The sequence below is a fragment of the Akebia trifoliata genome, chromosome 9 (genome assembly GCF_017979445.1).
Source record: "Akebia trifoliata isolate Shusen 1 chromosome 9, ASM1797944v1, whole genome shotgun sequence".
NCBI classification, from domain to species: domain Eukaryota; kingdom Viridiplantae; phylum Streptophyta; class Magnoliopsida; order Ranunculales; family Lardizabalaceae; genus Akebia; species Akebia trifoliata.
The window spans coordinates 21,195,087-21,259,630 of NC_141383.1; the positions used below are offsets into that span (position 1 = coordinate 21,195,087).

General features: G+C 34.1%; 3 protein-coding genes across 4 annotated transcripts; 1 reads left to right on the forward strand and 2 right to left on the reverse strand.

The window, feature by feature from the left end:
- Positions 1 to 14,852: 14,852 nt before the first annotated feature.
- LOC147394608 (delta-aminolevulinic acid dehydratase, chloroplastic-like) lies at positions 14,853 to 28,170 on the forward strand. Of its 2 annotated transcripts, none has more exons than XM_086453138.1 (13): positions 14,853 to 15,000; positions 15,830 to 16,163; positions 16,733 to 16,844; positions 17,343 to 17,416; positions 17,867 to 17,935; positions 18,034 to 18,117; positions 18,211 to 18,280; positions 25,000 to 25,055; positions 25,163 to 25,284; positions 25,886 to 25,957; positions 26,061 to 26,142; positions 26,221 to 26,298; positions 27,894 to 28,170. In XM_086453138.1, exons 2-13 carry the CDS (start codon positions 15,855 to 15,857, stop codon positions 28,059 to 28,061), a joined length of 1,296 nt encoding a protein of 431 aa, XP_086309264.1. In that variant the 5' UTR covers positions 14,853 to 15,000; positions 15,830 to 15,854; the 3' UTR covers positions 28,062 to 28,170. The 2 variants fall into 2 exon arrangements, with proteins under 2 accessions (XP_086309264.1, XP_086309265.1); XM_086453139.1 differs by having other exon boundaries at positions 14,871 to 15,000; positions 15,843 to 16,163.
- A 1,801-nt stretch (positions 28,171 to 29,971) lies between these two features.
- On the reverse strand, positions 29,972 to 35,207 carry LOC147394609 (uncharacterized). The gene has a single exon (XM_086453137.1). The coding sequence runs from the start codon at positions 35,176 to 35,178 to the stop codon at positions 33,805 to 33,807; it is 1,374 nt and encodes a 457-aa protein (XP_086309263.1). The 5' UTR covers positions 35,179 to 35,207; the 3' UTR covers positions 29,972 to 33,804.
- Positions 35,208 to 54,810: 19,603 nt separating this feature from the next.
- On the reverse strand, positions 54,811 to 64,020 carry LOC147394610 (transducin family protein / WD-40 repeat family protein). Its single transcript, XM_086454149.1, has 12 exons — positions 63,646 to 64,020; positions 61,674 to 62,779; positions 60,950 to 61,126; positions 60,360 to 60,473; positions 58,192 to 58,296; positions 57,582 to 57,716; positions 57,429 to 57,484; positions 57,086 to 57,188; positions 56,886 to 57,002; positions 56,002 to 56,128; positions 55,785 to 55,915; positions 54,811 to 55,394 (listed from the first exon to the last, which is right to left on the reverse strand). The coding sequence occupies exons 1-12, from the start codon at positions 63,920 to 63,922 to the stop codon at positions 54,939 to 54,941; spliced, it is 2,904 nt and encodes a 967-aa protein (XP_086310275.1). The 5' UTR covers positions 63,923 to 64,020; the 3' UTR covers positions 54,811 to 54,938.
- Between the last annotated feature and the right edge of the window lie 524 nt (positions 64,021 to 64,544).

Sequence of the window (64,544 nt, forward strand, 5' to 3'; positions counted from 1 at the left end):
ATCTGTGACCATTGAGACTGGGAGTGGGAGAAGGTCCCCATACATCAGTGTAAAGCAAATCAAATGGAGCTGTGCTTGTTAGACCATGTTTATGAAATGGTAACTGATGAGCTTTATTGATAGCACACGAATGACATTTATTAAAACCAGAATTGCATGAACTAGTAGGAAGAGAAAATGAGTTAATTAGCCGAGTAACAACTTTGGATGATGGATGACCAAGGCGCTGATGCCAACCAGCTATGGATGTTCGTTCATGAACAAAAGCAACTGGAGTAGCAGCAGGCGGGGAAGGAAAATGATAAACTCCATGTTCACACGGTCCTTGAAGTAGACTCTCCCCTGTTCTCCGATCCTTCACAAGAAAGTAATTTGGGTGAAATTCTACGATGACATTGTTTTGCTTTGTGAAGTGGTGAACAGATATCAAGTTTTTGTTAATAGTTGGAACGCATAAAGTATCTTTAACATGAAATTTTCTTTTTGGAAATGAAAAGGTAAGAGAACCGGAATGAGTAATGGGCAAACCTGATCCATCTCCAATAATAACCTCATCAGTACCATCATATTCAGAGTGAAATTGTAAATTGGAAACCTGAGAGGTGATGTTATGAGAAGCCGTTGAATCAATAAGCCAACGTTTATCCGGACTAGGAGTGGCAGTTGTGCAATTCACAGTGGCTTCAGAGGGCTTCAATTTTGGGCAGTATTTAGCAATGTGGCCGTGTTCATCACAGTATTGACATTTGGGAGGATATTTGTATTGCTTAGACTGCCGAGGCTTTGATTTGGAGTCGGTCTTCGATGGTTTATAATTTGATGAAAACTGAGTCTTGTAGGAGCGTGAGTCCCTGCTTTGAGTGGAGTTGGTAGTAAGGACCAAGGATTGGGTGGTGGAGTCAAGACGTCGAAGATAGGCCTCATGACCAAGTAGCAGATCATGTAATTCTTCAAATGAGAGAGAAGACTCTCGGGCTCGAATCGGGGCAACTATATCGCGGAAATCAGATCCTAAGCCATGAAGAACATATAGGGTGATGTCATCTTGGGATAACGGTGCATCAATGAGGGCAAGCTCATCAGCAATAGTTTTAACAGAGTGGAGGTACTCTGTAATGCTGCGAGTGCCACGCTGCATGAGTGTGAGATCCTCTTTGAGCTGCATGACACGTGTCCTGGATCGACTAGCATAAAGTTTTGTTAGTTTAGTCCAGGCTTGATGGGACGTCTTGGAGGTTGCTATGAGTGGTATCACAGTTGGGGACACTGAAGTCAGGATGGCACTTAGAATAAGTTTGTCCTGACGGAACCAAAGATGATGAGCTGCAGTGGCTGCTGCATTAGCCGATGTCGATAGAGGTGGGCAGGTGTTAGTGCCATCGACATAACCAAAGAGGTTATAGCCGAGAAGGAGAGACTCGAATTGAGCATGCCATGAAGGGAAGTTGGTTGGTGTGAGACGTGCGGTAATTTGCTCGGTGGCGTTAATAGCTATTGGAACACTGTCAGAGGAAGAATTAGCCATAGCGAAAGCAAGGAAGACAGGAAATACTCGTTTGAGTTTTTGGGGCTTAATCTGATACCATATAGAAGTTTAGACAGGAATGGAGAAAATGTTCACACACTTTTCTATTAGAATAGGATGTATAAATACAGATTTGAGAAACTTAAATTACTCCTAAACTTATGCTGACATGTAACAGCATATATGAAAATATAGGAAAGTAAGAGCTGTACAGATTTCCTAAATGAACATATAACAGCATATATGAAGATATAGGAAAGTAAGAGCTGTACAGATTTCCTAAATTAGCTAATAATGTGAGCTGTGCATATTTCCTAAACTAGTTGATCACAGACAATTAAGGGGTCTGATTGTGATGCTGATTTTCTGCATGAATGATAGCTGTCCTTATAGTTACTAGATTATGTAACAAACCTCGTAAACAAAGATTGAGTGCCTTTTACTTTAATGGGAGCGGTTCAGTGGCCCTAACTTCTTCCAAGTTTCGTACCTAGTTTTTTCGACCGTTAGATCGATACACATCCAACGACCCATATCTAATATTACGATTTTAAAATAAAACGTATCATTATTACAATCGACCCCCTCTAATATTTTTTTATTCTGTTTTAGGTCCCTCTCTCTTGACAAATCCCTTTCTTTCTTCGAACTATTTTCTTCGTTCAGAAACAGAACGTCTGTAACTTAAACAGACACCCCATCTCTCTCTCTCTCTCCCAAGATCTGGTTCGAACGACTGCTAGTTTCGTGCCATCATCTGTTCAAGAAATTTGGAACTTGCGTAAACAAAAACGGTGTACATCCCATCAATCTCGATGATCATTTCCCCTCATTTCTTACAAATTTGCTAAGAAAAGAATATAACAATGTAAGAACGGCGGCACGCCAATCATGATTTGACGTAACAAATAGATCCCTAAATAAATGGAGTCGACTACTATCGACAATATTACTCGATACATCTGGAAATAGTGTGGCTCCACATAGTACCAATAGATATCCACGAGTATAATTATTTATCTAATATAAAGTAAAATATTAATAAATAATTAAAATATATTAATTTTAATTTAATATTTTTATAATAATAAAAAAATAAATTTTACCTCATTTATAGACATTTCTCTGTTTGGCAATCTCCCAAATGTATCATGTAGCCATGTATAATAAAACTGTAAGAAGAGCTTTTATCAGTAAGAAGTAGTCTTCCAAGACACTCATAGATAAGATTAAGATACTCATCTCTCCTTATATGTAACACAACAACAGGGTACACATTGATTTTCAATCCCAAACAATGAAAAGTGTCCTCTAATGTGATGGTCATCTTTCTAAATAGAAGATGAAACGTGCAAGTCTATAGTCAAAATCTCTCAGCTAATGCATAACAAAGGCATTCATCATGATGCAGTCACTGGATGCTTTGGTAATGTTCAAAACCAGCAGTTGCAGCAAGAGCCTCTCGTAGACCACTAATGTCCCAATCTCTAAAAAATTACCCATGATATCACAATCGTAAATGAAAGTCATAATCAATCTACATAATTATAAAATTAATTATTATATAATTATATAATTGTAACCAATCTGCATCATTAATTTTTAAATAAAAATTATAATCTGTCTCATCCATATATCACTCGATATATGACCCTATCGATCGATTAAAACAATATCTGTAGTCGAACCTCCAGGAATACATCCATCATTGGCTGTCATCTATTACAATAAATCAAGATCATAAGTGCAATCGCCTTGACTAATGAAAAATCCAAAAATCCCCAAAATTAACCCATAAATATGATTTTTTTTAAGAATTCATTTTTGCCACGTGTGAATTCTTCAAATTTTACATAATGAAATCTCATTTTTGATGAATTAATTCGTACACATTTTGGAAAAGATAAAATCAATTTTGATGCCATGTGCACACAAATCAGTGAGTCGACTCATTGATGACATTTTAAAAAGTAAAAATGCATTTTCACTCTCTTATACCCACAAAATCAGTGAGTTAACTCGACATCCATTTCATAAAAAAATTGATTTTGAAATTCCTATGCACACAAAAATCAGTGAATCAACCATTCGCACATCAGTGCAATTTTTATCCAAAGAATGTAGGACAAATTACAAACACTCGGTAGACCAATAAATCAACGAATCAACAACCCATAAAATCAAAATGTTAAGGACACGGGATCATGAGTCATTTGTTCACATACATAATCAACAATTAATTTTTGAATAAAAATAAGAACACGTTGTAAATTAATGAATCAACTATTCCTATTCACATGTGTATGCAAAGATCTTGAATGAAAAATCAAGAACATATTGCAAATTAATCGAATCAAAAGAAATCGTAGACACGTAACAAGTCACCAAACCAATGAGAAAGCCATAAATGCCCAAAATTAACCCATAAATATGATTTTTTTAAGAATATATTTTGTCATGTGTGAATTATTCAAATTTCGCATAGTAAAATCTTACGTTTGATAATGTTTTTGATAAATTAATTCGGACACATTTTGAAAAAGATAAAATCAATTTTGATGTTATGTGCACACAAATCAGTGAATCGACTCATTGATGACATTTTAAAAAGTAAAAAAATGCATTTTCACACCCCTATGCTCACAAAATCAATTAGTTAGTTCGACATTCATTTAATAAAAAAATCGATTTGAGATTCATATGCACACACAAATCAGTGAGTCAACCATTCACACATAAGTGCAATTTTTATCCAAAAAATATAGGAAAAATTACAAACACTCGGTAGACTAATAAATCAACAAATCAACAACCTATGTGTATAAGATTTTCGAAATCAAAACGTTAAGGATACGGGACCATGAGTCATTCCTTCAAATACATACGCAAAAATAATTTTTTAAAGAAAAATAGGAACACATTGCAAATTAATGAATCAACTATTCATATTCACATGTGTATGCAAAAATCTTGAATGAAAAATTATAAATATATTACAAATTAATCGAATAAAAAGAAATCGTAAATATATAGCAAGTCACTAAATCAATGAAAAACCTATAAATCTCAAAATTAACTCATAAATATGATTTTTTTTAAGAACCCATTTTTACTACATGTGAATTCTTCGAATTACACATCGTAAAATCTCACATTTGATAATGCTTTTGATAAATTAATTCGGACACATTTTGAAAAAGATAAAATCAATTTTGATGTCATGTGCACACAAATCAGTGAGTCGACTCATTTATGACATTTTGAAAAATAAAAATGAATTTTCACTCCCTATGCTCACAAAATCACTGAGTTAACTCGACATCCATTTCATAAAAAAATCAATTTTGATATTCCTATGCACACACAAATCAGTGAGTCAACCATTTGCACATAAGTGCAATTTTTATCCAAAGAATGTAGAACAAATTATAAATACTTAGTAGACCAAAAAAATCGGCGAATCAACAACCTATGTGTGTAAGATTTTTGAAATCAAAACGTTATGGACGTGGGACCATGAGTCATTTGTTTCACATACATACGTAAAAATGAATTTTTGAATAAAAATAAGAACACATTACAAATTAATGAATCAACTATTTCTATTCACATGTGTATGCAAAAATCTTGAATGAAAAATCAGGAATATATTACAAATTAATCGAATCAAAAGAAATTATAGACACGTAGCAAGTCATCAAACCAATGAAAAACCTATAAATCCCCAAAATTAACCCATAAATATGATTTTTTTTAAGAATCCATTTTTTCCACGTGTGAATTCTTCGAATTTCGCATAGTAAAATCTCATGTTTGATAATGCTTTCGATGAATTAATTCGAACACATTTTGAAAAAGATAAAATCAATTTTGATGTTACGTGCACACAAATCAATGAATCAACTCATTGATGACATTTTGAAAAGTAAAAATGCATTTTCACTACCCTATGCCCACAAAATCAATGAGTTACCTTAACATCAATTTCATAAAAAAAAATCGATTTTGAGATTTCTATGCAAACACAAATCAGTAAATCAATCATTCGCACATAAGTGTAATTTTTATTCAAAGGATGTAGGACAAATTACAAACACTCAGTAGACCAACAAATCGATGAATCAACAATCCATGTGTGTAAGATTTTTTAATCAAAACGTTAGGGACAAGAGATCATGAGTCATTCATTCACATACATACGCAAAAAATAAATTTTTAAATAAAAATAAGAACATATTCAAATTAATGAATTAACTGTTCATATTCACATGTGTATGCAAAGATTTTAAATGAAAAATTAGGAATATATTACAAATTAATTAAATAAAAAAATCATAGACACGTAGCATGACACCAAATCAATGAAAAACTTATAAATCCCCAAAATTAACTCATAAATATGATTTTTTTTAAGAATCAATTTTTACCATGTGTGAATTCTTCGCATTTTGCATAGTAAAATCTCACGTTTGATAATACTTTTAATGAATTAATTCGGACACATTTTGAAAAAGATAACATTAATTTTGATGCTACATGCACACAAATCAGTGAATCGGCTCATTTATGACATTTTGAAAAGTAAAAATGTATTTTTACTTCCCTATGCTCACAAAATCAGTGAGTTAACTCGACATCCATTTCATAAAAAAATAGATTTTGAGATTCCTATACACACACAAATCTATGAGTCAACCATTCGTACATAAATGTAATTTTTATCCAAAGAATGTAGGATAAATTACAAACAATTAGTTAACCAACAAATATCAACAACCTATGTGTGTAAGATTTTTTAAATCAAAACATTAAGGATATGGGACCATGTGTCATTCGTTCACATACATACGCAAAAATGAATTTTTGAACAAAAATAGGAATACACTACAAATTAATTAATCAACTATTCATATTCACATTTGTATGCAAAGATCTTGAATAAAAAATCAGAAATATATTACAAATTAATCGAATCAAAAGAAATCGTAGACACATAGCAAGTCAAAAATTAGAAATTCAAATTTGGATGCAAAATTTTTGACTTAAAAAATGAAGGAACACGTGGCACATCTACGTACAAAAACTCATGCATACGTTTAACATTTTTGAATTGAAGACAATTAAAACACATGATGAAGCATAAATGAGTCAATGAGAGGTATGAGTTTTTTATTTGAAATAAGGGATGTAGGTTTAGATTGTAAAAATGAGTTTGTAGGGAATGATGATGGTAAGTTAGAAGGAAGTATACGTTTGTAGGAATGATGATGGTAGGTTAGGAAAGCGTGATGGATTGATGTGAATAGATAGATTTTTTTAGAGAAAATGTGATGGGTTGATGTGTGGGTAGATGATGTTTAGAGAAAATGTGATGAGATATATAGTGGGATGAGGAAGGTGAGATGGGGTGATGACATGTGTTACATTTGATGATCAAGAGAGTGATTAGTTGATATGGATAATGATTTGTGAATTAGGGTTATGGATTATAGATATAGTTTGATATGGATAATGATTTATGAGTTTTTGTGGGTTAGGCTTGGATTTTAGGAAGGATTTTAGGTTATTTGGAATTGGTTAGGATAATTTTTGAATGGATTTTTTAGGGTGGGTAGGTTTTAGGATTTATGTGTTGTGGGATTAAATTTAGGTTAGGTGGGTAAGGTGATAAAATGTATTTTTGAGAGTTGAGGGTTCGTGGGCTTTGAACGGACTTAGGATTTTTTCAAATTCGGAGGTGGAGTGGTGAGGGTTATGGAAGGTGGTGGGTATCCCAAATCTCATTTTATATTTATTTATCTTTTTAGTGGTTTTTGAAATCATTGGATTGATCAAAATGCCACGTGTTGGCAAATGGGCCTTTTTAGGCCCGTTGGCGACTTTTATTGAAAATCCGTATTTTTGACTTTGGGAGCAGAGCGATGAAGGCGGGGGTACACCAAATCTTTTTGGGTGGGCCCACTAGACCCATAGGGGGTCTTAAGGGCCCTCAATTTTGATAAAATGTCATATTTTAGTGATTCGAGCTTTTAAGGCCCGTTGATCAATTTTTATTGAAAAACTGTTATTTTTAGATCCTTTCGAGTAGGCGACCCGTTCAAATTGGGGTGTCTATAAGTGGTTGATGTTTTTGTTTAGTAGTTAAAGACGTGTCTTAATGTTGATGGTTTATAAGAAGTAATGTTAGTGGTTGATGCTTTTGTTTAGTGATTAAATACGTGACTTATTGTTGCTGGTTTATAGGAAGTAATGTTAGTGGTGAACATTTTTGTTTACTGATTAAAGACGTGTCTTTATTATAGGAAGTAAGGTTAGTGGTTTGTTTGTTAGTTATTTCCTTTTTGATGTAATGCCTATTTATAAGTTGTCATTTATTTATTTCTTAGACTTTTATGTCATCTATTTTGTAAGAAGGTAGGGAAGAAAAGGGTTGAGATAGTGCAAATGGAGAGGGCCCTCATCAGACTTTTCTTTTCTTTTTGATGTTTGAAAGAATGTCAATTTTTTTTAAGAATGTCAGCCCCTTTTTTCCAAAAAACGTCAGCCCCATTTTTTTTTTCAAAAATTTGATTTTTTTTATTTAAAAAATCAAAAAGAGAAAGAGGAGAGAGAAAGAATCAGATATTGAATGGTCGTTTCTTTTTTAAAAAATTTGATTTTTTTATTTAAAAAATCAAAAAAGAGAGGGAGGGAAAGAGAGAGAGAGAAAAATAGGAGAAAGAAAGAACTGGACATTGAATGGTCGTTTCTTTGTTTAAAAATTCAATTTTTTTTATTTAAAAAATAAAAAAGAGAAAGAGAAAGAGAAAGAGAAAAGAAAAAAAATCGACTATTCAATGGTCGATTTATTATTATTTTCATAATTTTTAATAAATTTGATTCTTTTTGTTAAATAATTATTGTATTAGATTTTTTCTGATAATTTTTCCTTTGTTAAATTATTATCGCACCTCAATTAAAAATTAAATACACTATTCAAACATTACAAAACATTATAACACCCATTAAAACAATTTTTTTAGTAGTTTACAATTAGGATGATAGGATCCTAGATCTTATGAACAATTTTGATCTACTTCAAGAGGGGTATTCCTACAAATTAATTTATTTATTTTTAGCGATTGCTTGAAAAAAATCTTAAATTAATAATACTCCTAATTAATAATTAAAGTCTCCTAAATTAATAAAATTACTAATTATCCTACATATCCTAACATAAACATATTAAAATCAAATATCCAAACAACTTATCCTAACATCTACCCTCCTTCAATATATATAAAGAAAAGATTTTGACTCCAACATACAACGATTAGATTCTTAATTTAATAAAACTTCCTAAATTAGTAAAATAGAAAGAATCCTAAATTAATAATACTCTTAATTAATAATTAAAGTTTCTTAAATTGATAAAACTACTAATTATCTTATATATCCTAACATAAACATACTAAAATAAAATATTCAAACAACTTATCCTAACATCTACCTCTCCTCTAATATATATAAATGAAGGATTTTGACTCTAACATACAAAGATTAGATTCTTAATTTAATAAAAATTCTCAAATTAGCAAAATAGAAAGAATTCTAAATTAATAAAACTATTGATTATCCTACATATCCTAACATAAAGATACTAAAATAAAATATCCTAACATCTACCCCACCCTCCAATATATATAAAAGAAGGATTTTGACTCCAACATACAGAGGTTAGATTCTTAATTTAATAAAACTTCATAAATTAGTAAAAATAGAAAGAATCATAAATTAATAATACTCCTAATTAATAATTAAAGTCTATTAAATTAATAAAACTATTAATTATCCTACATATCCTAACATAAACATATTAAAATAAAATATCCAAATAACTTATCGTAACATCTACCCTCTCTCTCCCTTCAAGATGACTTGTCTTCAAGTCAGAAAAATTTCAATAACAACCTCATCCTCCTTAAGTATGTCTATATCAGTCTCCAAAAGGAGTAGTTGAGGTTTTTTTGCAATGATGTCTTGGTTTGAATAGTTCATTGTAATTGAAATAAAAATTGTTCAATCTCCGCTCCGCTTGCTTTGACGGAAAAAGTCGATTAATAAGAGGAAGTCCAAGAGGTATTGTTTGGCATAATGAAAATTATTAGGTTATCTTAATCGTTCTTGTTTACAAATAGCCAAGTTGAATGTTTCGATTAGTGAACCAAGCCTAAGTAAATGAACTCCAGCACGTAAGTCATCACGTAAATCCGAAACAAAATAACTAATTAAAAATGATTTTGATAAATTGGTAACTCGATTGGCAAGATTTTCAAATAGGCATTGAAATTCACAAACCGTGTCAATTTTTTGAGTTTAGATAACGTTGCATCGAGATCCACGAACTCCCGAAAGTTAAAGTGAAAGTATAAGACAAGTGAAAAATATTTGTTAAAAGGATAATGAATGCCTATAAGATTAATTTGTAACTATTTTCGGAAGTAACCAACTAATTTAGAATAATAGGAATTTGATATTCTCTCTAGTAGTGCAGAATACCATTTGAAAACATTATTATACCTACTATTCGAAAAATAAATATTTCATATTTATTGAAAAATAACAAATTGTATTATAAAGATGATTATTTACAATTTATAGTAATTAAATTATTGATTTTCGTTAGGGATTAATGGCCAATCTGAGCTAGAAAATACGATCAACCAATTATGATAAATTGCAGGACCGACCATAAAATTAGGAACTAACGGTGAATTCTATATTGGTTAAGTATTGGAGCATCAATATACAGATCGATACTTTTGTATCAATCGTATACTTCATCATTCTTATCAAATACACTATTAGGATTGATATTCTTATGTCATATTTATGTTTATTTTATTTTATTATGAGATAGAGATATTTATTTATTATTTTATTAAAGATTAGTTTGTTTTGAGTGTTATTTATTTTTGTTTACTTATTTAAAAATCTACATTATTTGTAATAAATTAGCTTATTTATTCATTCATGTTAAGACTATTAATTTGAAATGTGAATTTACTATTGAGTAATTTTTCCTATTACTCACCCTATCAATAAAATATTTTAGATGTCCCAGCTATCAAGATGCCTATTTTTTATAGAGAACATTATTTAGAGGGATCGTAAGGTTAAGATGATGCACACTATTTCTGTTATATGTGAGCTGAGATTGGAGTTTAGTAGAACTATTTTTGTATATTTTTAGACTTTCTTGTATATATTAGCATCATGTGTGTTGTGTATTATTGTATATATATGTCCAGAGAGTAGGAGTTAGTGTTAATGATGTGGATAATTGTTGATCGATGTGAGATGTGTAATTGATGTATATACACTTTTAGGTTGTAATTATAGTTATGTTTTTTTAATGATATATATTTGTTATGATATTATAGTTAGAATGTAATTAATATATGGATTTTGATTATACAAATATATTCTACAGGTGAAAATTTTTCATAAGTTCAATTTTTAGGGAAAATTCTGTCGAAATTATTTGGAAAAAATTCATATCATATTTATATTTTGAAGATCTTGATTTTAATTTTTTTTCGCTCCACCCTTAAAATTTGAGAAAATCTAGGTCCTAAATCAAGAGTGTGACACAGCTCCTTAATAGCCACCATCTTTGACACCAAGATCTTTTGCTTTGATATCAGATTATAAGATCTTAGATCCTATGAACAATTTTGATCCACTTCAAAGGGGGTCTTCCCCCAAATTAATTAATTAATTTTTATTGATTACTTAAAAAAAATATATTACATCTTCCAATATATATAAAGGAAGGATTTTGGCTCCAACATACAAAGATTAGACTTATAATTTAATACAATTTCCTAAATTAGTAAAGTAGAAAGAATCATAAATTAATCAAATTCCTGATTAACAACTAAAGTCTCCTAAATTAATAAAACTATTTATTATCCTATGCATTCTAACATAAATATACTGAAATAAAATATTCAAATAACGTATCTTAACATTGGATTAGGCTCATCTAAAATCCTAAACCTAAAAAAAGAAATCTTTCAAAAAAAAAAAGAGATACTTATTCACAACCATTTACTTATTTGTTTTTATTTTGAATTGGGGTGTAATAAATAAACGTTTAGGTGCCAATAACAGTTCTCTAATATTATTAAATTGGGGCCACTTTGCTTGTATCCCAAGAATAGAAAAATAATTGAGATTTTGGACTTAAAGATTAAGGTTTGTCGTAAACAAAAAATTTAAGGCTTGATCAGATTTTATGATAAATATTGTGTTAGGGTAACATAATCTAGGTGATTGCAAGGCCCAAACCATGGTAAAGGGTTGGAGTTATAGATTATAGGATTTAGGGACTAAGAATTGTTTTAAATATAATATTTTAAGATTTAGGTTAAATGTCATAAGGTTTTTGGTCAAAATTAGAATTTAAGGTTAGGTTAGGGCAACTCTGCCTATGCGGTATTACTTTGTTGGTCCAAAGCCAAGGTAAAGGAGGAGGGGTGTATTAGGTAAGAAATATATTTTAAACATTATAGGATCTCGGGAAGAAAGATTTAGGCTATAGGGTTGAAAAGGTTAAAGGGTTTGCTTTATACTAAGTTTGCCTATGTAGTATTACTTTACATTACATTATTGGTTCCCTTTTGGTTGAATTTTATGTGTGAATAATAATGATATGATGGTCCGTGTGGTATCCTGATTTGAACCATAGTTTTAAAATTTGTCAAGTATATTCAAAACTAAGATAGTTATGAAAGTTTCTTGACCGCATCTCTTTGTCGTATCCAAACTTGTGATCTGATAGTACAAGATTGTAAAGGACAAAACTCAAAGAACTTTGAATAAGAAATTAAAAAAAAAAAAAGATTAATTTTAATTGTTAAATTTAAATTTCAAAATTTGTTGTTCGATAACCATTTGAGTTTGAGTTTTTCCATGAAATCTAGAAGGTTATATTGTTGATTCCCAATGTGATAATCCATGTGGGTTCAAAGTCCTTAATTAAGATTTGAAATCTTACTAAGGTTAGTCAGAGTTTTTTAAAATTTAAAATTTAAATTTGGGCGCCTAGTAGGCTGTCCATTTTCAACATGTTTGATCAGGGACAAATGGATTGATAGTAGGGGCACTTGCCCCCACAAGAATTTTCAAAGCCTATGGATTAATGAGCTATTGTGACAAATATTAATGATGAATACAAAAAATCTTTTATTATTTCCCCCCACAAATATTTTTTCTACTCTTAGTTGCCTTGACATGGGAAAAATCATGCCTCCACCCCCTGCCTACGATCAAGATCAAAATGATTTTTTTATTAATTTGAGAAATTTTTTCCTTACTTAGTAATTTACTTGCATTCATGGATCAATTTTCCCATTTAGAAATTAACAATTTATTCGTTGGAAAGGAATTTTTCCAATTTCTTTTGGGGGATGGTGAATGTGAAAAAAAAATGCATTTGGTGAAACATGAAAATTGGAAGGTGGTCTTGGAGTAAACCTCTGATCAAGCCTAATTTTATTTTATTTTATTTGTAAATATGAGTTCATCCTAAAATCTAGAAGGTTTTAGTGAATTGAATTGCAAATGTGGGTAATTGCTAATTAATATTATTTTGAAATCTAATTACCCTACGTCTCTTATCCAATTAGATATGTGGGTAATTACAATTTAATTTTAAATTAAATAAAAGTTTGTTTGAAGAAAAAAGAAGCTATTTTTATTAAATCTTATATTAAGGACAATTTTTATTTTATTTTAAATATTACTAAGTTAGTCACGTTGGTATGTCTCTCACATTTACAACTATCTCTCGTGGGCGATTAACATTATTATAAAATATTATTTTAATTTTTAAAAATATATTAAATAAAATTGATTACATGGGTAATTAATATTATTTTAATTTTAGAAAATCTATTAAATAAAAATTTAATGTAAGAAAAATAAAAGTGACTTTTGCTTTTTAGGAAGGTAGAGGATATATTTGCTCAGGTTAAAAAATTGCTCACAATGACTTGAATTCATGAACTCTTTATAAGAGGTTCCTATATATATCTACATAAATTATGAGAGCTGCTATTGCCACACCAATTACTATATGAATCACCAAAGAATTGCACAGTTGGCGTGGTATTCTATAGGGGTGCGCATTGGATTGGGTAAATCCGAGAACCGAACCAATTTGAAGCTTTTTGGATTGGATTTGGTTTGGGTGCGGATTGTATATAAAAAAATCCGATTGATTTGGGTTGATTTCGGATTAGTGGTGTAGTAAAACGGAATCAATCCGAGAACCGAACTAATTCGAAATATTATATATATATATATATATATATATATATATATATATATAAAACCTTTTCTTAGTTTCGTTCTTCTATTATCTATTTCTCTTTTCTTCAAGTTTGAAGAAAATCTAGCTATCGTTTGTCTCTCTCACCTCGCCACTCACCACTCGTCACTCGCCACCTTGTTGAAAAACGAAAAGGTAACCCATCTCTCTCTCTCTCTATTTTTTTCTAACAAAAACTCATAAAAAATATACACAAATCTCTCTCTCAACTCTCAAATGGATTAACCCATTTATGGAAAAACTTTTTTAAAGAGTTTGATTCCTTATTTTTTTACGAGAGCCTTCATGCCGTGTTTGTTAGATGAAATATACTATACAAACCTAGACTTGGATTCGTTAATTCTACCATTTATAGATTAGTTTCCTCACTAATCAATCCAAAATATAAATTTTAAAATTGTAATTTTTTTTAGTCTCATTGAGCTTCATCTAATTTTCAATTTATACAGATTTCAGTCAAAATTTAATCATAAAATCATTTTTATTTTAAAAATAGACATTATTTATAATCTGATCCAAATGGTTCCTCTTTTGAAAGAAAAAAATACTAGTATTTTTATTTTGAAAGTATGAGAATTGAGAACCGATTTGAACCAAGGTTGGTTTGGATTGGTTTGATTCTATAGGGTAATTGGATTGGTTCAATTCCAAATTTGTAGAACTGGTCATGTTTGATTCAATTCCAATTTTGCGAAATCCGAACCAATCCAAACCATGTGCACCCCTAATTCTATATATAAGTAATCGGGCCGGATTGGACTACCTAACAGAGTAATATCACGAGCCCAAATACCGTTCTTTACAGGTCGGGCCAGACCGGATAGGTTTAAAGCCCGGCCCATTGACTCACATCCTGCAGCGCACAATAGGAGAAGGGCATGTTTATTTGCTAATAGTACGGCATCGTGCGCACTCCGCTATCGTGCGCCTCTTTCTTCCCACGTGACAGAAGACCAAATCTCCAAATACCTGTCAATATCAGGCAATCTCTGTGTTTGCTCGTTCAACTTAGAGAGATAAGGTCTCTCTCTCTCTTCACTCAAACCAATTAAGCTTGAATTTCATCTTGAAAACCTAATTGTTCTTGATTTGGTTCGAGGTAAGATTTTCTCAGCTTCATTTCTTCTCAATTTTATCCACTAATTTCCTTCATTTGTGTCAATTGCTGTGCGTTTGGTTGATTTATTTACAGAAGCATATTTCTAGGGTTTTAAAATGTTCAATTTTTATTCAAGAATCATAATTCTTAAGGTTTTAGTGTTCAAAATTATGGCTTTGGCAAAGATCACAGCTTCTCTTCACCTTAAACTTCAGCATTTCGTTAAAAGTTGAGAACTTTAGATACATTCCAAGGTTTTAAAACCAGGTATTCCGATTCGACTCGCCCGAACCTATACCGAGTCGACCCTTTCGAGTCATCTCGCCTGAGACTATATAACTCGTTTCAGAACTACTTATTAATACATTTTCATTAAAATAATTATACATTTTTAATAAAATAAGATAGATTGGAAGATGTTTGGTCTCAAGACTAGGTAATATAAATATTCAAAATTTTAAAATCTAATTATTTTATATGAAAAATATTAAACCCAGTTGACTCGGCCAAGTTTTTTGTTAAAATAATTATAATTTTTTAGTAAAATAAGATTGATTAGAAGATGCTCAGTCACAAGATAATTTTTCTATTTGGGTAATTTAAATCAATAAAAGTTAACTAATTTACATGAAATCTACAATACCCAGTTGACTCAGCCCAGATTTTCAAAATATCAGACAAGTTGTCGTGGATCTTGGCCAAATCAATGTGAAGGACGATTCACATTGAAAATTTGTCTCTGTCATGAACAATTTTTAAAACAATGGATACATCTATCTCCAAAATGTATGATCTTTGAGTTTGTAAGACTTAACTACATTCATCGCAGGATTGGTTTTTAGATCGTTAGAGTCATGGCTTGCACAACAATATCTATTTCACCAAGTAATGTTGGAGTCATTAGATGCTTAGATGATCAAAGATATCTAGGCTTGAAGCCATCAATAAACCATAAATTTGTCACTGGGCGTGCCATCAAGACACAGTCGAGGCGTCAATTGGTTACAAGAGCTAGTGGTGAAAGACAAGAGGCATCACCGAAGAAATTGGGATTGAGCGACGAGGAATGTGAAGCTGCTGTTGTGTCCAGAAATGCTCCTGAAGCACCACCTGTTCCTCCAAAAGCGAGGGCACCCGTTGGAACTCCTGTCGTCCCATCACTCGTATGTGCTATGTTTTACATTCTTAGCTGTAATTTCACCATTTACTTATATTATTAAAAAGCAAATGAAATTTATGTTATTAGTTCAGTAGTTTGCATTAGCTACAACAGTCTTTTTGATTGGTACCGCAGTAGCCCTTTGGTTAGTTATTGGAGCAACATTACCTATTGATAAATCTTTAACTTTAGGTTTTTTTTTTTTAGATTGATTTACCCATGAAATAAAATGATGTATGTATTTAGAGAATAGTTGATTCAAAGTGAATCCTCCCTAGATACATCTATTCAATTCAATTATTGCTTTATTCTGAATCTAAGGATCATGCTGAAGATTCAAAACCAATTGAATTTTCTTCTTTATCTTTATCTTTATCTTTATTTAATGTATGATATAAATTAAATCAATTTCAAATAAAGATGAAATCATCCCACTGGATTCAAAATTTAAAATTTATTCTTTGGTAAATCAATTGTGAAATGATGATGATGGTTTATTTGAAAAGGAGGGTGTGGCCTCAGAATTTGTTTCCATTATGGAATCTTTTCTTATCTTACATCTTTTATTTTCAGCCCCTTAATAGGCGTCCTCGTCGTAACCGACAATCACCAGTATTGAGAGCATCGTTCCAGGAGACATCTATGACTCCTGCTAATTTTGTTTATCCACTATTTATTCATGAAGGTTGGTACTAATGGATGGGTATGGTCTAAAGGTCATTTTAACGTTGATTTTCTAAAGATTCTTTATAGTCCATTTGTTTTGTTCATCTTCGGATCTGCATGTGTTCGTCTTTGTAGTCCATTTGTTGGAGAATGCGATGCATCATACAAAGATACACTAGATGCATTGTATCATTGTCATTGCATCTCATCATAACTTGAAGACTATATGAATTAATATGTTTTATATTAAGAAATATTGGTGAGTAGGATATTTAAATAATAGGAATGATTTAAGCTAATTAGGAATCTAGGATCTTAATATTTGCGTACTTTCTATATCTTGGCATGATGTAACCTCTATAAATTTTTTATGATGGGTATGTAACCTCTATAAATACTCTATCAAAGTGAATGTAAAACCACCAAAGAATTATGGATAAATTTCTTTTAGAGTCCATTTGTTTTGTTCGTCATAGGATCTGCATGTGTTCCGTTTTTGATCTCACAAGGGTTGCAGGTGAAGAGGATGCTCCAATAGGAGCTATGCCAGGATGTTATAGGTTGGGATGGAGACATGGTCTTGTCAAAGAGGTAATTAAACTTTATCTGATCTATTGCTTATGACCTAGTAAATATATATATATTTACTAGATTACATGGACATTTGAGTATGATCTTCATAGGATTCACATAAGACGAATTGTGATTTTAATGGTTTTGAGCAACTTGCAGAGAACTATGGGCTAAGGTCTTGATTTTGAGGAATGTTTTGGCCAGATAAAAAGATATGTCTTGAGTTATAAGGGGTTTTTCCTTGTAAAAAGAGAAAAAAAAGTAAGAGTTTTACTAAGTTGGGGTCTATGTCAATTTCACTTTGTTTCCTGAACCATACCAAGTGTCTTCTATTAAGCTAGTAGCCACACCTACTTCTCACCTGGGTGACTCATTTATACATTACTTACCATTCATGTATAACTCCTCTAACCTCTGAACACTCTTTTGCAGATTAGTTTTAATTACTGAAACATTTTTCGAATGTAGGTTTCTAAGGCTCGGGATGTTGGTGTTAATAGTATTGTGCTATTCCCTAAAGTGCCCGATGCATTGAAGGTTCCTCTCCTTCTCTATATATAGTCATGTATATCATTTTTAATTTAATCCTCAAATGACCTTGAATGATGTAAAATATTTGGCTCTTGTTCGGTCAGTCACCGGTAGGGGATGAAGCATACAATGAGAATGGTTTAGTGCCTCGAGCAATACGGCTGCTCAAAGACAAGTACCCTGACCTCGTATGTCCAAATATTTCAGGTCCCATTGCTGCTTTTTCTTCATATTTGGGTGAAGTGTGACAGTTTTATAAATGCTTTGTTGTCTTTTTGTAGGTTATCTACACTGACGTTGCTCTGGACCCATATTCCTCTGATGGACACGATGGCATTGTCAGAGAAGATGGTATGTGAGATATTTGAAGTTTATATGTTTGGACCCATGATCCTCGACTATTACACTCCATTGCAATTTATTACTCTATATGTTACAGGGGTTTTCTCTAGTTTTTAATTTTAACGTCACAAGATTAATAAACAAAATAGGTTCATGCTTGGAAGGATCTAAGATTTCTTTGGTTGATTTGCGTTTGGCAAGTAAGATGATAACCACAAAAGGAAGGAAAATTGCTCCAAATTAGGATAAATTTCCATTAGGAAAATTGTTGGAAATTTAATGTAGAAACTGGAGAAATTCGATGAAGGAAAACTTAAAAATCAAACAAAACTTCAAGGCTCGATCAAGATCGATCTCTTTTAGACAAATATTCTCCCCTATTGGTTTGAACCATTAGTACACAACGGATCTAAGAATTAATGCCTTCAAGATACAATGAAGTTATACTCAAAAATGTTGAATTGGATTATGTACGATCCAATTTCAACCTAGAATACTCAAGAAAAGGAATATCTAAAGATGTCAAGTTCTTAAGCTCGGAATAAAGAAAGTACAGAATTTTTCGGTGTAGAAATTTGATTTCTGGTTGGCTAATTATAGACATTTATGTATATGTTGACCAAGAGTCATGACTCAATGTCTTTTGATTTAGAAGTTGTTAGATCATTTTTGATATTAGATCTAACGATTCAGATTGCACCCCATCAAAGGTATGTGTCATGGGTCTTATCATCAACACCTATTGGTTGCATCTACGCGATTTAATGGTTCCAATTGCATCCGATTGGACACCACTTGATTTAATGGATCTTATCGTCCCCGATCAGATATCAATCACTAACCAAGACATCTGATCGTTCTTGAATTGGATACTACCTTGATCCAATGCATCCGATCATTCCCTATTGGGTATTGATTGGATCCAATGCATCCAATCGGGTACTAACTTGATCTGACGTATTGGATCATTCCCGATCGGATACTAATGTGATCGTGTGGTGCAAGATGCACCTGATCCATCAAACGTGACAGATCAACCACAATTGTTTGATGCTTTTAGATCTCGAAAAATTTAAGGCTCTCCAATTCCTCGCGATGATGCGTACTTGCAAAGTGAGCCCTAAACACCCAAATTGCCTTTTCACATGACGCACATACGTTAGCGTGTGCGCGGGTGGTGTTTCGTACCACCGGATCAAACCTCTAAAGGTATGCCATGTAAGATAAATAACTTGGATTGCTCCCTCTTATAAGGTATCCCACATTCTCACTTGTGAACAATGTGAGACTAAATCTTTTTACAAAAAATCACAAATTCCTTACTTAAGAATAAACTAAAACAAAAAAATCAAAATAAAAGATTTATATTTTTGAACAAAACAAAATTTCAACAAAGAATGGTGTGTATTTATATGTCATGAATATTCTTGCAAAGACATGATTCGCCTAAATTTAAATAATGAAAATTCTCCTGTTTATATTGTAGATTCATTATGTTTTTGGCATGATAGATTAGGACACGTTAATTATGGTTCAATTAGATGTATGACTAATCGAGGACTTATTCCTAAACAATTTAGAGAATATTTATAAATGTCTAGTATATATTCAATCTAAAATAACTAGAAATCTTCTAAGTCTATTGAAAGAACTTCTACCATTTTGAAACTCATCCATAGCGATGTATGTGACCTTAAGAATCAAACACGTGGAGGCAACATATATATTGTTACCTTCATTGATGATTATTCAAGGTACGCAAATGTTTACTTAATGAAAATCAAAGATGAAGTTTTTGAGAAATTTCGAATATTTAGGGCAAAAGTTGAAAATCAGCTTAACCATAAAATTAAGATTATTCGTTATAATAGGGGTGATGAATACTACCTAAGGGAATTCATTAATTTCTGTGAAATTCATGGCTTGCTCCATCAAGTTACAGCTCCTTACATGCTGCAACAAAATGTTATTGCAAAAAGAAATAACATAACCTTAATAGAAATGGTAAACGTTATGATTGTTAGTTTAGGTATGTCCTTTTCATTAATGGGTGAAGTTATTTTGGTTGCTTGTTATATTTTGAATAGAGTTCCAATTAAGAAACTAAATGTTACTCCTTATGAATTCTAGTTCAAAAGGAAGCCTAACTTAAGCCTTTTCCAAGTGTGGGGGTGTCTTGCATATGGAAGAAAACTCACCTGATGCAGGACGATGAGGGGAGATAAGAAAACGATGCGTTTTTTAGGGAATTTGATTTAAGCTTGGGTTAAGGATTTGGGCTAGGATAGGGTAAATCCAAAAGTAAAATATTTTTTTTCGCAATTATGATGAGATAGATGAAAAGGGTTAAAGGTTAAGGTTTATAGGGTAATGATTAAGGGTTGAGGTTTATAGATTTCAAGAATCAAAAAAGGGGTTTCAAGAATCAAGAAAATTAAGAACAATGAACTAAAAGAAAATCAAGAAAAAGAAAAATGAAAATTAGAAGAAGAAAGAGAAAGGGATAGATAGATAAAACCTTAGAATCACACCAAGAATGGTGGAGAACTCACTTCACTCCATGAAAGAAACTCATTTTTTATTCATCAAAATCTTCGTTCATTATTTAAAAAAAATTTAATACAATCTATATAAAGAAAATAAATCAAGAATCTTAGTCAAACTAAAATACCAAATAAATAAACATAATTTTCGTAATTGTCTCTCTCCTAATTTTTCAACTATAATAAATTTAAATAAAAAACAAAGAAAAGTTACTAAACTGCTCCTAAATATTATACTAAGACCATGGGCCAATAAAACATGAAAATAAGTCCAAAAAATATAAAATTAAAGTCTTAAAATAGAAAATTATATAAGTAACTAATCTAAAATAATTCTAAACAATAAATCTAAACTCAAATAAATGAAAACCTAAATAATTACAAATTTTCCATCGGAACCCTTGACCGTTGACTTGATTTCCGTTCCGCATTACCACCCCTAAGAGACCAAAGTTGGGAGTTATAACCTACAAGTGTGTGTGTTTATTGGTTATTCCCAGAATAATCCAACTTATAGATTTCTTGACTTGGACACTGGTGATATCATGGAATCTGTGGATGTAAATTTTTTTGAGAATTTGATTAAGTCAAGTTCTCATGAACCTACTTCTGAAAATTCTACTCCCAACCAAATTCCTCAACCTGTTCAAGATAACACTAGTGGCGACTTGGGTTCTAATCATCAACAAGATCTTGAACCTAGGAAGAGTAAGAGACCTAAAGTTGAATGCACATTTGGAGCTAACTTTCTGGTTTATCTTACTGAAGGAGATAAAAATGAAGTCAAGAATGTTACTAGGGTCGTATTAAATGTAGAGAGAGATAAACCCTCCACGTTTTCTGAGGTAATGAATTCTAGAGATTCATCATTTTGCAAAGAATCCATTAATGACGAGATGATCTCAATTATCTCAAATCAGACCTAGGTTCTCTCAGACTTACCCTAGGTGCAAAACCTATAGGGTGTGAGTGGATCTTCAAGAAGAAATTGAATGCAGATAGATCAATAAATAAATTTAAGGCTAGATTAGTTGCTAAGGACTTTAAATAGAGACACGAGATAGACTGTTTCGACACTTATTCTCTAATAGCTTTAATATCTTCTATTCGACTATTTATTTCTCTTGCTTCCATTCATAAAATGAATGTCCATCAAATGGATGTAAAAACTGTCTTTCTAAATGGTGATTTAGAAGAGGAGATTTACATGGAGCAACCGGAAGGTTTTGTCAAACCTGACCAAGAAAATAAAGTTTGCAAACTAATTAAATCACTTTATGGTTTAAAGCAAGTTCCTATTCAATGGCATGAGAAATTTGACAAAATAGTCTTGTCTCATGGTTTCAAAGTTAATGACGCTGACAAATGTATTTCTTGCAAATTTGAAAATAATATTGGTGTCACTATATGCCTCTATGTTGATGACATGTTAATCTTTGGAACTAATCTTGCTTGTGTGAAATAAACCAAAATGTTTTTTTCATCTAGCTTTAACATTGAGACTATTTTTAAGAAATATGGACATTTTGATCATAAACCAACCCCTACCTCATGGATCCTACTATCAAGTTAATGAAAAACATTGGTTGTGCTAAACCTAAACTAAAATATGCTAGTGTTATTAGGAGTCTTTTGTATGTTATGCATTGCACAAGACCTAACATAGCGCACGTTGTAGGTGCGTTGTGTTGTTTTACTAGTAATCCAAGTACCAAGCATTGGAATGATGTATTTAGAGTCTTAAGGTACTTGAAGGGAACTTTAGACTATGGACTATATTATCAAGGATATTCAAATGTACTAGAAGGATACAATGATGCAAGTTGGAATAATGTAGAGTCTAATTCGAAGTCTATAACTGGCTGGATTTTTGCATTAGGTGGAGTTATTTCTTGGGCATTCAAGAAGCAACTTGTATTTCAGACTCTACCATGATATCATAAATGATAGCATTGGCAGATTCATGTAAAGAGACAGAGTGACTTAAAAATCTACTAATAAAAATATCATTATGGAAAAAGCTCACTCCAGTTATAATGCTTGACTATGATAGTTAGGCTACATTGTACAAAGTCAACAGTAAAATGTACAATGAAAAATCAAGGCACATAGGCCTTAGGTACAATTTTTTGAGACAATTACTCAATAGTGGAGTAATTACAGTAGACTACGTGGAATCCAATAGGAATCTAGCAGATCCTTTGACAAAAAAACTTCCAAAAGATATGATATCTAAAACTTCAAAAGGAATGGGGTTAAGGTCTATAAAACAAATCAATCACCTTTAATGGGAACCCAACCTGTATCTTGAAAATGATAGACAAGGTTCAATGGGTATAAACAAGTCAAATGAGTGGTTTAGTAGAACACTAGAGCTAATTTTACCCCAATTCTAATATCTAGTGTTGGTTTCTACAAGATAGAAGATGGATGCAAATTCTTAGTAAGGTCCAAAATCTCAAGTAGTGACTCGTAGAATCACTTCAAGTGAACTTACCTATATGAGAGAGGGAATCAAGCCGTTTCCTATGAAAACTAGATCGTTTTTAAAAGCACTCATGAAAATGGCCATTAATGTGCAAAATAGATAGCACTCAACCTCATGGAGAAAAGTATGTGTAAAAAATCCAACTCGTCTCAAAGGGCCCTTAGATCAAGACAAGTTCACCACAACACCTTAACAAAGTTTTGATTGTTTATACTAAGTGAAGGTTCAAATCCAAAAGATACCTTTCATCTATGTACTGGTCTCTACGATAATGCCATTTTTGTAATCTTTGTAATTCTTTAATCATTCTTTAGTTGTAAGAACTACAAAAGCTTGATCCCTATTTGGGTACATAAGCAGCCACTTCGGTAGTGTAGTTGCTTTTAATAATATATACATTTCAAATATTATTTATATTTTGAAATAGTGGGGGTTAGTTAGAATTTTCAAAAACATAAATCTTTTATTTTGATTTATTATAAAGGAATTTAGGATTTTTTGTAAGAAGGTTTATTCTCACATTGCTCACAAGTGAGAAAGTGGGATACCTTATAAGAGGGAGCAATCTAAGTTAGTTATCTTATGTGGTATAATTTTAGAGGTTTGATCTGATGCTTCAAGGTGGTACGAAGCACACCTACGAATGTGCATCGTGCGAAAGGGCTATTTGGGCGCACTTCGCACGTACGCATCGTTGCGAAGAACTGGGGAACCTTAAAGTTTTCGAGATCCAACGGCATCCAATGGTTGTGTTTAATCCGTTACGTCTGATGGATCGGTTGCGATCTGCACCACACGATCACACTAGTATTCGATCAGGAATGATTGTGTGTGTTGGTTTCTGATTGGTATCCGATCAAATTTGTTAGATCAAGTGGTGTCCGATCAGACGCAAAACCGTTAGATCGCACAAATTCAACCAATAGGTGTTGATGATAAGGCTCAAGACACATACCTTTGATGGGGTGCGATCTGAATCGTTTAATCTAAGACCAGACACGATCTAACAGCTCTTGAACCAAGAGACATTAAGTCATGACTCTTGGTCAACAGACACAAAAATAGTTATAAATAGTCAACCAAAAATCAAATTTCTACACCGAAAAATTATGTGTTTTCCTTAATCCAAGCTTAAGAACTTGTCATCTTCAGATATTCCTTTTCTTGCATGTTCTAGGTTGAAATTGGATCGTACATAATCCAATTCAACATTTCCGAGTATAACTTCATTGTATTCTGAAGGCTAATAGTCTTAAATCCGTTGTGTACTAATGGTTTAAACTAGTAGGGGAGAATATTTGTCAAAAAGAGATCAAGCCTTGAAATTTTGTTTGATTTCTAACTTTTCTTTCATTGAATTTCTCCAGTTTCTACATTAAATTTCCAACAAAACAAGCCTTCTGTTTGGGGTTCATGACCTTCCAATTAATGCATAAACCATAAAATTTTCTTATGAAGAAGCTTGCATTAATATATGACACGACTTTAATTATAATTGAAAGGAAGAGCAAGATTCGTTCAGCCGACCTCAGTTGTATACAGGATAAAGAAATTTTGGTGACTTGATACTAAACACCTTCATATCTTCCAGAAGATGCAAATTAACAGCATCAAGTAAACTTTTAGTTCGATCTTGATTCTTGGGGGAGGAGATTATATGCTACTCATTGCGTTCTATTCATTTGGTATTCTGTCAGGAATCATAATGAATGATGAAACAGTTCACCAGTTATGCAAACAGGCTGTTGCCCAGGTAATTTAGGAAGTCTTCATATAATGTGACTCATACTTAAAAGACTTTTGTGAACACTACCTTTTTCCAATTAATTTCTTGTTTTATTGGCACTGTTACGAGCATAGGCCCGAGCAGGAGCAGATGTTGTTAGTCCCAGTGACATGATGGATGGGCGCGTAGGAGCAATACGAGAAGCTCTAGATACTGAAGGTTTTCAACATGTGTCCATAATGTCTTATACTGCAAAGTAATTTCCTCATGCTTTACCGACTCGTTTTCAGTCTTCTTCTATGTCACAATGGTGCTCCACTCATTGCAAAAGACTTCACATCAGACACACTCAACACAGTTGTTTGTAAAATTCCATTTTTCTATGTCATTTTCTCATCTATGTGTATTAAAGATATAGATTATGTAATTGAAAAGTGGACTATTCTATACCCTAAGGCACACTGATATATCACATAGAATGAGTTTTGGCCTATGTGTTTATCCAGGGTTACCCAATTCGTTAGTAAAGTTCCGAACCACTAACCAGTTGGCAGCACAGTTCGTGAAATGTAGTAAATCAAACAAACTCCATTTTACTTTAATTTTTTAAAATCTCCCTCCACATTTTGATAATATTTGAGATATCCCCCTAAAATTTCAAATTGATAGCATTCCCCTTTGACCTTGGTATTTATTAATAGACTGACGAAAAATGACCAAATACCCTCATCTTCAGCATATAAATAAAAAAAAACTTGATTTTTTTCTTTCCAAGATCTGTCATCTTCAATCTCTTTTTACCCTACTCATCATTTGATTATGTTGGTTTCTACTAATCTAATGTATATTTCAAATAGGTATGCAAGTGCATTTTATGGTCCATTCCGAGAGGCATTAGATTCAAATCCTCGTTTTGGAGACAAAAAAACGTACGACGCCCTTCAAAATTCAGGGTCATGTTTTATCTTTTATTTTATTTTATTTGTAACTGTTGCTCACTATAACATATTGATTTGGCTTGATGAACAAAAGGTACCAGATGAATCCAGCAAATTATAGAGAAGCTCTAGTCGAGCTCCGTGGTGACGAGGATGAGGGAGCTGACATCCTTCTAGTATGTATTCTTTTGTATGATCTTTGATTGCCCCGAGTCGTTAAAAGATTACTAAAAGTGATTTAATCTGTTTCACAGGTTAAACCTGGCCTGCCATACTTGGATGTTGTACGACTTCTCCGAGATAACTCCCCTCTACCAATTGCTGCATATCAGGTAACTTTTTTTAAAAATTATTTGTAAGTTTGGATGAGTTTGTGCCTCATGGATGTGGTGCAGAATGTCAACCAAATGAGCTGTAGGATCAAACCCTAAGAATCTTTGCTCAATATGAGTTCTTACGATTACCTTTTTTTGGGATAACTATAATGATTTTATTGATAAAAATGAGGTGAGAAGACCTTGTCCAAACACATGAGGTCACGTTCAAACCGAAAATCCTTAAAAATACCCCTCTGAACTCCGCAAAAAGCTTATACTAGAGAAACAAGAACACCTCCTATATTGATGATGACTTCTTGGATGGATTGCTCATCCCCTTTAAAGATTTTACTATTCATTTCCTTGTAAAGGTCCCAATGTATAACAAAATGAGTTAGGGCCCACAATATCCTTTCTTTATACGAAAAGGCCTTAATTTGCCAACTTTGAAACAGAGCCATAGCAGAATTAGGAAAGATCCAAGATACATGAAACAAGGAGAGAAAATGGCACCAGAACTCCCTTGCAAAGGAGCAATGAAACAAAAGACGATCAACTGACTCACCTTTGGTTTTGTAGAGGAAGCAAAAATTGGGCATGGAAAAGCCCTTTTTATCTAGTGATTTAGTGGTTAGAATAAGTGATCATTGGAAAAACCCCTTTTGGTCAATTTCCAATTAAGAAACATAAATCAATACTATTTAATTAAAATTGTATATAAGAAATCGAGGTTTGGCCTTGTGCTGTAGGATGAGGATGACCTGATCCTGGCAAAGCTTTGGTTCTCTCAAGTATACAGTACTTAGTTTTAGTAAGAGATATATGATGGTAGTTTAGAAGTTCAACTTGATTTCAGACATGTTTTGGGCTTGAGAGAAAAAAGTAAAAGTAATACCACCCGAGTGGTAGAGCAGTGGTTTGTGTGTGCTCTCCAGGGTCATGAGATCGAGTCTCCCCACCAGCAACTTTACCTGATATGCTGGGGCTGTGTACACATGGATTAGTCCCACTTTCAAAGGGGGTTGGGACACCTTGTCGCATAAAATAAAGTAGTAGAACAAATGTGGAGGAAGGAAAAGAAGAAAATGTGGAAAGATGCTTAAGGTTTTAGAGAGGATCTTCTAACTTTTTTTATTAAGGAAAATATAAAAAATACCAAGTTTGCCACTAGGGACTTTAAATATACCGTACTTTACTACTAAAAAGAATAAACCTAATACTAATGAAATCCAATAACAATTAATATAATCCAATACTCCCCCTTAAGCTGGACCATAGATGTTAATCATGTGTAGCTTGACAAGTATATCTTGAAGAGTGGAACGATCTATGACCTTAGTGCAAATATCTGCTAACTTCTTAGATGATGTGATGTGGATTGTGGAGATGTGACCTGCTTAGAGCATTTCACAAACAAAATTAATGTCCACCTCAATGTGCTTTTAGTCCGCTTATAGAGAACAAAGTCAAACAATGGCCATGGGACCTCTCTTCAAAGTTATTGGTGTGTGGTCCTACCCATTCAAGTTCCACCCACTCTAGTTTTAGTTACTCTTGATGCAGTTAATTATTTCTTCTTCCAGCTCGATTTATCCCCCCTCCCCCTCCAGGTTTCAGGTGAGTACTCTATGATCAAGGCTGGTGGGGTTCTCAAAATGATCAATGAAGAAAAGGTTATGATGGAATCACTAATGTGTCTTAGACGGGCCGGTGCAGACATCATTCTCACATATTTTGCTTTACAAGCCGGAAGATGTTTATGCGGTGAGAAGAGATGAGAACATATGGGGTAGTAAAGGAGATATGGACGAGGAGCACAATTGCATCCGAACACTTGTAACCTTAATTTATTTATATATTGACATCATATTCGTGCTTGAATTGAAATGAGTTGCTCCGATATCACTACATGGGTTTTTTTTTTTTTTTTCGATCTAATTAAATTGAAATGAGCGGTTACAGAAATATTCAGAGAGTGCCAAGGAAAGGGTAAGGAAGCATGGGGAGTGGAAGTATCTATAGAACTAAAAAGGTCAGCTAAGATTCTAGAAGAGCAGAAAATGTAACATCCATTGAAATGCCAGGCACTCTTTGATCCCAAAATCTAGTTCTTAAAACCATACCACTGCCACAAATCTCTAATGAAATAAGATCATAAAGAGAAAAATGAATCTGCATTTTTAAAATATAGGGTTTGATTTTGTTGAGCAAGTTCTAATTAGTTGATTTTTGAAAAATTGACCTATTTGGATCATGTTTTTCTTTTTGTCGTTCGTTGCAAAATATTTCTAGATCCCAATACATCAAATGCCAATTAGCCAAGAAACACATGTCAGAAAGCACAATATGTGCCCTGGTCGCACCTTTGTAATTCCAAATTCTTTTAATATCTTGCTTAAGTGACTACTTCACAATATGGGGCCCATCTACCGGTTTAAGAAAATAGACCGAATAGCTCTAATCAACATTGATAAGTGCCAACTTAGCCAAGTGATAAGATGCATTCATGCACTTACCCATAAGAGTGCTGATTTTCTAACTAGAAGGTCTTCTCTCGGTCAATACTCGACTGACATGGTACGAGCACAGAAGTATATATCTTTTTCCTCGACATACACAACTGCGCATCTCAACAAAAGATGTCCAGTTGTGTATCCCGAGAAAAAGGATGAATGGCTCGAGATATCCATGCCATGTCAGCAGAGTGAAGATTTTCTAGTTAGAAAATCATTATTCTACCCATAATTAGAAACAAAGAAAAAAGTTGAATTAAACGACAAAAATTGTCCAAAATATCTTTATGTTGTTGACTTTCACCTTCAATATCACACACACACAATAAGGGCATTTTAGGAATACAGTCCTCAGATTTTTTTAGCTTGGATGATTGCAGGCATCTTTGGCTTCCTCATTGGCATAGGGGACAGCTTTATTCGTTTGTATTCTCCCCCCGTCTTTACATTGTTGTCACTTTTGCTAATATAATTTGGTTCAATTTAATCAATAATAATAGTCATTTTTCTAGTAAATCATCTAATAAATTAAAATTGAATCATTTTTAGAAATTCAAATAAAAATAAAAAATATATATAATTTAAGAGTGTGCTACCATAAAATAAAAAAAAATATTGATTTATTGGAATGCTGTTGCTTGACAATTTTATTGAATAACTTGAACTTAATTATTCTCTTAAACAAATTAAGATTTATTTTAAAATTGGATAAAGTAACCGAAGTATCATCAAACTTAATCAATTGGCCCCTTCTGACCCCAAAAATCTTTAAAAATGACATTAAGTCCCCCTAGATATGTTCAATCTACTCAATGCCACTAAAATAAAAGTTGATGTTGTAACCGTTTCAGAATGAAGTACTTCAGTGCAAGTTGAAGACTCAAAACAGTGCTAAAAAACCTACAAATAAAATTGTATTAAACAGCTAAAGAACATCAAAATGGTACTCAAATTGTCTAACATCTTGGCTAAAATGTAGAGCTTATAGCCTCCATTCTCTGTCAAGGCCTAGCCCATGTTTGTCTGACATGGTTAGAGTTATTTGAGAGATGAATTCAGACTTCTGAACTGGTAAACGATGTGTTCTCAGGATTAGAGGACACATATTGGTGGGCATCGACATTGCTTTCTGCTGGATCGATCCAAACACAAACTTGTTACGATTAAAGAAGCAGCGGTCAACCTGCATTTGTTCTAGACATGGCATAATGCACTAAGCCCAAGCATCAGATTGAATCATGAGCTCAATGTATATATAAAAGTTTTTAGAAGTAGAGGCACCTCTCTAAGGCTCTAACACATTGTTTGGCCCCCCTTTCGACAAAGGCACATTTATTCTGTCTCAGTCCCTTCGTAGGATTTAAACATCCTTATTTATTTGCAAGTTCAGAGTGGTAGTCTATTTATACAAAATTTCATGTGTTCCTTTTGTGTGTTGTGTTATCGATTCATCAGCCGATATATTTCAGTTGATTCACCTGTGTATGACTGATGTCACCTGCAATGAGTAAAACACAACAAAACTTGCTTGTCTAGCTCTCATTCACGAGTGTGTGCACGTGCACGTGTGCATATGTGTGTCAATGAACCATAAACCAAAAACAACCATCCGGCAGGAGGTTTTTTTAATTCCTGGAGATTCATCAAAAAAAGACAATCCTCACCATTTTTTAGCATTCAAGTTTTAATAGACCATGTCATCTCCGTAACCTTTCGTATCTGTACTTTATATAATCTACTTCTACACCTGATTTTGTATTTTCCATAAGGAATGCTTCGCAATCATAACAAGAACTAGATAGGCAAAATAGTAGAGAAATATTTAGATGCAAAGGCAGCAAATATTTGAACATCACCCCAGGCTATACATGTAAAATCACAATGTTTAGAAACAAAAAATGAAAAATATATGTACAAAGTTACAAACCTTGTTGAAGGTACAAACTTGCTGTGCTAAGTTGGTTAAAGTCTGAGTGTTGATACGACGACTTAGGTGCCTGGATAATATCAATATCAAAAACTCACCGGGAAGTTTACATGTAGTGTAAGTCACCGTAGACATTGTTGGTGATCACCGTAGACACGGATCTTGTGATTTGAGTGGTATTTGTTAAGCCTTTTAATTTGAAAGTAGTTTTCAGGCCTAGCACTGTAAAATTCCATCAATATTTAACATAATTCGTCATCTGGCTTCTACATGGTACCTTCGAATCACTAAATTACTAAATAATTTTGAAATAACTATGTTTACTTCTTTAATTTTATTTAAAATAAGCAAAATAATGCTATTCTGTTCAATGTAAATAAAGAAATAAACTTTTGCATGGGCTTCACCTAGGCACAAGGGAACCACATGCACCAAGGTATTGTCCAACATTTTTTCTCTATGGTTTAAAATAATAATAACAGAGTGAAAATAACAGTCATTATATCAGAACCAACAAGGATCCATTCAACTCTTAGGAAGATAACACCAATCCATAGGAAAATAACACCAATCTATACAAAGAAACCACCACAACAAAGTCTTATCCCAAAGATTAGGTGTCAGCTTAAACAAATCATTTTTCTCCATTGCACTTCATCCAAAGCTAAGTCTTCTGTTATGGAAAGTGAGTTTCTATCAACTTCCATTGCATCCATCCAAGTTCTTGTGGATCTTCCTCACTCTTTTAGGACCTTCAACTTGAATATTTCTTTTAAGTTTTAACTGACCATTTTAATATATACAGCAGTAGTCATTTTAAACTTAAAAGGCTGTTATAACATTGAGTAGCGATGTAATTTCAGCCCTTCGGGGAAAAAAAATTTAACTAATGGCGTACGTTTAGTGCTTTATAAAAGTAACAGCCAGAGTTGCAGTTATTTTCATCATTTACGTTGTTTAATTTAATATCGATGTTATTTTTGTTATCCTGATACTTCTGTCCACAAAGAACCAATTAAGATGGTATTTTTTTTTTGGAGGGTAATTAAGATGGTATTGTTACACAAGCTTGATGGTTAAAGTAATGGTGTGCTTGGAAATGATATGTGAATAACATCCATAGTTACAATTATTTCCATCATTTATGTTATTTAATTTAATATAGACGTTATTTTTGTTATCCAAGTACTTTTTAGTGAATATTTGAGTAACCCCTATCTCTCAAACTTTTGACATACCTACCTCGACACCAGTCTTCTCTTAAAAGCAAATTTAAAATCACCTAAAATGCCTCATTTTAACTATTTTCTTCACAAAATCAATATCTTCAACTTCTTGGTAAAATTTTATACATTTTTTTCATCCTTAAAATGCTCTATCTTTCAACCCTCAATTTTTATTTATTTTTATCATAATTTTTAAGCTTAGATTCTATCTAGTAAAAACCTCAAGAATATGATGGGATTTTAGAAGTAAAGATTATATATTTTGAATAGAAAAATCAATGTGCTCTAAAAATTAAAGGTTAAGATGAGGTTAAACAATGGATTTGAGGCCGAGGTTTCATAAACTAAAAATAATTACAATAGTGGTCGAATAGGTTTGGGAAAAAATCAAGGGTTTTTCCCTATTGCAAGTAGAAAATAAGTCAAGGGGGGGCATGTCATCAGTTAGCATAAAATGGAAGCATCTCAAACATTTACCAAAGCCGTGGAAGGATTAATTTCTTTCATCCGATATTTCATGCTTATTAAAGGTTTGGCTTGGCTTGAGCCAAGCCGTACTAAAAATAACCACTTTAGCATGCCATGTCAGCATTAATTTAAGCCATATTTTTCTAAATCAAGGGTGAGTGGTGGGTGTAACAATAGAGAGTACAAATAGGGTGTAGCTATACCTCCTCATAATATATATATATATATATATATATATATATATATATAGAGAGAGAGAGAGAGAGAGAGAGAGAGAGAGATGAATGTTCAATGATCAAGGAACATGATCACAGCTTGAACGTAGCTAAGATGAGGATGTTGAAATGGATGAGTGGAAAGATTCCTAGATAAACTGCTCTAAACCTCCATTATTAACATTTGTTTCTTCTAAATTTCAAACTCTTGTGAATGGAAAGGAAAATCTTGATAGGTAAGAAAAATGAAGTTTCTATTATCTAGCATAGAAGGCAAGAAATGTGAGAACAATTGAGAATCAAGATTGCTAATTGGGTATAGAAACTTATCTCATTAGATTATGAATCATAAATGATTTGGATTTTCCTTCTCAAAAAAGTTTTTCTCATCTGAATAACTATGAATCGTCGGGATTGCTACATAAATGCTTGTCAAATGTCGTATTACATAGCTTACTCTATCATGCATTTTCTTCATTAACTACACAACTACCTTTTCTATCTTACATTCATAGTTAAGAATGTGAGCAAACACATTTCTTTTTATGGGTAAACTAGACTTGAACCCACAACCTCAAAGTTACTTTGCAATATATTAAACCAACTTGAGCTATGGGTAAGCCCAAAATGTGAAAAATAGGATGCAAGAAACCAGATAATGTGCCAAAGCCAGCAAAATTTGTACATGAATAGGAAGGTATTTTCCAACCTCCATTCAACAACACAAAAGAGACAAGAGTGAGACCCATCTTGTATCCACTACCAACATCATTTCGGACCATACTTTCTACTTCCATATAAATTAGAAAAAGAGAGATACCATGTGAGGATAACACATGTAAATAAAGGCGGCAAAATCCCTTAAAGAAATTAAATATAAGTAAAAAAATAAAGCCCACAGATATTTGCAATGATAATTTGATTTGAAGTACATCCCTGCACTGTCTACAAACAAACAATTTATAATTGAAGCAAAAAAAGTAGAAACCAACAAGAAAATTGTTTGGTAACAAAATCCTAGAAATACAAACTACTAAACCAATATATTTCATTTTACCCGCTAAAACAACAACCAACAGAACATCACCACCAACGGCATCATCATATAAAAAAGATTGCCAAAATTATACACAAATCTACTGCTGAGGAAATGTTTGAAAATTGTATCTGACCTAAGAGTCCTCAGAGAATCCATGATCAACCCGTTGGTTCCTCCTTCGCTCATAATCAGGATCATCTGTAGGTAATTCGAACCGACAAACTGGGCAAGTGCTCCGAATGTTTAGCCATGGCAAAATGCAGTCCCCGTGATAGTAATGTGAGCAAGGAAGCATCTTTGGTTGTTCTTCCATAGAGATCTCATCCTTACAAACTGCACAAAGAGCGATTATGCTCTGCACATCGTCTTGAGTTAAGACGATGGACGGAAGATTCTCAACAAATGATTTGGCAGTCGGAGGACTACCCCTCAAAGAACTTTCGTTCCCTATAAATTGCCCGACAATCATCTCATATTCGGCGGGATAAATATAATCCTCATGTTCTAATTCAGTGTTTCGATCGAGATTGTTAACTGCCAAAAGAACTTCCCATTCTAAACTTCTCATCGATTCTTCCCTACTTCCTTCTCCGACTTCTTCAGATTGAATTTCCGAAACTGAAACCGAAACCGATCTCTCCTCCTCGGCATCAATGACCATGCTAAGAACCTCTCTCTCATCAACCCTATCGTCGACTTCTTCCCACTCGAACTCAACCTCTTCGTAGTATTCTCTCTGATCTTCTAATCGAAGACAATCCCAACAAAGATGGAGACCAAGATCGTCCATTGCCCGATCCCGATCCAACCCATTGTCGTCTCTAGAATGCAAATCAGCCCCCACAACTACCTCCTCTTCGTCATCCGAATCGAATCCATTCTCAACGACTCGAAGACCGTCCCCAAATGGTTCCACCGAACGAATCACGGAAGATTCACCAGATTCCGATCGTCTGCCCACAAAGAATTCATCACCACACTTCGTGATCATAAACCCACCATTTTCTTCTCCAGCATCATCATCGTAATAATCACCACCATTTCCCCTATCAAACCCTAACCCTAATTCAAGATAATTTGAACCAATTTCGTTATTTTCATCAGAAACCCTAAAAAACGGATCATCCGCAAATGGATTCACTACAAATTCTTCATTATCAACAACATGATTTCGTTCGATACTTCGTTCGAACAGATCGATAACAAGATTCACGTCTGTAACTGAATCCGAATCAGAAACATTGGATCCAAGACCATCAAAGCAAGCTTCTCTCTCTTCAATGTCGTCTCCATCAATGATGTTCTGAGCGTGGATGGAGAGATCTGAAAGACCGAATTCGGAGAGATGAGGAGAGAAGGAATCTGGATCGGGATTGGGATCGGATGAGTAGAATTCTTCGCGATCGAAATTTCGAGACCAAAAAGGGAACGTATCTAGGGTTTCGATATATTCTTCTTCATCTGCGAATTGTTCTTCAGGAAGAAAAAGGTCTGCAACTTCCGCCATGGCTGAGAAAACCCGAAAACTTCTCCTTTTGGTTTGGTTCCTTGGGCTTTATTGGACTGTAACGTGTAAAATTACGATATTGTCCATGCTCTGACCGAGTTGACTCGCATGAGTCATCTCGTTTGGAATGAATTACTATTTCGTGTGAGTCTGATACAATGTTCGTATTAATTCCGAAAGACTAATGATGAATGCACGCTGTAAATCATACGCGATCAGTACGCGGATGACATGGTAAGGTGTCACAATTGTGTTCTTTTGAAACGAGGTTGTGCGGCACAAGGGGGTGCTAATCGACAAGCAAACCTGTAAAAATGATCGTACACTACAATTGTAGCAAGCAAACAAGATAACGGGGCAACATGAGTCAAAGCCTCCACGTGTCATAGATCATCTATTGCATTGTAACATACCTATTTGCTATTGTAACGTGTTATTCCATGTAATCAATATTATATCAACAAAGTTGCCTCCGAACTTGGCCTCGTGTTGTTCCGTTATCTTGTTTGCTTGCTACATTTGTGATGTGCAATCGTTTTCACAAGCTTGGTTGTGGATTAACACCCCCTTGCGCCGTATGATTTCGTTTCGAAAGAACACTGCCGTGACATAAGGGCAGAGAACGACAGATTTTTTTTCCTTGTGTATCCCCAAGAAAAAGATCTATGATTCTGTGTGCTTGCCATGTCAATCGCCACAGTCAACCGTGTGCATTCATCACGACTCATTCTAAAAACAAGCAAAATCATTTTTCAGTGAATTTGTTGGTAAGTATGTTTAAGTCAAAGTGACGAACTCGCTGATAAATTAATGAGTCGTGACAATCTGATTACCCCACGTGGCATACTCAATTGACTACCTGACGTGACAAGTTTGAAAATCGTAGATTTGTACCCCTCAGGATACATGGTTCCCCCGAGATTCACATTTTTATAGGGAAGTGCAGCACTGTATCTCGAGGAGCTTAGATCTACGATTTTCGAACTTGTCATGTCAGGGTAGTCAATTGAGTTTACTACATGGGTAGTCAAATTATTACAATTCCAAATAAATTACCAACATTTCGCCATCAAAAAATAAAAATATTTTGTCTTAAAAAAATTATGAGAATTAATCACTTTAAATTTACCAACAAATTCATCATCTTAATAATACAAACGAATTCATCACTTTAAATTAAAAATACCTAACAGCGAAAATGATTCATACATGTTTTCGAAATTAATATGAATAGTGTATCGAAATCAGAATTTGAAAATACGTTATGCACATTTTGGGAAAAATCCCTAAGAATTAGTCTAAAGAGTTGTTATTGGCGCGCCAACTCTTACTTATTACACTCCAATTTTATAAATTATTTATCACACTCCAATTAAAAATTAAAACACATACTTCAAGCATTACAAAGATTTGGCTCAATTATTATACCAATACTACAAAATCTTATAACACTCATTCACTTATATAAAATCCTAAACCCAAAAAATAGAAACCTAATAAAAATGGAAAGAGCTTCTATTGGCATCCTTACTTTTATTTATTCTCAATCATTCACTTATTTTCTTTATTTTTAATGTGTCACAAGTAAACGTTTTAGTGTCAATAGCAACTCTCTTAATTTTTTAGTATTTTTGTAACTTACATTATTATTATATGGTGTATTAATAGATACACAATTGCAAAATCTTTTTTATTTTTTTTATTTTAATATATGGATTGTAAACACTTAATTCATTAAGAAAGTTGACAAATATGAGTCAAATGGTTAAATCTAAATACTTAAAATCAATTAAACTTAGAGAGGTGCTATTTGCACCCCAAGTTTTTCTTATTACACTTTAATTAAAAATACATAATTGTAACTAACTATTGAAATTGTTTGAGCGAGTGTTACAATGTTCTGTAATGTTGAGATTATAATTTTAATGTTTGAAGAATGTGTTTTAAGCTTTAATTAGGGTGTGATTGATAATTTAAAAAATTGAGGTGTAATAAGTAAACGTTAGAGATGCCAATAATAGCTCTTTATATTTATATCAAATTATCATACCCAATTGGCTCAGGTTAGATGAGTTAAATCAATGTCAACTCAGAATGGATGTTTGAGAATGTTTGAGTTTTAAGTCTAATTGCAAAGAATTGTGATAATCTCACTACCCCACACATTGCATACTCAATCGACTCCCCTGGCATGATAAGTTCAAGAACCGTAGATCTGTACTCTTAGGGATACACAATTGCACTTCTCATAAAAGCGTATCCCGAGGAGTATAAATCTACATTTCAAATTTGTCATGTCAAGAAAGTCGATTGAGTATGCCACGTGAGGTGGTTAGATTATCACAACTCATTTGCAAAATGTCCCTAATGTCAATTTCCTTTTGATTGGAAAAATCTTTGCACATGTGAAGCCAATTGATTACTTGTTGTAATGGTGGAATGCTCATGAGATCATGGAGTTTTGATAACGTTGTTGGAGGACTTTATTTCTTCTTTATAGGAGGGTTTGAGAAAGCTTTCTTCTTGATCTTGGATCCACATAATGATCTTGATTTGAGTATTTATGGACTTAAATATAGTTGACTTTTCAATTATATATTGACTTGATGAATATCTATTCATGGATTAGAAGTCAAATTAGTCAACTCCAATTTTAGTAGTCTAGGGACATTTGTTAGGTCATCCATCTTCTTAGGAGTTTATGACTTAGTTATTTGGTTATCGAGTTGATTTATTTTTTATGAATCTTTCATAAGTCGATAACTCTATACCTGTCATGGATCACTTGGACATGTTCTGCTCTGAGTTCTAAATATATATTTTACGAATAATGATAAAATGACTCTCCTCTCTGACAAACTACCCCCAAGCCCTCCTGATGTGGTTGTGCATTGAACCATAGATTTTTTTTTCTCGGGATACAAAACTGCACACATTTATATGAAGATGTGTTGTTGTGTATCCCGAGGAAATATATGGTTTTATACACAGTCACGTCAGGAGAGTTAAGGGGGAGTTTGTCAGAGAGGGAGTTAGAAAATCATGATTCATATTTTATCTATAGAAACCATGTTTGGGTCGTGGGAGCTCCATTCCAAGTCAATGAACCTTTTGAATGTGTGGAGGCCCAGTCATAACTTTTAGGAATTTTTTTTTCTTTTTTACTATGTATGGTATGTAGAGACCTTATATATTTCCTCAATTTTGGAATACTTAAGTAGAACATTCGATGGGCTGTATTGCATTTGGGCCAATTATAAACTATCCAATGTTAATTGTACTATAAAATCTTAGCCAAAGACCGTCAACCCACAAGTATTGGACCTTTTTATTGGCTGGGCCTAGCCCAATTTCAATCCAATTTTTCTTATGTTCATAGTTAAAATATATAAGTAACATTATAATATAAGTGACCATGCAAACCTACGAAGCTTAAATCCAGCCCTAAACATGGATCAGGCCTATACACCAGCCCAAAAATTAAATAGGCCTAGTCCGGACCATGATGGGCGTGGCCGAACATGGCCCATGAAAGCCCTATAAATTGATCAATGTGACTCTTGTTAGAGTGACATCAGCGAGGGACACCTTGACGTGGTGGTGAGCACATGTAGATGTGTTTTACTTGTATCTTGGAAAATACACATCTATGGGCATGCGCTTGCCACTACGTCAAGATGCCCACCGTGTGTCCCCCACTGAGCTCACTCCAGCATTAATCAATGTGATAACTCATAATTTTTAGTCACCAATTAATTTGACTTATTGAACTCACCTCAGGGTGCAAGGTGGACCTCCAACCATGAGAGGTCGGGGGGGTTCAAGTTCAAGATAATAAAGGTCCATTCATGTAATGGTAACTCAAATGATATTAGGATAATTTAGCAATATGCCCTTCTGAAATTGGTGATATTAGGTTTACCCCTGCAAAAAATGTGAAATTACACTTCCTTTAACTTCTAATAATCCCTTGTTTGCTTACCCAAAAAAAAAAAAAAAAAAAAATTGAAAGTTAACATTTCTTTCCCTTAATGATTTGAGGGTGAAATATTGATTAAGTAATTTATTTTTTTTTGTAGAAATGTAGATAAACAAAATTTTATGATAAGAAAAGCAAATGTTGATTTTGGTCGAGAGGGACAAACCTAATCTTATATTTTCCATCCTGTTTTTAATGTGTTTAGTAATTCAATATTGATGGAATTTGAATCCAAGTCTCTAATATCATCACCCAAAGACTTTACCAATTAAGCTAGTTAATACGTGCTTGATATTATTAGTTTTGATAAAAGTAAAATTAGATTTTCTAGAGGTAAATCTAATATTACCAATTTTACAGGGGGATTACCAAATTTCACATAATATTATTGCTTTTGATGAGAGAGAGAGAGAGAGAGATTTTAAAAGAGAGCTAAGTTATTTAGAATAAGAAGAATCTTATCTTAATGTCCACAAATATTTGGCATATTAATTGTTAAGATATGAATAAAATTAGATCAATCATATTAAAGTCAATAAAAGGAGCCCCCCATAAATCCATTCATTATTAGAAAATAAATAAATAATTATAGGCACGCGCCACATGTTTTGGTGAATATTTTTGAGTTATCATTGTATTTTCAAATTGTGGCATGTTCCCTTGATCTTTATCTTCTCCAATGGGCAAATGAAAAATACATTAATGCCCTTATCTTCAATCTTTAATAAAAGAATCATTGATTTTTTTTTTCCTTTAAAAATCAATCATCTTTAACATCTTAGTTATGATGTTCTTCGTTACTCTTCAACTTTCAAATTTTAAGAACAAAATAGTATTTTTGAAATGGATAATGATGAAATTTTGTATAGACAAATCAAAAGTTTTCTACAATGGATTAAGATGAGGTTGAAAATGATGGGTTGATGAGGATGTTTTCTTCAATTTTTTCGCTAGGCAAGGTTAGTTGTTAGTATAAGAAGGGGTTTGAACCTAAGACCTTGGGAACAATCTCCATACAACCCCCTCTGACACACACCCCCTTGGTGTGGCATGTGCTAGAATCAAAGATTCTTTTTCTCGAGATACATAATTGCACATATTTATGAGGATGTGCAATTGTGTATCCCGAGGGAAAAATTCATTGTTCTAGCTCATGCCACGTCAGGGGCATGTGTCAGAAACCCACGACTCTAAAAGTATTATATGATATAGATTGAATAGTTTGAAGATGAGTGGTCTTAGGAAGAAAAAATCAAGGGAGTTTTGTTATAGGTTGACGATGTGAGCATTGAGATCGTTTTTATTAGTCAATCAAAGAAAGTCAAGGTCAAGAGAGGCATCTCATCAATTTGAAAACAAAGGAGTGTTTGGGTTTTGAATTATTTGGATTCCTCCAATTTCATGCTTGATTTCCTCCTCTCAGATTCCTTACATGTTTCCTCCTGCACATACTCCAACAATCAAGCAACTTCTCATAATGAAAAAATTTAGATTCTTTCCAACAAAAATTAGCGTACTTTTCATCATCATAGAGTCCTATTTATAAAATTTTGAGATCCTTAGAATGTGCCCGAAGGTTATTGAGGTTTTTCTTCCTAAACGCATATGAAGAGCCACACCACATGGAAGATTTGTTAGTTTAAGTGCAATTTCACCATTGGTTATTCATGGTTGTGTGTGTGTGTCTAGTTCATGTTGGCAATTGTACCGGTTACGACGATACTAAGCATGTCCTTACGACTCGGACTAGGGGAGAAATTGTTCCGACTATTTTTGACCTTCCACATAAGATACCTCAAATATTCACCCAAACATAGAGGAATGTTAACATGTTGGTCATTTAAAAAAATATAAGGGGCCATATGTCATGTAAAGGAGATGGTTTCATGAATATTCAAAGTGGACCCACTTTTTAACTCTAATAACTTGTCCTTTTAACTATAACGATTATTTCGAGGGAATTTAATTTGGCAGATTCTATTAAAAGTTGGGAAATCCACGAAGCACCATACTCAGCTCAGAAATCACCTCTTTTTTTGGACCTTTGCAATAGTCGATTATTCCAAGTCACATAGCACCTATGTGGCTCCCTCTTCTATTTATGGCTCCCTCTATTTAAAGCCATGTCGGGGGGTGATTCCTCTCTCCTCTCCCCCACTATTCTTCAATGGAACAGGTAAATCGTTCGTCATTTTGTTTTCGTGCGTCTGTATCAAAAGTAGGGCCCACTTACATACCCAAATGCTATGTCTTGGGTCTAGCAAGTGTGCATATTGAATCCCATTTACCCACCCCAAAACAGTTTTCGAGAAACCTCCATTCTTTATTTGGCACGTCTTCTTATTTTTATTTTTTATTTTTTATTTTTTTATTCTTGAATCGGGTTCCAACACACCTGAGGTGGAGGAATGAAACTCTCCCACACTTCAATACATGCCACATAAGCCTCATCAATCTTCGTGATTTTCTGATACAAGCTCTTGACGTGACATGGGCTAGATCCATAGATTTCTCCTTGGGATACATAATTGCACATCCTCATAAATTTATGGGGTTGTGTATTCCAAGAACAAAAATCTATGATTCTAGCACATACCACAGCAAGGGGCGTATGTTAGAGGGGGGCATCAGAAAATTATTATTCTAAAAAGTAAGTCTAAAATATCTCTTTTTTATAAGAGTCTTGTTTTTCCCCCTTTTTCTTTTGAGTCAGGTTCAAACACACCTAAGGTGGAAGAATGAAACCCTCCCACACTTCAATACATATGCCATATAAGCCTCATCAATCTTAGAAATTAGAGTCCTAATTTTCTAACACAAGCCCCTAACATGATATGGGCTAGATCCATAGATTTCCCCCTGGGATGCACAATTGCACATCCTCATAGATTTATGTAGTTATGTATCTCAAGAAAAAGAATATATGGTTCTAACACATACCACAGCAAGGGACGTGTGTCAGAGGGGAGCATCCGAAAATCATTATTCTAAAAAGTAAAGTCTAAAATATCTCTTTTTTATAAGAGTCGTGATTTTCTACTCCCCACCCCCACCCCCCAACTGACATACTCCCCCATACTCTTGTTGTGGCATGTGCTAGAACCATAGATTTTTCTTGGGATACACAACTACACATATTTATGGGGATGTGTAGTTGTGTATCTTAAGGGGTATCTTAAGGGAAAAATCTATGATTCTAGCAAATGCCACATTAGGAGAGTATGGGGGAGTTTGGGGAATAGAGTCTGAAAAATCATTATCTTTTTATAATTTTCCTGGATTGTAGCTTACTTGGCATGTATTGAGGTGTGGGAAGAGGACTCCAATCCCCCACCTTGGGTTTACACAGTGGACTCTTCTTTTTTTACTATTATTATTCAAAGAACTTTTCTCTCCTCAACCCACACCACTTTTCCATTGAACAAACGGTTGAGATAATAAGAAAAAAACATAGATTTCCTAGATATTAATATTGATCTTATAGGGGTTGGTATAGTTTTTTCTAATGATACATTTTTCGAGTCGGGTTCCAACACACCTAGGGTGGAGGAATGAAACTCTCTCACACTTCAATACATGCCACATAAGCCTCATCAATCTTCGAAATTAGAGTCGTGATTTTTTTATACAAGCTCTTGACGTGACATGGGCTAGATCCATAGATTTCCCCTTGGGATACACAATTGCACATCCCCATAAATTTATGCAATTGTGTATCTCGAAAACAAGAATCTATGGTTCTAGCACATACCACAGCAAGGGGAGTGTGTCAGAGGGGCGCATCAAAAAATCATTATTCTAAAAGGTAAGTCTAAAATATCTCTTTTTTATTAGAGTCGTGATTTTTTCCCTTTTTCTTTTGAGTCGGGTTCCAACACACCTAGAGTGGAGGAATGAAACCCTCCCACACTTCAATACATACCACATAAGCCTCATCAATATTAGAAATTAGAGTTTTGATTTTTTGACACAAGCCCGTGACATGACATGAGCTAGATCCATAGATTTCCCCTTGCGATACACAATTGCACATCCCCATAAATTTATGCAGTTGTATATCCCAAGTACAAGAATCTATGATTCTAGCACATACCACAGCAAGGGGCGTATGTTAGAGGGGGGCATCATAAAATCATTATTCAAAAAAGTAAGTCTAAGATATCTCTTTTTTTATAAGAGTTGTGATTTTCCCCCTTTTTCTTTTGAGTCGGATTCCAACACACCTAGGGTGGAGGAATGAAACCCTCCCACACTTCAATACATGCCATATAAGCCTCATCAATCTTAGAAATTAGAGTCATGATTTTCTGACACAAGCCCCTGACATGACATGAGCTAGATCCATAGATTTCCCCTTGGGATACACAATGCACATCCTCATAAATTTATGCAGTTGTGTATCCCTAAAACAAGAATCTACGGTTCTAGCACATACCACAACAAGGGGCGTGTGTTAGAGGGACGTATCAGAAAATCATTATTCTAAAAGGTAAAGTGTAAAATATCTCTTTTTTATAAGAGTCGTGATTTTTTTCCATTTTCTTTTAAGTCGGGTTTCAAACACACCTAGGGTGGAGGAATGAAATCCTCCCACACTTCACTACATGCCACATAAGCCTCATCAATCATAGAAATTAGAGTCGTGATTGCCTGACACAAGCCCCTGACATGACATGGGCTAGATCCATAGATTTCCCCTTGGGATACACAATTGTACATCCTCATAAATTTATGCAATTGTGTATCCCAAGAGCAAGAACCCGTGGTTCTAGCACATACCACAGCAAGGGGCATGTGTCAGAGGAGGGGCATCAAAAAATCATTATTCTAAAAAGTAAAGTCTAAAATATCTCTTTTTTATAAGAGTCGTGATTTTTAACTCCCCACCCCCCAACTGACATATTCCCTCATACTCTCTTGTCGTGACATGTGCTAGAACCATAGATTTTTGTCGGGATACACAATTACACATATTTATGGGGATGTGTAATTGTGTATCTTGAGGAAAAAATCTATAATTCTAGCAAATGCCACATCAGGAGAGTATGGGGGAGTATGTGAGGGGCATGGAGTCTGAAAAATCATTATTCTTTTTATAATTTTCTTGGATTGTAGCTTGCGTGGCATGTATTGAGGTGTGGGAAGAGGATTCCACTCCCCCACCTTGGGTGTACACAATGGCCTCTTTTTATTATTATTATTATTATTCAAAGAACTTTTCTCGCCTCAACCCACCACAATGTGAAAAAGCCCAAATTTGACGGTCTTGGGCCGTCAAATTTCATAAAATTCAACAGACCAAGAGGTCGAATTGGCGTCGAATTTTGAATTATCAAATTTTTTTTTTTTTTTTGATGAGCCAAAACTATCAAATTAATGAAGGATGAGAGAAATTCAATAGCTTTAAGCCGTCAAATCTGGGAACATCAAGAATTTCGACGGTCTTAGACCGTCAAAATTCAACTTTCTAAAATTTGTGTGCCTTGGCCCGTCAATTTTTTATGTCGAATTTTTCAGTTTTCACGTAGTGCACACCACTTTCCATTGAACAAATGGTTGAGATAATAGGAAAAAAACATATTCTTAGATATTAATATTGATCTTATGAGGTTAGTATAGTTTTTTCTTGGGATACATTTTTCTGAAAAATTTCTACTATCTCAACTGCCTGTTTGATGGAGAGCCTCAAGTGTTTTCCTTATTCAAACTGATGACATGACCCTGAATGGTTTGGTAAATATTTAAGACACCTCTCTCATGTCCCCTTACCTTAGTCTAGTGCTTAACTAATCTTGATATCCTCATCATCATCAAAATCATTTGGGCAAAAAAATCAACGGTTTTTAGATCATTTTTCATTCTTCAATAAGAGAAGACCGAGATCAAGGCTCATGTCATCAGTTTGAAAACATAAGAGTATCTCAAATATTCACCAAAACATCGGAGGTCATGTGTACGGTTCCTTCAATTCTTAGCTGACCCTTCGAAGTTTTCGGTGTGTGTGTGTGTGGTGGGTGCAACAGTATTTTTCAATAACACATTTGAAAAACAGTATTTTTCAATATAAAAAATTTGGTGATTTTAAAATAGAGGTTTTGGTGAATATTTGAGATGCCCCTACACCTTTAAACTAAAGACATACCCCCCCCCCTTTGACCTTGGTCAACTCTCAGAGAATAATATGAAATGAAGTATACCCGTCATTATAGGCTTAAGCTTCCTGCGTTCTTTTGGTGGGAATTATTTGTTAGACAGTAACGACAAATAACTGTCTTTATAAACCGTTTATCTGTCATTGTAAAAAATTTCCCACCTTTTTTTTCCGGAAAATTTTATGTGTAACAATGGTAGTGCCGTTATTGTAACATATAGCGACACCACCCTATAGTGATGGGTAGATTCATTATCTCTATATCATACATCGAAGGATTTGTGACCTATAATGATGGTTTTTTTCTGTCGTTATAGCCCTTCTTTCTTGTATTGACATCTAGATAACAGCCCAAATCCTTATGATTTTTCACTTAAAAAGTTGGCATCTTCAAACTGTTCGACATAATCTTGTCCAATTCATCAACAATATGCCAAAAGCTCAAAGACAATCTATAATTTTAATGTCCATCTAGTCAAGTCACTTTGTCTCATGAGTCGACCTGGATTAGTCAATAAAATGCTTTATTAAACACAAGAATTTTCGACTCGCAATAAATTGACTCTTTTAGAGTTAGTTACTAAGTCACCTCAAAATTCTTTGATGAGGGGGGAGTTGACTCAGTCAAGTTTCAAGCTGAATTGACAAGATTTAAATTTATGTATTTACTTTAATAGATAACATGGGATTGTCTAAATTCAGGACACCGAAACTTCGCTTGAATCAACAAATTGTGACATCGAGATGGGAAGAACAAGTTCAGATCGGATAGAAAATTCTGCTGATACAATGCGAGACGTGGAATCACACAATCAAAGTTCTCCCACAAAAACGCAATCAATCATTATGAAGAAAAGTATTCTCGAAATGTGGGCTAAATCTTTTGTTTTAGCCCCCTTTACCATTGCCATCAGCCTCTTTGGAACCTCATACACCATCAATGCCAATGGATCCCCAACTCCCACTCCACTCTTTTATCACCACTCTACCTTCAACTTGTTTCTCTCGGTTGTCATGATCAACTTTTATGTCTCGATCATAGGCATCCTCCTTTCGCAAGTTTTTCCAATGCTCGCTAGAGGATTACACCTACTCGCCTTCATTTGCTTGGTTCTTTCGCTCACGGTACTCTTCTATGCCTTGCTACCAAATCATCTCAATTGGGCTCCATGGGTTCTCTTTACGTTAGTGATCTTCATCGTACTTGGAGTGATTCTTCATGAGTACATTTCATGCTTATAGAAGATATTACCAAATGATGCAAACAGCCAAAAGAATGGTAGAATAAAATGTCTTAATCTTTGATTTTAGATGAGATAATTTAGAAGCCAACTACTTTGCTTTGCATTACTAAGAAATAATGTATCTAGTAAGCGAAAGGCCTTAATTATGTTGCAATGGTGTTCAAATCTTTGGCTCTATTTTAACTTATAAACGTAAAGTTGATCGAATTAAAGTATATTGTATCTGCAATTGCAAGTGTGATCATAACATTGCCCTATGGTTTCAAGAATTGGGATCAAAATTGGCACCAAAGGAGCCCGAACAGACAGAGTAAATCCCTCCAACTTAATTTTAAAAATAATTGATTATTTCTATTGTAAACTGGATAAAGGTCCTCTGTTGAGTGTTGTTCTATAATTGACTTTTTCTTCGTGGCTTGGCAACCAATATTAGCAGTTACTAATTAATAGGTGATCAAGGCAGATTTTAAGTACAAGTCATGATATCATCGCCTTTGCTTTAATTGGCTACATATTTATCACAAATTCACGATTATAGACATCCCTGCATATTGTTGTCCCGTACTTGAATGAAAGAACATGAATAATTCAGTGATGATGATATTGAAATTGTTGGGGACTTGTATTTTTGTCTTGAGAACTTCGAGTGGTAATAGCTATCAGGGGTGATGATATAATTCTTGGAATAGAAGTTATTGCCAATAATCCCTGTAGGAATAAGATCGGATTATAAATTGCATCAAGATGAATTGGCCACGTTTTTGTGGAAAGACTCATTAAGTTTAAGAACTGTGGAGACCATTTTTGTCCACACTTGGGATTGGGACGTACGTCACACCCGATCTGTGTGGCCTCTACAGGAATAGTGTGCATGACAATGGGTCTGAGACTATACCGATTATAATGATAGGAAAAGGTGTCTAGACATGCTTTTGTCAATACTAGATCCTCCCTTAAGGGGAATTGCCCTTAAACAAAATGATAAGAGTCATACACCCAAGCAAGTATATTCGGTGTCACTCAAGTGACAAAACAGTTCTCCAAGTAAACCTTGATTAGAATTATATCTCAAACACCTTCAAACAGACACTGACTAAGACACAACTCAGTGGAATGCTCAAATCAGCTCAAGACCCCCAACATAATAAGACAGAATTCAATGTGCTTTGAGCTCTTCTCCCTACCAAATTACAATATTTAATGTGATATCTCAAGGTATTAATCATTTTTGGGGTGCACATGACATCCTCTGACTCACCCACCATAGAACAATGAAATTACACTCACTTAACAATTATTACACTGAAACACTACTAATCTAACTCAAATATTATTATTAATGAGGCTTAGGCACAATATACAAGGATAGAGTCAGCAACCTCCATCTTATACAACCCATAGTCGGTTGTACACCTGGACAAATAGTGTAGTACTGACACATGTCCCTAGATTTCAGTTATGAAACCCTCACTCAAAGGTTGAGAAATGGTTCAAAACCTAAATTCTCTCAAGCATTCGTCCCTCTAAATATTTCACACCATTTGGGACGTACTGTTCATCTTCTTCTCAAGATTCTTTGTGTCATCTTCATTTGTTTTAGTTCTCATTATACTAATTTAAACTTCGGAGGATCTTTGATAAGTACCACACCAAAGCCCTATTCTTCTCTACTTCTCATCTTTTACCGTCCAAGCTACCATGAGGAACCAGAGACCAACAAGATCAACATCATCAAGAAAACAAGACCATCAGATTGAGATCAAGCCAATCATTCGGAGACCATCCTATCTCAAGGAGTGGAAGCCTAAAAAAGCCTCCACAAGAACCTTGGTCTATACCAGAAAAAATGAAATAATTAAATGGGGTTAATTAGTGAGAAGAGAAATATCATCAAAGCAATACATTAGATTAGTTAGACCACAAATTACATATGTCTATAAAAACTCTATTACTATTTCGTAAGAATGAAAGCAAAGGGTCCACAACCGGAATGGTGGTAGGATAGAAAAGATCCAAAAATCCATTAAAAAGGAAGGTAACTTAAGTCAATGGTATTTACTAATTTCTACTATAACCACTATGTCAAGTAGGACATTTATCACCAAAACGATAAACAAAATAAACCATCATATCAATAGACGAATGGATGAATTAAAAAGCTATGCAAATTGCTCCTCTTCCAAGATCAAAAGACTAATGTAGGTTGTTAGATGTGTGAATCCACTTGTCCAATCAAGAATCATTAGGCCCATTGTGCATTTGGTAGTAACTATTATATTCTATATATATGATGACTAGTTTTAATAATTTGGACAATATGATTCGTATATCCCATTTGATAGACCTGATAGAGTCAAGGTTCAAAATATCGTATTGGAATGTACCGGCCGATATGTTTTGATACTTTTTCAACCTGTTGTTACGATACTAGTAGAGAATTGAAACATTCATTGTTTCGACACCAAATCCTCGATGTTGTTAGACTCACTCGAAATCATGAGATTTGAGTTGGACTCGGCAAATGAAGATGAAGGTCTCTACAAAACAACCTCTCCGATGATTAAGTCAGAAAGTAGTTGTATGAGACCTATAATGGTGGGAATTGATGTGTGCCTTGCCAATATTATCAGTCTCATCTTCCATCTTGTGATCGTGGATCTCTCTTTTTTCTCACGATCCACCCTTTTCAGTTTATAACTTCTCAACTTCTTTAGTTGTGGGATTGTCGACTCCTATATCATGTTACACGACTTTGGATCATGTAATTTGATTTTCTACCACATGTAATTAAACTTACGTGCATGACTATATATCCATACTCTTTCAACTCTTATCATTTTTAATTGAAATTGTTGATCCACGTAGACCATTTTAATTGGTTGCTATTTCCATGTAAGCACATCTAGGAACTAGAAGACTAGAGATCCCAAGAACTAGGTTCAACGGTAAAAATAAGTCACAAGATGATAGGTTATAAATTCTGCACTCATATTTTTAGAATCATTTTCTAATCCATCTTTGTGGTGTAAGTTTATTAACATAAGAAAAAAAAATAGCTTTGTGATGTAAGTCCATAAGATCTTGTAAGAATTTTAAGGTTAGATTTTTGCAAAAAAAAATTTAATGAAGACTATAGCTTATTTATTTAGTGGAGTATATAACTGCAAGAGCACTCTTAGTAGATTTACATATAAAAATGTTGAAATGTGCTCACTTCCTATGAGAATTAGGCCAAAGTCTCTAGTATCACTTATGAAAATTGGGATCTGAAAACACATGATCATAACATGATGCATTATGAAAATTACAACTTTAAGAATTATGTTACTTCAATCCTTATACTTACAATACATTACTACTATTTGAAGATGCAAGTCATTAGAGACCTTTATTTAACCATTATTCTTTATTCTTATCACAAAATCTTTTTGAAATATTTACGAAAAAGTGATCAATTTTTTACGAATTTAAGATTTTAGCTCACTGTTCATTTTAATTACCAAAACGTGAACGATAACGAATTCAAAGGTTTTTAAAGTGACAATTTCACTTTAAACCTACGAAATAGTCATTTCGTTATGAATTTTTTCTTAAACAAAAACACGATTGCTCAGGTTTAGGTAATTAAAATGAACAGTGAGCCGGAAATAACTCATTTTCAGCTTACAAAATAGTAATTCACCCTCTTTTTTTATATTAATAAGTGGGGATTGTTAGATTTATTTTGAAATAAAAGGAATTAATGTTTTTTTTTCCCCAAAACATTGAGATTCCCTCTCTTTTCTTCCGCCCCCAGATACGTGAGATAAAACTCTCCATGAGTTTATAATTTTTATGCACGTATGTTTCAGTTGGTTTGGTGTTTATAAGAACGATAGAAGACACCATTGGACTCTCCACCCTATTTTGTTATCTTCGCCTACAAATAAAACCGTCCAAGGTCGGCATATCAACATATGTTGTGTATATATAGAACTGCTTTTGTGTGTAAAAAAAAGTAAAAGAACTCTCCACTCTCCTACTCCCACTCCCACTCTCCACTCTCCAATGGAACAGGTAAATTTGTCTGTATCAAAAGTGGGTCCCACTTTTGATGCAGTCAACCTTTTGCTCGGCCCACAATACTATGATAAAAGATATCTTTGTCAAACCAAAAATACAATGTTACATTCTTTCAAACCTCACGTGTCTGTGTGTTTTGTTTTTTATGGGTGTTACACTACCAAGTTTGTGTCCATGCGCATACGTGTGTGCGTGGTTTGCTAGGAAAGAGTCACTCCTAGTGTTACTGATGTGCAAAGACTCATAGATGCTTCACTTGTATCTCAAGGGAAAGTATCTATGGTTCTATGCACACCTCTATGTCAGCTCAGTGTCGAAGTTCATGTCATGTGCAGTCACTTTAGCATTTTCCCTTAGAAAATAATTGAGACACCTCTATATTTTCAACACAACAGTCTCTTGACCTCGATCTTTTCATAATATAGACCAGTGAAATATTACCTAGAAACCCATGATTTTCTTCCTTAAACAAGAAATCTTTAACCTCTTGGATATGAGGAAAATGATGATGAGGTATTTCAAATTTTCACAAAAACCTAAAGGAGAGGATCTTAGATTTTTCTCTAAGAAATGGGCATCTTCAAACTCTCAAACTTTATTGTGTAAATCCTTTTTTAGCCTGACCTCTTCCAATTCATCATTCAACCTTTTGTCGAAACCCTTAATTTTTCCATATATAGAAGGTTTTTCCTCAAAAATCCTATATACTTCATGAGATTTGAGTATTTAAGGAGATGTAATCTCAAGTTGAAGATGAGGGAAAACATTTTTTTAGCTTAGAGAATCAACATGATATGTAGGTTATGGGCAGAAATCCTTGATTTTTCTATATATATAAAAGGTTCTTCCCCAAAAATCCAGTTTTCGTCTTGAGATTTGAAGATTTAACGAAATTAAATCTCAAGTTGAAGATGAAGATAAAAATTTTTAGCTTTGAGATTCAAAATGATAGGATATGGGGAGAAAATCAAGGGATTTTTCGCTAGAGGTTGAACATGAGGATGTTTATGTAATTTTGTTGATATATCAGTTGATACTGAAGTCAAGAATATGTCATCAATACAATTACATTATAGATAAATTCTGCAACCAGACCATCGATATGTGAAATCGGTTTGACTCGGATGTCCATCTAGTCAGTCGACTTCGGAGAGTCGATAAAATTGATTGTTAAAATTATTGAAAAGGAGTGTATATATTGCTACAACAATTTTTACTTAGAGCACCCAAATTATTAAACATACAAACAATTAAGGGATTTTTCCCAAAACGTGAACAATTTATGTCTAAATTCCGGTTTTGATACACTATTCATTTTAATCTCCAAAACATGCATTTTGAGTGAATTTGTAATTGAAATTGGTGAATTCGTAGATATTAAAATTGGAGAACTCATGAGTTTGTAAGTTATAAAAATGACGAATGTATGTTTTGGAAATTAAAAGCGCACGAAATGGAGATTCACCCAAGAATCAATACACATCTTGGGTTGCACTAAGTAAAAGTTGATGTGACAATAGAATCTCTATAAAAGGTGTATTTGTAAGATTTTTATAATTTTAAAAATATTTATTTGCTCGTTTGGTAAACAAACTCTTTTCAAGTTTGTAGAAAGTCTCCTCAAATTTTAAATGAGCCGAGTTTACTCAGCCAAGTTTTAAGGTAGCTCGATCTCATCTAGTTTTAATTAACCATATATCTATTTAATTATTGTGTTGTTAATCAAGGGATTGTCTAATTTCAGAATATTGAAGCTTTGTCGGAGTCAATAGATCGTGACATCGAGATGGGAAGAACAAATTCCAATCAGATTGAAATTTTGGATGGTACAACTAGAGACGTGGAATCACAAAATCAAAGATCTCCAACAATAACACAAGCAATTACCATGAAAAAGAGTATTCTTGAGACATGGGCAAAATCATTCGTCGTGGCGCCCTTCACCATTGCCATTACTCTCTTTGGACTCTTATACACCATCAATGCCAATGGGTCGTCCCTCATCACCAATCCCCAATTTAATCTCCACCCTTCCTTCAATTTCTTTCTCTTGGTTGTGATGATCAACTTTTACCTCGCGGTCGTAGGCATCGTCCTTTGGCGAGTCTTCACAGTGGTCGCTAGAGGACTATACCTCCTTGCATTCATTTGCTTGGTTCTTTCGCTCACGGTACTCTTCTACTCCTTGCTTCCAAATTATCTAAATTGGGCTCCATGGGTTTTCTTTACATTAGTGATCTTCGCCGTACTTGTAGTGATTCTTCAAGATCACATTTCGTGCATGTAGAAGATACTATTAAGTGAGTGATGCATGTAGGGTTACATAAAATGTCTTCAACCGACTATTGATCTATGTTTTCGGTTAATATATAATGTTGAAGACCTACTACCACTTTGATATGCATTCCTAAGAAATAATGTTTTTAGCAACCAATTGGCCCTTAGTCATGTTGTAATGTTGTCTTTCGGCTCATTTGTAATTCATAGATGTACAATTGAGCCACTCAAAATGTATTATATGTGCAACTGCACCTGTTTTATGGGGATGTGAAGTTGTGTATCCCGAAAGAAAAACCAATGATTCTTGTAGGGTACACGTCAGTTGAGTTTTTGAGTAATCATGTCAAGTTGAATTACAAAATCAGCACTCGGTTGGTATTTGTCTCGTCGTTTAATCAAGAGTGTTGTAGAAGATCTGAGTTTATTGAGAATTCTTGGATGATATTACATGAATCCTTATAGAATATTTATAGGGATTACATCAACTAAGATAAAGAAACTAACCTAACATAAATATTCTAATTTATTAAAACTTCTTAATATAGAATATCCTAATTGATATTGTTACATATATTATTTTCCAACATTCCCTTCCTTTTGAAATTACAATATATCTCATGTATCATTATATGTTGCATCTGATTCTCTAATAAGTGTTATTTTTGTAATTCAATCTGACAGGGTAATTCAAAAACTCACTAACATGATTGGTACAAGAATTGTAGATTTTTTTTCCCTGGAATACACAATTGCACATCTCCATAAAACATGTGCAATTGAAGGGTAAAAATCTATAGTTCTTGTAGGGTACATGTCAGTTGAGTTTTTGACTCACCCTGCCAAGTTGAGTTACAAAATCATTACACTTTAATCAATTATTTCGAGTTTTGTAGAAGTATCAAAAGTTGCTAATGAAGGAGTTCTGTAAATTTGTCTGTATCAAAAGTGGGGCCCTCTTTTGATGTAGTCAACCTTTTGCTCCATGATAAAGACATCTTTGTCAAATTAACCAAAAATACAATGTCACATTCTTTCATACCTCACACATCTGTGTGCTTTTTTTTTGTGGGTCTAGCACTTGTAGAGTGACTATGCAGTACACTACATTCAACATGGAGGTGTGCAAAGACTCGTAGATGCTTCCATCATATCTCGAGACATGGGCAAAATCATTCATCGTAGTGCCCTTTACATTGCCATAACTCTCTTTGGAATCTTATACGCCATCAATGTCAATGGGTTCCTCATCTCCAATCCCCAATTTAATCTCCACACTTCCTTCAATTTCTCTCTCTTGGTTGTGAGGATCTACTTTTACGTCGCGATCATAGGATTACACTTGCTTGCCTTCATCTGCTTGCTTCTTTCACTCACAGTACTCTTCTACGCCTTGCTTCCCAATTATCTCAATTGGGCTCTGTAAGTTCTCTTTACATTAGTAAGCTTCGCTGTACTTATCGTGATTCTTTAAGAGCACATTTTGTGCTTGTGGAAGATACTATTAAGTGATGCAGGCTTAGTAAAATGTACCGTGAGCAAAAGAAGCAAGCAGATGAAGTCGTCTTTAGACGACTATTGATCTTTGATTTTCAATTATATAATTTAGAAAACCTACTACTTAGCTCTGCATTCCTAAGAAATAATGTCTAGCAACCAACTGGCCCTTAGTTACGTCGTAACAACGTCCTTCGGCTCATTTGTAATTCATAGTGAGCTAATCAAAATACATCGTATCGTTGTCTGTTCGACTTACTCCATTTTTTCAAGCTTTGAAGAAGCACCAAAGGTTGCTATTATAATTGCTGAAATAATTCAATTTTTTTCGTGTCTTGAATGTTGATATGAGCCCATGGATTCAATTTATAGATCCTAATGTTTAGTTACTCCATTTTTCTCAAGCTTTGTAGATGTACCAATTGGCCTAAAAAATACAAATTTTATGTATTTCATATATAATTACAGGACCCAAGCAATATCTTGGTAACTTACATTTCTAACTGTAGTTTCCCTCCATAACATGGTGTAACTAATAGCAACTTTCCTCTTAGCTTTTGCCTCCATTGTTGACCTTCATCTTCTTGATGGAATCAAACAAAGATGGCTTCTCATGATTGTTTGATGCCTTCGAAAATGGATTGGCCGGGCGATTGAACTGGACTTGATTGGTACCCTCCTTTATGTTTTCCATGCCCACGGATTTATCATTAGAACTGAGCAGAGAAGGGTTCTCTTGTTTGTTTGATGCCTTTGAAAGTGGATTGGTTGGGCGATGAAACGACTCCTTATTGCCTTGACCCATGGTGGTTCTATTGGGTTCCATCTTCTCCTTTCCCACTGTAGCTCTCACTTCTGCTTTCTCTTGCTTTGAAAATAGAGCTGAAGGCAACTTTGGTGGATCTTGCAATGGAATTGTTGGTTCTGGTATTTTGTTTTCTGCTACAATCAAGTTTTGTTGTGCTTCAACGCCATTCGTGAGGATTGTTTCTTTCATCAATCTTTCCTGTTAGAGGCAACCACAAAAAAAAAAAATTAAACATAATTATAGCATTAAAAATTTAGAGAGCTGCTATTGGCACCCAACTTTTACTTAAAAGTACTTATCATACCCCAATTAAAAATTAAAACGAATACTTCAAACATTACAAAGGTTTGGCTCAAATTACAATCTCAACATGACAAAACATTATTAAACACTCGTTCAAACAATTTCAGTAGTTGTTTACAATTATGAATAGGCTCATATAAAATCCTTGGAACCCAACTTTTACTTATTTTCAACCATTCACTTATTTTCTTTATTTTTAATTGGGATGTAATAAGCAAAAGTTGGGGGTGCCAATAGCAGCTCTCAAAATTTAATAAGCTTTAAGTCAGTTTTACTTGAGGTTACCTCCAATATGCCATTGAATCGATCTGCCAAAACTGGAAGCTTCAAGGCAGTAACAAGCTTTATTGCGCCTTTCACAGATTTTTCCAAGGATAGAAGTCTCACAAACTCGGTAGCCCTCACCAGCTTATCAGCTAAAATAATAATAATATGTCATCATAATCATGGTCAATCACAGAGATCATAGACCTCCATCATGTAATCTTAAATAATTTCTCACCATTGCAGCACGAAGCAATAAGTCTCAAGATGCATCTGTCGAGAGACGCTTCAATAGTGAAAGCCTCGTCATCTAGCAAAGTAGAATCAAGACCCGCAGCTACCATTTCATCGATCCTTTTCTGAGTCTGCAAGGTCCAAATGTCAAAAAGATTCAGCCATGTATAAGAACCTACAGAACAAGAACACTCCATTTTTACTTGTTTGCAAGTAATTTACAACATATGCCCCCAAACAGATCATTTTCCTCGAAGGGAAATATTATGGAATCCCAAACCCAGTAAACCTGGGTGCAACTTGGTCCAGTTCAAACCGAGAACTGAACCAAACCGATAGGTTTTGCTTGGTTTGGTTGAGTCTGGAACAAGTTACAGTTAGGTTCTGGGTTGAGAAATGGAGAACAGATCAATTTGGTTCAGTTCTCAGTTCAAGGCTTCTGAGAACAGAACTGAACCATTAAATTTTAGGAGTTAGGATATAGGTAAATGACTTTTTTATGGATCGATTAATGATTTTTTAATGGATAGATTTAATGACTTATTATATGAAATTTCATGTTCATTATTTATTTATTTTCATTAAAAATATGTTTGCTTCCAAGGAGATTTATTAGATATTGGCAACCCATAGAACCGAACTGAACCAAAACGACCTTGGTTAGGTTGGCTTAAGGTCAGTTTGATTCAGTTCCATGGGAAATTCAGTTCAGTTCTGGTTCTTATTTGATAGAGAACTGGACCTATGTCGGTTTGGTTACGATTTGGCCCTAAACAGAACCAAATTGCACCCCTACCGCAATCACCATCAAAACATATGTTGGCATTTGTGTTGTAGGGTACAAAGCACATAATTTAATGGAATTCAAGATAGAGAATGGGGATGAACCTGTGAGAGATGTAAGTTGTTCAACATAAGCTCATTTTCAAGATCATCTGCTCCAAGATCAGAGGATGCAAGTGGAAATGAAAGGCTTACTAGTGTAAGAACTGGCTTGGGTATTACCTGGAAAATAAAAAATATTAGGAAGATTTAATGCATGAAAACCGAAAGTAAAATGGATAAAACATGCTTGTGAAGCACAATACCAGTGGGAATGAATCAGGAGATTTGCAAATAATACAAAACAATTTGCTTGCATTCAGTCCAACCATCCAATAGTTATCCTCGGTGTTCTTCTCTTTACTAGCACTGCACATCAGAAGTCAGGTATTCCCAGAATGTATTATTGCATAAGATAATAAGAGAACAAAATGTGAAGAAATTTTTTTTTTTAAAGAATAAACTAAGGATCTGTTTAATTTGCAATTCTTATGGCACAAAAATGATCTTTTTTTTTTGCCCAAAAAAGCTCTCACATTTTTTGGGGATCAAAATATGGGATTCAAACATGCCCTAAATTTCACATGCTTGAGTAGGAAAATCTTCAACCTGAAGAGTGGAAGCCAAGTGCCTCCATATTGATTTGTGAACACTCTCAGCACTCCCTACACAATTTGTAGCTAAACTTAGATTTGGTCATATAGAAGCAAAGCTCAATGGCATAAAAATGATCATGATTTCACATAATGGAGTTCAGCAAACCTTTGAATCATATGAACTTAGTTGACCTTCCTCACTGAACCCCAACCATGTTAGGGTCGAACCCGGAGTTAATGGAAGACGACCTCTGAGGGGCTGTGTTCCATTAGATATATTGAACACTCTGAACTTTAGCATCTGCAAAACAAATAAACTATTAAACACCCATGATCTTTTCATCAACACCGAATTTGGATACATCTTTAGGTAAGGTTCCACTTCCAAGGATAACATCAACAACCGAACGAGGATTGTGTTTGTCCAACGGCATTTGGCATATATGTCATTACCATAAAAGGGAGAAATTTCACTCCTAATCGTTTGTGTTTCCACGCATGTTTTGAATCAATGTCTATTAACAAAACGATAAGTTTCCAAATGATTAATATAATTTCTGACTATGGAATCTTTTGGCCCTTCTATATTATTACTGGCTGATCTCTACCACTATAATCCTCATTGCTAAGGTCAATACCCATGCAAGCAAACTAAACCGAAACGTGGATCAACTTGTGAAAGTTGAAATTAATATAATAAAAAACATAATAGCATATTTAAGAATTTAAAATATAAAGCAATTCACCGGAAAACTGAGGAAAGTTGAGAAGGATACCTGATCGTTTGAAGGAAGAGAGTGGGAAGCATGAGTAACAATAGCCAGTTCATCCTTGAAGCCTGATGCCGTCACTATTGGTCCATCAAGGGAAATAACATGCTTCTGCAAAAAAAGAACCAAAAAATAAAAAGCACAACCAAGGTTGTTAAAAGCTCTAGGCAGGGCCTAGGATGAATCCAAACAGGGCTTAAGCAAGCAAAAAATTAAGGTTTCAATTTTTTTACATGTTATGAAGGTCATGCGAAAAAAATGTCATACCACATAAGTTAGTAAGCCAACACAATTAACATGTAAGCACACTAAAAACCATGTAACTGCTAATATTCAAGCGGATTTAATGCTCCCCCTCAAATGTCTTTTAATTTTAGACATACCACTCCAAGTTTGGGTGAATATTTGAGACACTCCTTGTGTTCTAAAATTGATTATACACCCCTTAGACCATGGTTTATACAAAAATATGACATAACATTACTATTTTATATTTTTTATAATTAACATAACATTACTATTTTAACTCCACTTCTGGAATCCCGCTTAAAGTGGGTGGGACTTAGATGCTTGGATAGTCTAGGCGGGGCCAAAGTGGTGCCTAAATGCAACTTTTTACAACAAAATAAAAAATAAAAATAAAACCATCAGATAGGCTAGGTCACCAAGCCAACCCTCATGATTGTTTAAAAGAGGTCACTACAAAAATACAATCACATAAAAGAATCCAAATTGCTTGACGGAAAAAGAAAAATGCAAGCAATAAACAAAATCAGAAAACTTCTAGTACAACTTCAATTTTTCTAGATTAAAAAACAGAAAATACGAAACATAAAACCGTTTTCTTTTTCAAAACCAGCACCTTCTTGAGAAAAGAAATAAAAAATCATAGTAACCAAATAATGTGCAATGAAAACACAAGTCCAGTACCTCTGGTCATCACAAACTGAATAGCAAAATCACAGGTAAACACGAATGGCATATCAAATATAGTGAACGGAAAAACTTCGATTCCTTTTTTTTTTTTTTAATCCCTACTCCCATACCCCAAATTCAAATAAATAAATTCTTTTGAAAAAAAAATCATAAAACTTGCAATACCATTTCTTTGGTCAATAACTTCTATGTTGTCATTTTCTTTGGACATTGTTATGCAAAGCAATCATACAACTGTTAAAATCATTACTTTATGTACAAAATTCAGAGCATATTAGTTTATCATCTGTTTTGTTATCAATAAAATAGACTATTAACCTGTAAGGAAATGGAAATGGTAAGAAAAATTGGTCACATGGCAGGTTCATGCCACGTATTCACACATAATGATGTGTATACTGCAAAATTACAAATTGGTTACATGGAAGGTTCCAAGGGATGCCACACAATAGGACAAGAACATATATTTTTTAATGATTGTTATAGATAAAAGTAATTCTCAGTGTCACAACTCACAATCACAATGATTTAAATGTTGGATCTCAAGTTCCAACCAACGTTCTAAACATGTAAAATAAAAATGTTATGGCAAATCAGATTTGAGTGAAGCACCTTTATCACACCAATCTAAATACCATTGCCAATAAATCAATTTAGCACCTTAAGATACCAATTTCTCGATATTTCCTTGCAGCAAAACTTGAAGATGCAAGGGGCTATCTGGTGCATGATATTAAAGCCTAAGGAACCAGCAGGTTCAACTTGAGGATTGATGCAGTTTTGCCAATTAATTTCTTAAAAAGAAGAAATTTCAAGAAAATACAGCTGGGTTAAGGTCGAAATAATATTTTTGTTAATCAATTTTGAGCAAGGATATATTCTTCATCCTTCAAAACAAAGCAAGAGATTCAAAGCTAACGACCCAAACCTAAGTTACTACTATTTGTTAACAAAAATATTTCCACAAAATGTCAGTGGTTCTTGTGGCTATCTGAACCCATACCAAGGTCGCAGTAGTAACCAACATAAAATAAACACTTTATCAATTTATCAAAAATTGATAAATTTATCAACGTCCTTCCAATTTATAATCATCAAAAATGATTTCCAGGGCGATACCCATAACAAGAGTACATCCACAGTAAAAAAACAAATGGAAAACTATTCAACAAAACCCCCCAAAAAGATTTATTTTAGCAACCAAGGAATAGAAAATTTACAAATTTTATGTTACAAACCTGCAAGCCACCCTCAGTAAAGATGCGGAGAAAATTAAGACTGGTAACAGCGGCTACCCAACCAGTACCGATGGCCACAACTTTCACTTCTTCTGCTTCAAACCGCATAGACCACTAAGTTCATGTAACTTATTCAAAGTCAGTGTATATTAAAAGCGTCCCACTATTTATTTCAACATACAATAATGCAGGTGCAGGTCCATATATATATATATGGGTCAGGTTTGCCAGCCAATGTGTTTTGTCGTATATGGGTTAGAAGTCTCAGAATGGGCTGATTTTTGGTGAGGGTCATTTCTATGGTGAGGAGATCATCCTCGCTAAAAATCAGCCCGTTCTGAAACTTCTAACCCCAGTTTACAAGTTGAAGAATTGTAGACCGTCCATTTTTTGTAAACCACTTTTTGATGGGGTTAGAAGTTTCAGAATGGGCTGATTTTTTATGAGGATGATCTCATCACCATAGAGATGATCCTCACCAAAACTCATCCCATTCTGAAACTTCTAACACCCATATTTTCAAAACATGATATATGCACATGCCTAAACAATGATAACGAATTCTTCTAAAATGAAGCTAATGAGCGGACCTCACTGTTGTTTGCCCAGCTACTGAATGGGCGATACATGAGAGTGCTCATGTTCTTCTCACCCTTACATGGATTTGCAAACACACTTCCATTCTCATTCAGCGAAGCCATTGTGAAACCAAAATAATCAGTCATTGAAGGAACACGAGGGCCTCTTCCAGTGTCATGAAAATCAACCTGCATCACATACATATAAAGTTCTTCAATCAATACATGATAGAGGAAGAAACAGAGCAATATTTCATTCCAAATGATTTGTAAACAAACTGGGGACCAAAAAGAAAAATCTAAAAGACTGATTGGTCACTCAATCTGAGGACAATCAATAACAGCATTTTTCTTTTTTGACCAATCAATCAACAACCACAATTGAATCACTAAAGGTTTATCTTCACCATTGTAGTGAGAGAAGGAGAAGTACATGTTCAACACCAAATTTTAGATCCCACAAATGCCCCCATGCCCCCATCATTACATTTAAACTTAATATAATCAGGGTCATTTTGGTCACAAACGAAGAAAATTGAAACTCACAACCCTAAAGAATCATATTTGTTAGCTTTCAAAATTACAAAAATATCCTTTTATAAGTAGTATTCACAAACCCTTTAATCAATGTTTTAATTACAGAAAAGCCCTTTTAATTCATGTGCGTTTGCACATGCCACCTTCTAGTACCAAATTATGAAACCAAAAAAAGAAAAAAACAATAGTAAGTAATTACCTCTATGTGGGAATATCCTTCATTTTCAATAGTGGTTATAGTTCCAAGCATATTGTAACACAGGAATCGCCGCTTCCCAGCCTGCACAGACGTAGAGCCTGGCTGAAAGGCATCCTGAAGCTTTGGTCTTCCAGGCCTCATCACACTTTGAATTTCCTCATTATCACCATCTAATCTTTCCTTATGAATACGAGAAGCCTTTTTACGTGGTTCGACCTTTGGAAGCAAACCCACTTGATCGTCAATATCCTCATCTAACATCTCATCATAAGAAGACTGTTTGCGTAATCTTTTCCTTCTGACTGGCTCAGTTTCACCAATGCTATCTTCACCATCATCACTCAAACTACCCGACACACAAGGCTCCGGATCATCTTCATCGAACAAGAGTAACCCATTATTTTTTGATTTTAGACTAGGAGCACCATCTGTAGGAGATTTCATGGACGAAGGAACAACAGATTCCCACACACCATATTTTCCCATAACATCAATAACTGCCAAAGCATTTCCTTTCGGCTTCCAAGCCATACAACATATTCTATCATCAAACTTTTGACGATCAATGTCCTGCCTTTTATCAATATCCCATATCAGGACTTGTCTATCTAAACCCGAAGTGGCCATGTATTTCCCATTAGGAGACCAACCCAAGAAACAAACAGATTGCCCATGTTCACCTTTCAGTGAAAATAGCTTTTCGGCCGTGTCTCTATCATACATCACCACATCACTCTTCAAACCCGGAACCGCTAACATATCCCCGTCAGGGCTCCAACTCAATACATTCAATATGGATGTGTCCGAGCCCGAATGAGGAGCTATGCCTTTAAGGGTATGTATTTCTTTCCCGGAACAAAGTTCCCAAAAAATAACGGTCCCAATCGAATCCACAGATGCCAAGTACTCGCTGTTAGGATCAAAAGCTAAGCCAGTGATAGCTCCTTTATGTCCCTTGAGAAGCCTTGCAATTGTACCATCAATGGTATGAATTAGTTTAATGCCCTCATCATCACCAGCGGCAGCTAACATGCTACCAGACTTGCTAAACGCAAGAGCCCGGATTGGCAATGTGAACCTGGTTATATTGGTCTGAAATTCTCCATCTGATCAGAAGAGTGGAAACAAATTCAGTCAATCTTGTAAGTCAAAAGCACACAAAAATGCAATCGATGACTTACAAATTAAAAATGCTTCCTTTGTGAGAGATGGACAACAAACCCCTAAAATTGGGATATTATTTAACCAAACCAACAAGGAAGCATACCTACGCTAAATTATTTAAAAGAGAAGGAAATTCATACTCATCATACCTATTATTGTAACCAACCCAGTCAATCAAAATCATTTGAACAGCAAGAAAATAAGGCCTAATAGATAAAAGGCTACGATTATCGAATGAAATTTTTTTGGCCAAGAGATCTCCTAGGTGCAATATATCCCCAATTCCATATTCTATGTATGATCGTGGTATTTATAGGCAATATTTTGTGTGCCCCAGAATACTAAAGATCAACCCAGAAAACAAAAATCACAAATCAAAACAAAAAAATTAAAAAAACCAACAATGAAAAGGGGGCAGTTTGGATCACCATTTTAGAGCAAAAAAAATGTTTTTTTTTCTTGGAAAAGCCTTCAAAATTACAAAAAAAAAAATTTCGTGCGTGAAGAAGAAACAAAAATGGCAACCCAAATTTCAAACCGCCCCTGAAGTTTGTATAATTTTTCTTTTGATTGGTTATACCAAATAATATAATAGATTTCTATCATAAACTATGAAAAATTGTAGATCAACTCTAAGTTATGGACTGTACCATCTAATGATCTAAGAGACCTCGCCAATCTCATTGATTGAAGGATCTAGACCAAGTAAGCGGCAAACCAAATGATAGACCTAAAATTAACCAATTATTTTTCAACAAAAATCAAAATCAAATCGAGATTTCAGATTCATTTAGCTAATTAAGAATACCTGGAAATCTATAGAGTTTGACAGAATGATCGACAGATCCAGAAGCGAGACACGTCGAATTAGGGCTTAGAGCTAAAGCAGTAACCCCATCTTTGTGATGACGAAGGATTTTGGAGATCTTCGAGGGCTGAAGAAGATCGTGAATAGCGATGGAGGTATCCGAAGCGGAGGAAGTGACGAGATGCTCAGCTTCAAGGTCCCAAAGAATGGAACAGAAAGAACTAACTCCATTATTGCTATTGTGAGCATCCTTGAGCTTCAAAGATCGACCTTTCATGGCTGTTTGTTTTGAATTTTCCTGGTCTGCAACTTTGGTTTCATTTTCTAGGGTTTTTATGCGGTTAGGGTTTGGTTTTGGCGGGAACTGGGTTTGTTTTTCACTCGAGTTCGCGGGATTTTTCAGTTTTTTAGGCGTTGGGGAGTAGATTTACTAAAGTCTCCTCCTCTTTGAGTTGAATTTACTACAAGACCATTATAGATTGAGTGACGAAAATACCCATGCTAATGAGCATTTATCACAAGGCCTTGAAATTATTAAAAATGATTTTGACCATTTGGTCATTCCAAGGACTCATTAAATTTTGACCATTTGGTCATTAAAAATGTTTTCAATCTCAAATTTTACGAAACATCTTTGTGAGTCATCTCGATTGTCTCGAAACGAGATTGGTGTGAAAGGCCAAATCTATGAGTCGAAAACAAAAACAAAAAAAATACAATGTTTTTTTTTTTTTTAAAATATAAATGTGCAATAGTAGTACTATTTTTTTTAATGTAAAATTATATTATTTTAATATAAAAAAATGGTTTCAATCCACCTAATTTTACATAATAATTTTTTTTAAGTAATATTTATTATTTAACAACTTAAACAGAGTTAAATTGTTTTTCTCCTCCAA

Coding starts and splice junctions, on each gene's coding strand:
- LOC147394609 (XM_086453137.1), bottom strand. CDS start 35,178: ATGGCGGAAGTTGCAGACCTTTTTCTTCCTGAAGAACAATTCGCAGAT.
- LOC147394610 (XM_086454149.1), bottom strand. CDS start 63,922: ATGAAAGGTCGATCTTTGAAGCTCAAGGATGCTCACAATAGCAATAAT. Junction 57,189..57,428: donor ACTTGGCTTCCACTCTTCAG/GTTGAAGATTTT, acceptor TCTGATGTGCAG/TGCTAGTAAAGAGAAGAACA. Junction 55,916..56,001: donor TATTGCTTCGTGCTGCAATG/GTGAGAAATTAT, acceptor TTATTATTTTAG/CTGATAAGCTGGTGAGGGCT.
- LOC147394608 (XM_086453138.1), top strand. CDS start 15,855: ATGGCTTGCACAACAATATCTATTTCACCAAGTAATGTTGGAGTCATT. Junction 26,143..26,220: donor AGGGAGCTGACATCCTTCTA/GTATGTATTCTT, acceptor TCTGTTTCACAG/GTTAAACCTGGCCTGCCATA. Junction 26,299..27,893: donor TACCAATTGCTGCATATCAG/GTAACTTTTTTT, acceptor CTCCCCCTCCAG/GTTTCAGGTGAGTACTCTAT.